At 44.6% G+C, this 72089-nt stretch overlaps 3 protein-coding genes across 3 annotated transcripts in view; 1 reads left to right on the top strand and 2 right to left on the bottom strand.

The window, feature by feature from the left end:
- Positions 1-1039, bottom strand: part of LOC308284228 (NADH dehydrogenase [ubiquinone] 1 beta subcomplex subunit 10-like) — a 4922-nt gene extending 3883 nt beyond the window's left edge. The window contains exon 1 of the mRNA XM_080724783.1: positions 793-1039. Within this exon, the coding sequence (XP_080580909.1) occupies positions 793-940 (148 nt within the window). The 5' untranslated portion in view covers positions 941-1039. The remainder of the gene's footprint in view (positions 1-792) is intronic.
- Positions 1040-7568: 6529 nt separating this feature from the next.
- On the top strand, positions 7569-29523 carry LOC308282597 (large ribosomal subunit protein uL3-like; the record flags this gene model as incomplete). Its single annotated transcript, XM_080722984.1, has 11 exons — positions 7569-7613; positions 8963-9155; positions 10393-10561; positions 11125-11260; positions 19504-19581; positions 23219-23327; positions 24222-24382; positions 25567-25668; positions 27149-27244; positions 28364-28483; positions 29464-29523. The coding sequence occupies 11 exons, from the start codon at positions 7569-7571 to the stop codon at positions 29521-29523; spliced, it is 1269 nt and encodes a 422-aa protein (XP_080579110.1).
- Positions 29524-33560: 4037 nt separating this feature from the next.
- On the bottom strand, positions 33561-62865 carry LOC308282596 (testis-expressed protein 2-like; the record flags this gene model as incomplete). The annotated part of the gene is made up of 17 exons (XM_080722983.1): positions 33561-33716; positions 34914-35034; positions 37217-37426; positions 38036-38176; positions 39613-39745; positions 40071-40170; positions 44217-44420; positions 44961-45035; positions 45447-45664; positions 46387-46516; positions 47692-47874; positions 52586-52816; positions 55954-56436; positions 57951-57993; positions 58213-58280; positions 61174-61741; positions 62768-62865. 17 exons carry the CDS (start codon positions 62863-62865, stop codon positions 33561-33563), a joined length of 3162 nt encoding a protein of 1053 aa, XP_080579109.1.
- Between the last annotated feature and the right edge of the window lie 9224 nt (positions 62866-72089).

Raw genomic sequence — 72089 nt, 5'->3', positions numbered from 1 at the left:
ACCCGACCCTTATGTGTCTGTATGTAATTCAGAGTGTGTACAAATGGAACCCTAACCAAATGGATTTGTTTCCATTTGTACACTCTCAGTTAAATTAACATTGGTTTTAACATATACACTGGGGTCCCATAGATAGAAAATAAATGCCATCAAATAGGGGTCCGTAGCCCAATGCATGTCAAACTGGAGGCCAAATAAAATGGTTGAGAATCATTGCTATATAGAGCAATAAACATTTTCTAATGGGGTGGTCCCTGGCATATCTTTTCAAATGTGTTTCAGCGCATATAAGGCATAAGTGTCAATTTGGGGGTCCTTGATTGACATGAAAAAGATTTAGACCAGGGGTCTTCAACAGGGGGTCCGGGACCCCTAGGGGGTCCTCAGAGTTACTACAGGGGTTCCTCCAAATCTTCCAATCCTTTTTATATTTAATAAAAACTTGAACCCTACTGTTTATATTCTGAGAACGAGAAAGAGCTTTGGAGGGGGGAAAGAGCAGACTAAGTACAGAGTTAAAGGTCAAGTTTATCAGGTAATGACAGCTCAAGTCGTTGAAAACACAAATTGACATGAATCCAAAATACACTGATGATTGTGCTGTCAAACAATGAAACTATGTGGAATCTATGAACAGGTTGTGGGGGTCCCTGCTTCATCTCTCTCTCAACTAAGGGGTCCTCCTTGGCCTGAAAACGTTGAAGACCCCTGAGATAGTATAAATTGTACTCTGAGGGTTTGAATTCACCTTGATTACAGTCATAAACGGTAGTGTTAATTATATATAATTACCTCTGAACGTGGTGACAGGCAGGTCCACAGAATAATAGAACAGTTTCTGTACAATCAGAGCTGGGTTTGGAAGCCCAGTCTGCTTCTCTGAGACCGGCGTCTGGCGAGGAGGCTCCGGGTAAGCCTCCTTGTCAAAGTCCGACGGCATTTTTAACCGTTTTTAGTGTTAAATTTGATTGTTTTAATGAAATAAATCACAAATCCTCCTCAAACGACCTCCGTCCGCTCTCCTTAAGGGCTTGGCGCATGCGCAGGAGGAGGAAGGGGATGGGATTTATGGTTCTTTGAAGTGAGCCGGATCTCTGCGATCCGTTCCTTTCAAAGAGCCGTTCATTAGTTACTTTGTAGATTTTGATTATTACAAATAACTTCAACCCTATATACATTTATTTCTGACATACATAGGTACATACCTGCCATTTGAAAATAGCCGAACTACAAGCTCACAATGCGCATTGTGAGCTTGTAGATCTGCTATTTTCAAATGATTTGTCTACATTTTATTCTTTGGAAAACCTGTGAAACAGGACATATTGCATAATGAATACTTTCTACTATTGGTACTTTGTAGGCTACTTTAATTACATTTTGCGTTTGTACTTTTACTCAAGTAGGCTATATTAATCTAATATTCCAAACGTGTGCGCCACTGTTTATTAGAAAGGAACGGCTCCCTACTGCATGCGAACCAGATCCAATCGTTCATTTCAAAGAGCCGTTCAAAAGACTCGATTTGTTCGCGAACGTCCCACCTCTAAGAAGGAGGAGACTAAACATGGCGGAGGAAGAAGGTCAAACGACACATTATTTTGTATTTATTATTTATTATTATGCGTTATCAAAACGAATAACGAGTTTACAATATGCAACTGTTTCACAACATTTTTTTACATTTTTTTTTATTTCATGTTTTATTTTTTTCCTCTGTCTTATTTTCTTTTACAGAGCTAGAGAGGTCAGAGGTAAAAGTTCAGCGCCGGGTATATTGTTGTAGTGCAGTGGACCACCAGGAGGTGTCGCTGTAGGAGTGTTCTGCAACGACAGGAACTCATCAGTGGATGAGTAGAGTGGAATATAAATATAAAGTATCAGTCTGATACTGTATATTTATCAGATATCTTAAAAGTAGCAATAACACATGTAGAAATATTCTGTTGCAAGTTAAAGTTCTGTATTCATAGTTTTACTTGAGCAAAAAAATGGTTGTGGCATAACAATGTGTTCATTACATTGTAATGCCCCAACTTTTGTACTTTTTGCTCAGGTAAGGTGGGGCTGATTTTAGTTACTTTATGTGCTGCATAAAACAGTTATGTTTTGTATTAAAATCTAAAATTAACCAATTAAAGCCAACATTCTAGCATCGTACAGGAGTAGAAGTATAAAGTATGAAAAAAGTAAAGAGAATATACTTTAAGAAATTGTAGGCCTACTTAAAGGGGAAGACCACCCATTTTCAATATTGAAATATGTCATTAATATACCTTAGAGGAGTTGTGTGGAAATTAAAAAAAAAGTTCCCCCTCTTCTGTGTTGCCTAGAACTGGAGGATTGATTTGGGGGTTTGTATTGCAAATCACAATATGATCACACCGTTGTACTACAATACAAACCCCAAAATCAATCCTCCAGTTCTAGGCAACACAGAAGAGGGGGAACTTTTTTTTTTAAATTTCCACACAACTCCTCTAAAGTATATTAATGACATAGTTCAATATTGAAAATGGGTGGTCTTCCCCTTTAAAGGGGAGAACCTATATAATATTAATGACATAGTTGGTTCAATGTTGAAAATTAGTGGCTAACTTTGAGTTGTCATGTGGAAATAAGAAAAAAGTCCCCAAAGCTTCTCCATAACAGTGAAATGATTGAAATGATACTAAACACATTCTATTGTTTTTTACGAGTGACTATTCTGATGTGTATCACCATAACAAATGCATTTCTCACTACAATATTGGCATTATATTTTTGGGTTGTGTGTCCGTATACGTCCGTACAGCCGTGCCTGTCCCAACATCGGGAATGTAAAATAACTCAGGAACACTTTGAGAGATTTACAAATGTCATTTGTCACAGATTTCCACTCGGACTCATATCAAGGATGAGCTGATTAGACCATTTACAACATTGGTTCTCAAAGTCGGGTCCAGGACTCCGGGGACCCCCAGGGGTCCTTGAGGGATTTCCAGAGGTCCCCAGCTAAATGATAGTTAGGCTTATAGGAACCAAATGGACCCTTAGAGGTAAGTAGTAAGTACAATGTTTAAATTAACATTGATTTTTAATTATTCTGAATCCATTGCAAGCATTTGTTTTGCATGAAAAACATTCCTTAGGCTAAAAACGGCCAACAAAACTATGGTTTAGTGATAAGTCATCACTTTTCACAGTCTTTTGGGGGTCCGTTTTTAGCCCAAGGAATGTTTTTCATGCAAAACAAATGCTTGCAATGGATTCAGAATAATTAAAAACCCCTAGTTTGACCCCTCACATCCCACTTAAAGCAGATTGTTTGGGAGTCATTTTTTCCTTTCTAGTATAGTGTAGCTGTCAAACATTTTGCCCGCATTTTTGCGAGGGACATGGGAGCTCAATGTGTTATTTAACCTTCATAGTTGACAAAACCACTGAGAAACGGACCTTTGCTCTCGTGGTCACGGAAGTATCGGATTCGCCCCAACTATCTAGGCTCATAGGTAAACCAAGAGCCAATCATCAGTCCAACAGTAGAATAACACACTATAGGATGCCAGGACAACAATGACCTGGTATCAGTCTACATAACATGCTATCTAATTATACATTTTAGCCTTTGCAAAAGCCTGCAAGGCCGTGGAAGCTAGGGGTCAAAGGTCAAGGTCACTCTGACCTCCCAATGTTCAGTCACTAGCCTACATAAACCAAACTTCATCCTTGCTGTCGGGTAGAAACCTTGTATCTGATTGTTTAAACTTTATTTAAAGGGGAAGACCACCCATTTTCAATATTAAAATATGTCATTAATATACCTTAGAGGAGTTGTGTGGAAATAGAAAAAAAAGTTCCCCCTCTTCTGTGTTGCCTAGAACTGGAGGATTGATTTTGGGGTTTGTATTGTAAAGTACAATGTGTGATGTCATCAAGTTGTAATTTACCATACAAACCCCAAAATCAATCCTCCAGTTCTAGGCAACACAGAAGGGGGGGAACTTTTTTCTATTTACACACAACTCCTCTAAGGTATATTAATGACATATTTCAATATTGAAAATGGGTGGTCTTCCCCTTTAAACTGTTTATTTCATAAATTAATGCCCTTAACTTCGTCATACTGCAGTGCCACACAAAAGCTGCTGCAAATATAACCGATCTACAAGCTCAAAACCCGTCACAGCGCGCGTGTTGAGCTTGGGCTTGAGTTTGTAGATCAGAGCGTGGAGAGACAGGAGAACAAGAAGGGAGACATGTGAGACATGACAGGTGTCGGTGTCGGATTCAAACTTGGGTAATATACCCTTTTGCAAATCCCGCCCCATTCTGCCCTGTTACTATGATGGGACATTAACCCTGGGCAGATTGTTTTTATAGTGGAAGTGGATGGGATTTTTTTTCCCCTTCATAGCCTCATTACAGCTATATAAAGTACCAAAGGAAAAACACCTAGGTGATATTAATAAAAAGGGAAGACAAAGGTACAGTAGTTACATTGCAAAACAGGGGGTTTACCCGAAAATATATGTTTTAATTTGTTTAATCCCAGTGGGACAGAATCCTCTTTGCAGATTATTTTATAGTGGTAGTGGATGGGATTTTTTTCCCCTTCATAGCCTCATTACAGCTATATAAAGTACCACAAAAAACACATCTACGTGATATTAATAAAAAGGGAAGAAAAAGGTACAGTAATTACATAGCAAAACAGTAGTTTTCCCCCGAAAAATAAATGTTTTAATTAGTTTAATCCTCTGGATCAGAGATAGAAAGAGAAGCGCATTGCATCTTGGGTACTAGGAAGAGGACAGAGAGAATGTTTCTCCTCACATAATAGGCTGGCTTTTCGTAATTCTGCCCATTTAAATTATATGTACCCAATCGTGACTCTTAGACCATTGATAAGGTACATGTGAACTAGTTTGTTGAAGCTTATTCGTTATGATGAGCGAGATCGCTTGACGCTTGCCGTCGCTATCACCGTACCGGCCGATCTCCGTGTCGCGCACTGCGGACAGTTGTTGAAAGCCACATTCAATATTCTCCACTGCACAAACTCCACCCCCGATAGCAAAAAGTGAATGTTTTTTTCTGGTTGGCCAGTCAGGGAGTCTCAGGGACCAATCAGAAGGCTGACAAACGGTCTATTGCAACCCACAAGGAGTCTATGCATTGACTCCCCACTGAGCAATAGTCTTCTATTAGACGTCTAGCTAAAATTGGTCTAATAGAGGACAGGTATAGATTTGAAAGTTTTTTAGACGTCTAATCTTAGACTAGATGTTGATTAGATGTTATTTCAAAGGCTATATATAGACATATAGTCTATATATATATACGTCTATTAGACGTCTAATCAACGTCTAGTCTTAGATTAGATGTTTAAAAAACTTTCAAATCTAGACGTATATTAGACGTATTTTAGACCTGCTTTAGACGTATATTAGACGTATAATAGACCGAAAAATGTTTAGGGGGTCAGTGGTTCTCCGACAACTTGGCTGCGAAAAGTTTGTGTCAGCGATTGTGTCAGCAATCCATTGTTATTTGCCCATCTGACAGCAGTAGAAATGTTGATCTAAATTGATAGTAATCATTTAATATGCACTACTGCGTCTCGTTGGCCTAGCTTCTAGCCAGGAGGGCGGCAGTGGATCAGGAGGCAGAGAGCGTCAACTTGGGAATCGGAAGGTTTCCGGTTTGGTTCCCTGCTCCCCCTGTGTTAGCGTCAAAGTGTCCTCGAGCAAGACGCTTAACCCCCAACTGCTCAGAATGTGAGCAGGTTGATGCCTTGCATGGTTTCTTCCACCGCCAGTCAATGTATCAGTCGGTGAATGTAATACCCATTTTAAGCGCTTTGGATAAAAATGCTATATATATAAATGCACCATTTACCAAATCAAACGGTCCCTCATTTCACTGGGGACCCCCTGGAACCCCTTCAAGGACCCATGGGGGGTCCCCTCATTTAAGAGAATCACTGCAGTAAACTGACTGAGCCACCAGGCACCCCTGATGTCTTATCTTTTTTCTCTCTCTAGTCTCAAGGAATCCCTCTCCCCCTCCCTCCTGAAGACGGTTCCTTTCCAGTGGGCCTGCCGGTCCCCAACCACCTGACGTCCCGGGACCTTATGGGGGCTGCCCCCCCCCACCCCCTGCCCCCCCTTTCTTGGCAGCAGTTGACCGAGTTTGAAAGTGAATATGTCTTCCTTAGCTCTCGGGCCACCCACCAAATTAGAGCCCAGCGAGAGAGAGAGTATCGTCTTAAGTATGACCCTGACATCAGCACTTGTTCCTCTCTCTTTTGGGTGCCTCGCCTTGACGAAGGCACACACACAGACATGGTCAGTGCTCTCTCTCTTATCTTTGACATTTGACTCGTTTTCCTAACCGGTGGACACCTCAGTGTCCGCCTCAGTCTAACTCTGTCTCTGTTTTTTGTGTTTGTGTCCGTGGCTTAGTTTAGTTTAGTTTGGTTTATTTGATCACTCACATTTTTACAAGTCATACATCCACTTAGTCATTGTTGCATGTGATCAACAGGAATAGGCTGAAGCTGAAAGCTTGTGGATGCCTATCCTACTTATCCATGGAGTAAAATACAGTGATTAGTTATAGGAATGTTTTAAAATTCAAGTGACAGCTTGTGCTTCTGCTGTCACCTGAATTTGTTTGGATTTTTTATGACTTTACGTTACATTTTAGCTCAGTGGGAAGTTCACAATTGGACCCCAAATGGGTCCCATTTGGTTCCATTTGTAGGCTAGACTGCCAGTGTTACACATTCTTTTATTTTATTATTTTGGCTCTTAGAGTTAAATTAAGACTCAGGATTTTTGTGCTGTTGGAAAGACTCTCTCGTCCTAATGGTCTATCTATACTCTATAAGTTGAGACCACATGGACTGTAGGTGAAAATGGCGACAGTTTTTTGCACGTGGTCCTGTAGATTTGCCATGTTGTTTGGACTGCACTGTGGAATCACCCAGCTGTAAAATAATTCAATAACAGATTCTTATTTTATTTATTTTTTTGAATTTACTGGCGTATACTTATTAATGGGACTGCATGCCCCTTGTTTGCATGATACAGTTTATGCTGTTCAAATGTTTATTTTATTTTATTTTTATTTTTTTATGTATTTTCAATATTTGTTTGTTATATCTTGTGGAATTACGTTTTAGTTTCGGCAGCAGTGCAGTAACACTAGTAACAACAATAAGTTATTAATAGTAGAGAAAAAAGTATTTTTTACTTTTCATAATTCCTTAAAGAACTTGACTATGTAAACTGCAAAATAAGTTTTAAATATGCAAACACAGAAGCAAGTTACTATGACTTGTCTCAAACATATTAGTTGGCAAAAAAGATTGACAGCAACACATGATATGTCATTCCTGAGTGTTTCTCAGATGATTGATAACGCAGAGTGTCGTTCCTTGACAAAAACCTGTTGCACGCGTGACGGACAGTGACCGCGTGCAGCCGTTAAGAGCATAGTGATGCCTATTCATTCTCAAAATACAAGCAGACGCAGATCTCTTCTTCCTGACATCTGTTTGTTGGGCTGGGCGTGAGCCCAGAATGGCATGTGCACACTGGAGCCTCACTCTCATGAATAGGGCTAGAGTAAATCGCAAAACATTTTTTTTGCCTTTTTCTTAAATCACTCCCTGTGGGAGTAATTACAGATTTTTATTATGTTAGTAGTATGCGTTGCTATAGTGTTTGTTCAGTAACATAAGCTCCTGTCTCTTTAGTACAGTGTTTCTCAACCACTGTGCCTGGGGACCTTTGGTGTGCCCCTGAGAAGGGTCAAGTGTGCCCCTTGAAACTGCTTGAAAGCCAGTATTGTATTTATCATTTTAAAAATGATTTAAACTAGTGAAAACAGCCGATCTACAAGCACACAACGCCTCGCGGTGCGAGACGTTGTGTGCTTGTAGATCTGCTGTTTTCACTACTGTTGTGCGACAGCCTTGTATGATGAAGCAGGGCTTTACTTTGCGAAGAAACGTACACATTTGAAACTTGGAGATACAAGGTTTCTTCCCGAAAGTGACAATATTTACACCCCTGTATTATGTTGGTGTCCCCATGGATTCTTGGGACATGAAAAGTGTGACCATGCAGAAAAAAGGTTGAGAAACACCGGTTTAGACCGTCATTAATTCGGCTGTTTGGTGCCATCGAGATTTTGTGACTCCCCGAACTAAACCGAAATAAAAGTGGAGTATGAATCGGCCATAAGAGTGGCAAGAGTAAGTTTCCTCTTTAATTGATTATTACATGTTGAATAGAACATGTTTCGGCTGTCCAGCCTTCGTCAGTGTGCAGAATTAGTGGCTTCCTTTTGTAGGAGGAAGTGACAACACACACTAACAACATACCTACAGATATTCCTCACACGGGTAAATTAAAATACAGGGTTCCGACGGTCATGAAATTCCTGGAAATATTTTGAAATTAGAAAAATATTTTTCCAGTACTGGAAAAGTTTTGGAATTGATCAAATATCCATGCATTGTCTTTGGTTATTGATTTTGTTAATACCTCTGAAATGACAAATTAAACATTGGCCAAATTGTCAAATATTAGAGGCAGAAATTGTGAAAATAGCAGATCTACATGCTCACAACGGTTGTGAGCATGTAGATCAGCTATTTTCACAATAGAACCGTGTTATACAAAATTCCTCAACTTAGTGCTCGTCAGGGTCCCCAGTTAAAATATGATTATTTCTGAGATCACGGCCTGAAAAGGTTGAGAACCACTGGCATACATTACCTGTCTTTAGGCATTGCGTATAGGAGTAAGCGACTTGTTATTGAGTGGAATTATTGTTATAATATAGTCTTGGAAATTGAGTTAAATATTCTGGAAAAGTTTTGGAAATTCATTGGTAAAAATGTGTGGGAACCCTGAAATGAAAATAAACCATATATATCTTAGTGTTGTGTTTGTTTCTCCCCTGCCAGTCTCACCGTAAGTTCGAGGCGCCTCGCCATGGGCACATGGGCTTCCTGCCCCGCAAGCGCAGCAAGAAGCACCGAGGGAAGCCGCGCTCCTGGCCCAAGGACGACCCCAGCAAGCCCGTCCACCTCACCGCCTTCATGGGATACAAGGCCGGCATGACCCACATCCTCCGGGAGGTGCACCGCGCCGGTTCCAGTATGTAAACATCACCCTGCAACCAACCCTCACACACTATGACAGGGCTTCTCAAAGTGGGTGCTGTGCCTGCTGCAGCCGGCACCTTAGGGCAGGGGTTTTCAAAGTGGGTGACGGGGCACCCTGGGGTGCTGTGACTGCAGTCCAGAGGTGCCGCGAGATAATTTGATAATATTTGGAATTTATTTGGACACTCGAAAACATATATAGTATCATTTTAAACTTGAAGTTCAAAGTTATTTTCAGTCTGTTCGAACCAAAATGGCTATTATCTCAACGTTTTCCTCGCAACATAATCACTAAAATATCGTCACTGTCGGGCAGAAAGCTTGTATCTCCAAGTTTCAAATGTGTCTTTTGGTAAAGCAAAGCCCTGCTTCATCATACAAGACTGACGCACAAAACAGCCGATCTACAAGCACACAACGCCTCGGGGTGCCTCGGATTAAAAAGAATATTTATGGGGTGCCCTGAGACAAAAAGGTTTGGGAATGGGAACCCCTGCCTATAGGGTGCCGTGGCCCTTGACGCAAGTCCAGGAGTGCCTTATACTTTGATAATATTTGGAATTTATCAGTTTAACCCTTAGGGCTGTATTTTGATTATGTACCAGCTCTTATGCCATAATTTAAAGGCCTGTCCATACAGTCTCCAACCTTCAAACTTTTCGTCAGAGTTCCGACTTCCCGACGTGTAGCTTTCCGAACTCTAATTCGGTATAATGCTTTTCAGAAGATGTGAGTGACATTTTGTAGCTGAACATTCCAATGAAAAGTTCGGTGGTCAGAGACAGTATGGACTTTAAAGGCCCAGTTCACCTCTGGGACAACCAGATCTTAGTTATTGTTTGTGTTCAATCTGTGTTTTGAGATATTTTAGTATTTCAGCATGAATGCATGATAATGCATTTGCATCATATGATGCAGCATGATGCTAGCATCATATGATGCTAAATGCATCATCATTCATTCATGCATAAGAGCTGATACGCTGTATTTGGTGCGTTCTTTTTCGATCTACCGCATACTACTAAAGTCTCTTCACAAAAATAGCAGATCTACAAGCCCACAACGCATGTAGATCTGCTATTTTCACAATAGATTCTTTTTTTTCAACTTCAACTTTCGACTTTCTCTGGTGGGAGTCAACTTGTGAAACTAAGTCGACTGAGTCGACTTGACTCACATGTCTTCTTCTTTTTCATCAATAACCTTCTGTGTTTGTCCCCGTCCTACAGAGTCCTACAAGCGAGAGGAGGTTGAGGCGGTGACGGTGATCGAGACCCCTCCCATCATGGTGGTGGGCCTGGTGGGCTACATCGACACCATCCGCGGCCTGCGCTCCTTCAAGACCATCTTCGCCGAGCACATCAGTGACGAGTGCAGGAGAAGATTCTACAAAAACTGGTACACATTACAAACATTGGCCTCTTTATCCAAGTCACAGTAAGCAAGGTAAACACATACTGTACAATACCAACATACATCAAATGCATAGCGACAGTGTAGTCGTAATCTAGGATCATAGGCAAAACAAATGCTTGCAATGGATTCAGCATCATGCCAAACCCCTAGTTAGACCCCTCACATCCTACTTAAATACCCAGAAAAAAAAAAGTTTTTCTGGGTATTTTCCTCCTGTATTGAAAGTCGTTGGGAGCCCAACTTGATTTGGCCGCTGTAGCGACCCCGAAGGTCACCGACTCGGGCGCCCTAGCTAAATCATTAGAGCATGCCCTGGGCTACATCTGTGCAAAATTTGGTGCTTTTAGACTAATATAGCGCAAAATGGCCATGTTATCTCCCTAACGCCCCCGACTACAGTACTATCAGAACATTTTGTTAGGGTTTGAATTAAATGAAATCACTTAGCTTCTTCTTTCGTGTATCATCGTCTTTGATGATTGGTTGACGACATTTCATTTCACAAGATTCCTTGTTACCCTTCCTTTAACACTGCTGCGTTCCAGGGCCAAGGGCAAGAAGAAGGCGTTCACCAAGTACTCCAAGAAGTGGCAGGACGAGGCCGGCAAGAAGCAGCTGGAGAAGGACTTCTCTTCCATGAAGAAGTACTGTTCAGCCGTCAGAGTCATAGTTCACACCCAGGTACGTCAGAGTCATAGTTCACACCCAGGTAATGCTGTTCAGTCATCAGAGTCAGAGTTTTCAGGCCAAGGACCCCTTAACTGAGAGAGAGATGAAGCAGGGACCCCCCACTACATATTGTATGAATGCCTTATGCAGATCTTCATCAACTTGTTTGACAGCACTGCCATCAGTCTATGTTGGATTTGCGTGTTCATTAACACGAGTCACTTTAATCGTCGATACTTAGTAAACTTGACCTTTCACTCTGGTCTGCTCTACATCAAACCTAAACCAAAATAGCAGCGAGGCGCTGAGAGCTTGCAGATTTGCTATTTTTGTCTAAAGTTCTTTTCACAATAGGGATGCTAGGGTTCAAGTTGTTCATTGAGTGAGCAAACTGACACTGTTGGAATTAGGGCATTAACGAAAAAGTCGACAAGTCGACTCAGTCGACTTCATTACACAAGTCGACTCCCACCAGAGAAAGTCGAAAGTCGAAGTAAAAAAGAAAAAAAAAAAAACGTTCTAATGTGAAAATAGCAGATCTGCATGCTCAGAACGCCTCACGTTGCGAGGCGTTGTGAGCATGTAGATCGGCTATTTTCACAATTACTGCCTCTAAATATTTGACAATTTGGACAATGTTTAATTTGTCATTTTAGAGGTATTAAAAAGTCCTTAAATTGGCACTTTGTGTGCAGATACCCTCTATACACTTAAACTTTATGTTGGTTTGTTTACAGTTGAGTGAGAAAACAATGTTTCACATTAAGTTAATCATCTGGGGACCCCCCCCAAAATAATTGGGGGGTCGTATGTGATGTGATGACGTCATCAAACCATAAAGTCGACTTAAACTCAACTTTTTACTGAGTCGAGTCGACTTGCAAAAATCACAAGTCGTTAAGGCCCTAGTTGGAACCAACCGGAGGCAGAGCTCGGATGGGGAAAGAGGCACGCCACCTACGTAAACACACTGGGCGAGAATCCAGATCACATATCAAGCGGCTGTGCCGTCTGTGGGAGTGGCAACACAGTGCCGTTCCTCTGAGGTTTAGGTCTGTCCTATGGGTCAGTGCCCATCACTGTTCCTCTGAGGTTTAGGTCTGTCCATGGGTTAGTGCCCATCACTGTTCCTCTGAGGTTTAGGTCTGTCCTATGGGTTAGTGCCCATCACTGTTCCTCTGAGGTTTAGGTCTGTCCTATGGGTTAGTGCCCATCACTGTTCCTCTGAGGTTTAGGTCTGTCCATGGGTTAGTGCCCATCACTGTTCCTCTGAGGTTGAGGTCTGTCCTATGGGTTAGTGCCCATCACTGTTCCTCTGAGGTTGAGGTCTGTCCCATGGGTCAGTGCCCATCACTGTTCCTCTGAGGTTGAGGTCTGTCCTATGGGTTAGTGCCCATCACTGTTCCTCTGAGGTTTAGGTCTGTCCCATGGGTCAGTGCCCATCACTGTTCCTCTGAGGTTGAGGTCTGTCCTATGGGTTAGTGCCCATCACTGTTCCTCTGAGGTTTAGGTCTGTCCCATGGGTTAGTGCCCATCACTGTTACTCTGAGGTTTAGGTCTGTATGGGTCAGTGCCCATCACTGTTCCTCTGAGGTTTAGGTCTGTATGGGTCAGTGCCCATCACTGTTCCTCTGAGGTTGAGGTCTGTCCTATGGGTTAGTGCCCATCACTGTTCCTCTGAGGTTGAGGTCTGTCCTATGGGTTAGTGCCCATCACTGTTCCTCTGAGGTTGAGGTCTGTCCTATGGGTTAGTGCCCATCACTGTTCCTCTGAGGTTTAGGTCTGTATGGGTCAGTGCCCATCACTGTTCCTCTGAGGTTGAGGTCTGTCCTATGGGTTAGTGCCCATCACTGTTACTCTGAGGTTTAGGTCTGTCCTATGGGTTAGTGCCCATCACTGTTCCTCTGAGGTTGAGGTCTGTCCTATGGGTTAGTGCCCATCACTGTTCCTCTGAGGTTGAGGTCTGTCCTATGGGTTAGTGCCCATCACTGTTCCTCTGAGGTTTAGGTCTGTCCTATGGGTTAGTGCCCATCACTGCCGGGTGACAGTTGAGCAGTGCTGAAGCCCATGCGTTTCTGCTACGTCTGTTTGAATATTATTGTAATATTTGTAATGTTTTGTATACTATTTATGTATATAATATGAGCTGTGCTCCATACCATGTGATCATGGTCGTGAGCTAAATAAATGATGATGATGAATACCAGCTTGGTGCACGCACATCGGCAGCGGCTCAGTGACGCTTCGGTCGTCTTCGAAACGCCACTTCCAGTTTGTTTCCCTTAAGATGGGAGTGGATTGGGCGCCTGGTGGCCTAGTGGACCAGGCGCATACCATATAGGCATTGCCATTTCGGCATCAATGCCTGTCGGCGTTGCCAGTTCGATTCCCGATCCGGCCGACCTTTGCCGCATGTCACTCCCTGTCTCTCCCCCATTTCCTGTCAGTCTACTGTCCTATCCAATAAAGGCAAAAGCCCCCCCCCAAAAAAAAAAAAAATCTTTAAACATGGGAGTGGATGGTGCTTGCCTCTGACGGTCTGCCTGTACCAACTGCGGTGTGACAGAGGTGTGTCAGCGGGGGGGGGGGGTTTTGCACGGGAGGAGTAGGACAGAGGCGCTACCGTATATATATACGACCTCTCGGTGGAGACTCCTTACTGGCAGATGAGCCATGCAGTATAGGGTGCAACAGCAACAGCAAATACATATTCATGTGGGGGTCCTTGACATGCCATGTTTGAGAACACTGCTGAGGCTTGCAAGTCAGCTCAACAAAAAGAGGAAAGGGCAAAGGACAGAGAACATGATATTCCCTGCCACGGAAAGAAAAGACGTTTCATCTCTCTAACCTCTTGACTTCACGGTTCTAAACAAACGCGTCTCCACTCTCTCTCTCTCCCCTCTGTGGGTCGAGGAGCGGCACTCAAGTGTGGAGTTTCAAATTGCATGTTTAAAAATAATCTGCTGGCTCTAAGGCTGCCTGGGGGAAACCGTTATGTGCGTAGTACACACTCACACTCAGACAGCCTTGTTGTTCTGTGTGCACTGAGATGAAGAGAGAGTGATATTGCTATTGATTTTACCCTGAGTAGCAAATCCTATAATAGTAAAAGTCACACTGGGGAAACACATCTTGTTCAGAGTCTGTTTTGAGACGGCGGTACGCACGACTCTAGGAAGTAGATATGGTAGCTGTCTGAAACATAACAATATAATCCGTTGAAATAACCTGTATTAGAGTTTCTTTTTAATGCTGCCATGAGCTAAATAAATGTGTTTTTTACTTTGAACTGAACGGAGCTGCCTTGGATTTTTTCTTAGTTCCCCACCTCATCATTGCACTGTTTTATTTTACAATGGAATGGAACTAGAATCGTTTTGTCTTAATATCTATATACCCTCTCCAAAGAGCACCTGTCTTCAGCCTATTGTTCTACTCACGGACCCACGCAGCGCTTCTTCTACTTTTATTCTAACCTGTATTAGAATTGATTAAAATGAGCTATTGTTTAGTCAGTGTTGCTTCCAGCTCAGTGGCCTCATGTTTACAATGTCTGCCACCTGCCACTTGGTCATACCAAAGACTAGAAATGGAACCCAATGCCTGCTTGGCACTCAGCATCAGGGGCTTGGATCGGGAGTTAAGTCCCTGCGTCATCATGTCAATGGGGTGGTCTCACACACACGGCGTGACCTATGGGCCACTTCGAGGTTCAAGGTGGTCTTTATTATTATGTTTGTACAAACTACATAATTACAATATATTTCTACAATTCTTTTTAAGCAGGACACAGTCTGGAAAGCGAGTAGCCTTCATATTAGCCTTCTAAATGTTTCTCAATGTAAAAAAAAAATCACACCCAATGTGAAGTGAGCGGTGGTCGTGCTTGCATAACGTCTTCAGACTAGGATTTGAGTCTAGGATGTACAGGCTATGCTACACACACACTTTTTGCTATGGCAGAACGCTGAGGAAAAAGGCTACAGACACACGCACAGCCACTCTATGGAGCGGTTTACCACCGCTCAAAAACCACACTCTATCAAATGCAATGCATTGCACATTGTCTCTGTTGGATGGAAACCTCATATGGCCAAAACATACTTTTCAGGATTCAAAATAAAACAAAATAGCAGATCTACAGAACTAGCTTTGATACTTTTGTGTGACACTGTACTGTAGAATGTAGGGCATTAATTGACAAACAACCAATATAGACAAGGCAGAATTTCTGAAAATGTGCTTGTATAAAGTCCCGAAGGCATTTTGCGAATATTTATTATATACAACTGTTCTAGGGGTATTAAGGGATGCTGAATCCAAATTTGCTGTATATAATGCTCAAAAATGTTCCTAAAAGGCTCAAAATTGAGAAATCCAACATGGCCGCCACTGCAAGGCTGAAATCTATTTAAGTGCAAATCTTTTTGACTAAACAAGGTAGAAACTTGAACTAAATGTGTTTTTCTAGGTTAGCCTACATGGGGAATTTGAAATTCTATCCTGATTTTAGATCAGACGTGAATAAATGGCTTGAAACTCATACATGTATAGCAGAAAAGGTTCGTTATTGATGCATAATTCGTCAAACAGAAACAAAAGCAGGATGAACCATGGTTTTATTCATCAAAACTCTTTTGATTTAGATTTTGCTATCATCCATCCATCCATCCATCCATCCATCCATCTTCAACCGCTTATCCGGAATCGGGTCGCGGGGGTAACAGTTCCAACTGAGACTTCCAGATTTCCTTATCCTGAGCAACTTCCTCCACTCCCTCTGGGAGTATACCGAGGCGTTACCAGGCCAGTTTGGAGATATACTTCCATCTGGGCGCTCGGGGGCATCTATCAACAATGCAAATTATATATAGTCATCAATATTTCGAGCAGATGTCATAGGTATCTTGCAGCTGCATGCATCCAATTCCACTTTTCCTGAATAGAATAGAATGGATTATAATATAATAGTATTTTACCATATCAATAAAAGTAAATGTACATGGGAATACTTCTTACTGTAATCCTTACTGTGGCAGCTTATTCACAGTCTTCCTCAGTGTTCCGGCAAGTGTTGAGTTTTTTGCAGTTGCATGCTTCCATACATGCCATATGACTCTTTCTGGATAGAAGAGAAGGGGATACAACGTTTATAGCCAGCACAAGTACATCAGGGTAGGGTTCATCAATCTGTCAAAATCTAAGAGTCTAGAGTATGCAGTCTAGTAGGCTGATATTCTCTAAAATTACCAAATCCCATTAGTACAATCTATTATACATACATACCTGCAGCTGCAGCGTTGGCTGAGGCACTCCTTTGTACACCCACATGAAGTGAACTGCAGGCTTTTGGTGACAGAGAGAGTAGCCGTGGCACTAACTGGCCTTCCTTGATTATCCATCCCATTTCCTCCACTGGAGGAAGATCGGGGTGTGGCAGGTTAGCTTGATTCCATATAGCTGCTTGATGGTGTGCACGCATGATATGGAACCTCACAGCATCTGTGGTTGGTGGCAGAGTCTCTTGGGGATGACCTTTGCAGAATAACTTCACTCGTGCTTTGTTGCATGAATCAACATCAGGCACACCATAGATCTTACAAATGAATGTTTCAGATGATGTCACGATATCTTCTGTGAAAGGGCCCTTCCCAAGGCCAGCAAGGTCTTCTTTCCGTGGCCGCTGAACTGAGACACACTGTCACATCCAGTAAGGGCATGGAAGGCAAGGAGTGTATCCAGTTCATCCTCAGACAGTATCCTGTGAATTTCATGCACTGGAAAAAACTTTGGGTCCTTTGATGTCCCAGCTTTCATGTAGACATAGGTACATCTGATTTTGTCAAAGTGAGCAAGCAGTAGTAGAAGCACGTCTGTGTCACATGCTGACACGACTACTATTTCCATCGGTGCATGGATACCGTGAAGGATCAGTCGTGTATCAGCTTGTATCAGTCGTGTATCAGTCGTGCATCAGCTTCCTTGTGGTCAGCACTCAGGGAGGAGACTTCAAGATCAGATCAGATGTACCTATGTCTACATGAAAGCTGGGATATCAAAGGACCCAAAGTTTTTCCCAGTGCATGAAATTCACAGGATACTGTCTGAGGATCAACTGGACACACTCCTTGCCTTCCATGCCCTTAATGGATGTGACAATGTGTCTCAGTTCAGCGGCCACGGAAAGAAGACACTGATCTTGCTGGCCTTGGGAAGGGCACTTTCACAGAAGATATTGTGACATCATCAGAAACATTCATTTGTAAGATCTATGGTGTGCCTGATGTTGATTCATTCAACAAAGCACAAGTAAAGTTATTCTGCAAAGGTCGTCCCCAAGAGACTCTGCCACCAACCACAGATGCTGTGAGGTTCCATATAATGCGTGCACACCATCAAGCAGCTATATGGAATCAAGCTCACCTGCCACACCCCAATCTTCCTCCAGTGGAGGAAATGGGATGGATGATCAAGGAAGGCCAGTTAGTGCCACGGCTACTCTCTCTGCCACCTATGCCCAAAGCCTGCAGGGAGTTCACTTCATGTGGGTGTACAAAGGAGTGCCTCAGCCAACACTACAGCTGCAGGTATGTATGTATAATAGATTGTACTAATGGGATTTGGTAATTTTAGAGAATACTAGCCTACTAGACTGCATACTCTAGACTCTTAGATTTTGACAGATTGATGAACCCTACCCTGATGTACTAGTGCTGGCTATAAACGTTGTATCCCCATCTCTTCTATTCTATCCAGAAAGAGTCATATGGCATGGAAGCATGCAACTGCAAAAAACTCAACACTTGCCGGAACACTGAGGAAGACTGAATAAGCTGCCACATTCCCATGTACATTTACTTTTATTGATATGGTAAAATACTATTATATTATATTATAATCCATTCTATTTCATTCAGGAAAAGTGGAATTGGATGCATGCAGCTGCAAGATAACTATGACATCTGCTCGAAATATTGATGACTGCAAATAGGCTAAATTAATTAATTTAGCCTATAGTCCTATTAAGGACTATACGTATATAATTTGCATATATGACTTGTTGATAGAAGAATCTAAATCAAAAGAGTTTTGATGAATAAAACCATGGTTCATCCAGCTTTTGTTTCTGTTTGACGAATTATGCATCAATAACGAACCTTTTCTGCTATACATGTATGAGTTTCAAGCCAATTATTCATATCTGAGCTAAAATCAGGATAGAATTTCAAATTCCCCATGTAGGCTAACCTAGAAAAACACATTTAGTTCAAGTTTCTACCTTGTTTAGTCAAAAAGATTTGCACTTAAATAGATTTCAGCCTTGCAGTGGCGGCCATGTTGGATTTCTCAATTTTGAGCCATTTAGGAACATATTTTAGCATTATATACAGCAAATTTGGATTCAGCATCCCTTAATACCCCTAGAACAGTTGTATATAATAAATATTCGCAAAATGCCTTCGGGGTTCTGATTTTCTGAAAATTGATCCTGTCTAATATGGAGATAGGAGGTTTCTGCCCGATAGCGACGAGATGACATCAAACTGTCCTTTATTTAGGCCTAGAATTATTGAATGCTTTAACCAGTGAAAAATAGCAGATATACAAGCTCACAGCGCGGCACCGAGTGCCACACTGCGAGCTTGTAGATCTGCTATTTTTTGAAAAAGTCGTGAAAATATGTGCAAATCTTTGAATATATGTATTTTCAAGATGAACGATTGTAACTCAAATTTTGCTTCTGGGTGGTCCCTGGAACTAAATATTTTGAGATGGGGGTCCGTGGCCAAATAAATATCATTTTGGGGGTCCTTCACATGAAAAGGTTTGAGAACCACTGACTGACATAGTAGTCTCTCAAGAACAGACTTAAGTGAAAAGGACCTTTTCTTTGACGATGGCTGGCCAGATTGCTGACATAGAAACATAGGTTTTTCAAAAAAATCTTAGAAGGATTCAAAAGACACTTATAGAATCAAGTCAAAATTCTAATTTTCACGATCTTTAAAAAATGGCAGATCTACAAGCTCGCCGCGCGGCACTCGGTGGATGCGAGCTTGTATATCTGCTATTTTTCAATAGTTAAAGCATAAAATAATGATACACAATAATGTGTACCCGTTCTGACTGTTACAAACAACAAATATGGAGGTTTCTGCCCGTTAGCGACCAGACAACATCAAATTGTCCTTTAAATGGTAAAATAAAAGGTTGAAAGAATCTCTGTTCCTTACCTCTCCGTCCTCCTCCAGATCCGTCTGCTGCCCATGAGACAGAAGAAGGCCCATGTCATGGAGATCCAGCTGAACGGTGGAACCATGGCAGACAAGGTAACACACAGCTGAACGGGGGAACCATGGCAGACAAGGTAACAAACAGCTGAACACTGGAACCATGGCAGACAAGGTAACACACAGCTGAACGGGGGAACCATGGCAGACAAGGTAACACACAGCTGAACGGTGGAACCATGGCAGACAAGGTAACACACAGCTGAACGGTGGAACCATGGCAGACAAGGTAACACACAGCTGAACACTGGAACCATGGCAGACAAGGTAACACACAGCTGAACGATGGAACCATGGCAGACAAGGTAACACACAGCTGAACGGTGGAACCATGGCAGACAAGGTAACACACAGCTGAACGGTGGAACCATGGCAGACAAGGTAACACACAGCTGAACACTGGAACCATGGCAGACAAGGTAACACACAGCTGAACACTGGAACCATGGCAGACAAGGTAACACACAGCTGAACGGTGGAACCATGACAGACAAGGTAACACACAGCTGAATGGGGGAACCATGGCAGACAAGGTAACACACAGCTGAACGGTGGAACCATGACAGACAAGGTAACACACAGGGGAACGGGGGGACCATGGCAGACAAGGTAACACACAGCTGAACCATGGAACCATGACAGACAAGGTAACACACAGCTGAACCATGGAACCATGACAGACAAGGTAACACACAGCTGAACCATGGAACCATGACAGACAAGGTAACACACAGGGGAACGGGGGGACCATGGCAGACAAGGTAACACACAGCTGAACCATGGAACCATGGCAGACAAGGTAACACACAGCTGAAGGAACCATGGCAGACAAGGTAACACACAGCTGAACAGGGGAACCATGGCAGACAAGGTAACACAGCAAGGCTGGCAGAACCTTCACTAAAGAAATAACAATAAGCAGAGGTCAGAATACATAAAGAAAAGTAAGGTAGTTTAAAGATGTATCTAGGTTCCTTTGCACCATGGACGTGACGTTCCGAGCCTCACGGCTCTTCATCAGAACCTTCACTAAAACATCCGAGGCCAAGCTCCACACGTCCCAGACTCTTCTCCCTTCCGCCTCCCAAACTGTGGAACGAACTCCCCGTTGCAATCAGAACCGCTAAAGACTCACTCAACCTTAGCCCGTAACACTTGCCCTGGCCTCGATGTCCTTGCAGGCTCACACAAAGGCTAAAATGTCATTTAGATAGCATTTTATGTAGACAGATGCCAGGTCATTGTTGACCTGGCATAGTAGTTTCAATGTACAGTTTCTGTACATTAGACTAAGTCTAGTCCCGCGTAGCCAGACAACTATTCCACAATCTCCAAATGCTATAGAGTCTGGAACTACAGCTCCCGAAAGCTGTGTATAACGGAAGTAGTCACTGCTGCACGGAACTGTAGTCCCATTGGATATTTTGGAAGTATTGATGACAACTCTGGATAAGGTTATCAGGAGGTATTTCTTAAACCTGTCAGTCACTGAATCTTTTAGTCCTTACTAATGACTTACTGAAAACAACCCATTTTCATATGTAAATTTCCATGTGAAGCGCAACCATGTTACTATTATACATACAGACTGCATTGGGAAAGGTGTTTACTTTTCGCTCCAAAGAATCAAAACAATCCTCATTTCAGAGTAAAATTCCTGATTAAGTTGGGATTTATCAACTATCCTGGAATAAGTTATCCAGCATCAGCCAGCAGAAGAACGCCGCTCTAGTCCTTGGTTCAGTGATTGGTTGCGATCAAGGAATCTACGATCAACCTCATAGGCTTTAAAAGGAATACGTGAATCCGCATTCCTTCCTTCCTCAACTGTAACTCTGGTTCCAACAAAACAAATTGTTTTAGATATTGCTGATGTGGATATGATGACAAACCCAGCTCATTGATTTACAATGATACATTTTGTTCCCATATTATGTCTGATCCAGTCAGCATGGGGGGGAATTGTCGCTGCACTAGTGAATCCTACTGGTTGGTTGAGGTGCCTGTTCAGCAGCCAGCAGGGAGTGTAACTGGGAGTGTGTTCCTCCACATGTGTTACCCCTCCCACTGTCATATTAAAAGTGGCTGAAGACTTGGATGTGTTTTGGGGGAGACGTGATTGTCTACTAGGGCTGGGCAATATATACCAATATTATGTTATATTTTTGTGATATGAGACTATGTCACCTGGGATTTTATGTATCGTCTTTTCCTGGTTGCAATCACTTAAAAGCGTTGTGTTTTATACTTAAAATTACATTTACAATGAATTAAGGATATGGTGATAACAGAAGCACACTAGCACAGACAGAGTCATTATAATGAACTGCAGTCCCATTGGAAACATAACAGAAGCAGCATACTAGCACAGACAGAGTCATTATAATGAACTGTAGTCCCATTGGAAACATAGCAGAAGCAGCATACTAGCACAGAGTCATTCTAATGAACTGTAGTCCCATTGGAAACATAACAGAAACACACTGGCACAGACAGAGTCATTCTAATGAACTGTAGTCCCATTGGAAACATAACAGAAACTCACTAGCACAGACAGAGTCATTCTAATGAACTGTAGTCCCATTGGAAACATAACAGAAACACACTAGCACAGACAGAGTCATTATAATGAACTGTAGTCCCATTGGAAACATAACAGAAACACACTAGCACAGACAGAGTCATTCTAATGAACTGTAGTCCCATTGGAAATATAACAGAAGCACACTAGCACAGACAGAGTCATTCTAATGAACTGTAGTCCCATTGGAAATATAACAGAAGCACACTAGCACAGACAGAGTCATTCTAATGGACTGTAGTCCCATTGGAAATATAACAGAAACACATTAGCACAGACAGAGTCATTATAATGAACTGCAGTCCCATTGGAAACATAGCAGAAACACACTAGCACAGACAGAGTCATTATAATGAACTGTAGTCCCATTGGAAACATAGCAGAAACACATTAGCACAGACAGAGTCATTATAATGAACTGCAGTCCCATTGGAAACATAGCAGAAACACACTAGCACAGACAGAGTCATTATAATGAACTGTAGTCCCATTGGAAACATAGCAGAAACACATTAGCACAGACAGAGTCATTATAATGAACTGTAGTCCCATTGGAAACATAGCAGAAACACACTAGCACAGACAGAGTCATTATAATGAACTGCAGTCCCATTGGAAACATAGCAGAAACACATTAGCACAGACAGAGTCATTATAATGAACTGCAGTCCCATTGGAAACATAGCAGAAACACACTAGCACAGAGTCATTCGAGCGGCATATTCTTGTGTGTGTTAGTTTAAGAAAACATTTGAAAACATCATGGAAGTAACACCAACGACACCAGAGAAAAACTAAATAACGCCCGCAAAAATATTGAGAGAATAGTTGTTACCGCTACTGCACCAACGGAGCGGGTGCGTCACATCCAGAACCTCCGTCTCCCAGACTGTATGACGGGAGCATTTGCAAATTGTGTGAGTCAACAGTCTGGCCACGCGACACTAGACTAAGTCTAACAGCTACTTATGCGTTATGATCCTAAATTACTATTGCTATGCGTTTCATGTACTGTATAACCTTGTGTTATCCTTGCGTACTGTAAATGGATCTGGATTAAGAGCGTCCGCTAACGCCTACATTGTACCTTGTAAGGTGGACTGGGCCAGGGAGCGCCTGGAGCAGGCCGTGCCCGTCTCCAACGTGTTCTCCCAGGACGAGATGATCGACGTGATCGGTGTCACCAAGGGCCACGGCTTCAAAGGTACTGTATCTATGGGTGGAAGAGCTGGTTATGGATGATGATGATCAGGGTTCCCACGGTCATGGAATTCATGGAAATAGTTAGTGTGGTTGCCCAATAGGGCAACACATTATAGTCGTAGGGAAACTTTATCTATTTCTAGGGTAACCTTTCCGCTGCAATTGGACAGACATGACAGACTTCTGTCCCGGATAGACTTTATTTATTACTAGGGTAACTTTTCCGCTGCCTTTGGAAATTGACAGACAGACAGACTTCTGTCCGGGATAGGGAATCAATAGGGAAAAACATGCATTGGGCTACAAACGGACCCACAAGACTATGGTTTAGTGATGAAATCACTGGGAATCATCACTTTTCACACTTTTGTGGGGGCTATTTTAGCCCAAGGAATGTTTTTCGTGCAAAACAAATGCTTGCAATGGATTCAGAATCATGAAAAAACCCTAGTTTGACCCCTCATATGCTACTTAAAGGGATATTTCACTTTCAAAAAAACCTTTGGTAATTTTATCATCTAATCAGGCTTTTATGAATACCCTGAACAGTTTTTAATTAGCTTGATTGAATATTTAGATATTTGATGTAAATGTTACCAGGCCCTCCAGGCCCAGGGCCTCTCCCCACACACACCCATTGTAACTTCAAACGTCATTTTAACCATGATAGATTCCTTAAATGCTTTTTGTCCCCTGTAATGTAAAGTTAACGGGACACCGACTCTAGCGGCTGATAACATCAATTAAGCTGGGTCTCAGAAAGGGTATCATTACCAAAATGTAAACTAGAGACATGTACAAAGTCACCTTGGGTGGTACCAAGTTGTGAAGATATCAGAATTGGCCCCTGGCCTAATACTCCCGTTGACCATGGCTGTGTCTGTGACCCTACCAGGTGTGACCAGCCGCTGGGGCGTCAAGAAGCTGCCCAGGAAAACACACAAGGGCCTGAGGAAGGTGGCGTGCATCGGAGCCTGGCATCCTGCTCGCGTCTCCTACACCATCGCCCGCGCCGGCCAGAAGGGCTACCACCACCGCACCGAGCTCAACAAGAAGGTTCATTACTTACTAGTCTTTAAATAGGGCCAGAAGGGCTACCACCACCGCACCGAGCTCAACAAGAAGGTTCATTACTTACTAGTCTTAAATAGGGCCAGAAGGGCTACCACCACCGCACCGAGCTCAACAAGAAGGTTCATTACTTACTAGTCTTTAAATAGGGCTGCAGCTTCCATCACTATTTCCATTAATCGAATGATCAAGAAGCAGGTTTTTTTTATGTTCTTGTATGGACAAATCAATTACCGGTAATTAGATTTTTTTAAATATTCAACCATAATGATATGCCCAAGATAAGGATTGTTTATTGATCGATTATTTTATTGAATTGTAAATATATATATAATTGATTTAATTGATTAGTTTGATTAATTGTTGCAACCAGGGGTGAGATACCATGGGCTCGGTTGGGCTCGGCGAGCCGAGACTTCTCAAGCTGCACCCACGCACGCCCCACATGCACGCACACACACACACGTCGTCAAGTTGTGTGACGCCGCGGTCAGCACGAACCATAACTCTATGGCACGAACACTTCAGTCCCCTACCTGGCTAGCTGCTTTGCAAAACAATACTCGGGTAGGCAGTTGTCACCTACGTCCTCATTTACACTTGGCCAACAGCACGTTTCACGACATTTAGCTCCTTTCGGAACCTCTCCCTGAAATGGGTCCTTTTGTCAGAGCTGCATGCATAGCGGAGGGAGAGTTCCGAAAGGAGTTAGCAGGCTTTACTGTGTGTGGGTGAGTCTATGATTGTAAAGTAAAATCTATGTATGTAAAGGTATTTTATATAAAACTTAAATAAGAAATATAATTAGGCTACATAAAAAAAAATTGTGATGTTGAATACAGTATTTCGACTAGCACCGCGTGGCAGGCATGCGTGCACACATGCGCGTGCATGTGACGTCATGAATTTAGAGGGGCACCACTTCTAAAATCCATATCACACCACTGGTTGCAACCCTAGTCTCAGTCCTAACAATACTCTTGAACTGTCGATGTCCTCGTACTGTGACGAGGAACACTTTCAAACTGGCCTTTCTTCAGGCATGTCATTATAATTTAGGAGAGACTTTGAACAAAAGAAATAGTATAAAGTCTAATGAAATAACATTCTATTGTGTTTATCCTGCGTCCCGTGGCAGTAATCCTCATGTAGGTCTGTTCTGTACCCAGGTGTACCGTATCAGTAAGGGGGTCCACGTGCAGGACGGCAAAGTGGTCCGCAACAACGCCTCCACGTTCTTTGATGTCACCCAGAAGACCATCACTCCCTTGGTACGGAGCCACACGACTGCATTATCTGCCCTTTTTCTGCCACCCTGGGCAGTGGGGTAAAGTAACATTGCAGGCATATATTTTTTTTGGGGGGGGGGGGGGGGGGGGGGGGGGGTGCTGCCCACACGTTTAGCTGTGCTACTCATACCATGTTGTAAAGGTGACTAATCAGTAATCACTGATAAAAAATGATATAAAACACAATACCAATTGGTAATGTTAAAGGGGAGGTATAATGGACCGAAGTTAAAGGGCCACTTCACCTCTGGGACAACCCTATCTTATTTTATTGTTGTTTGGGACACGATCAACTCAATCCTGAGTTATTTTTTGTGTTCAATCTGTTTTTTGAGATATTTACAAGATAACTCAGGATTGTGTTGATCGTGTCCCAAACAAGAATAAAATAAGATAGGGTTGTCCCAGAGGTGAAGTGGGCCTTTAAGTTTAGTTTAGAAGTTAAAGCCATACTGTGTAAGTTGCTCACCTAGTGGTCATTAGCCCTATAGCGAACCGCGGTCGCGTCCGCGTCTTTCGGCCGTTTTTCGTACCTTCAGACCCCCGCGTCTGCCTCCACCTCGCTGAGATCTATCTTTGGAGGGGTCCCTTGTTCCTGTGCGTTCAGTAATTCCAGAGATACACTCCTTCACCCTGCCTGGTAGGCGAAATTACCTAGAGACTGGATGGTACAAACCGGCGACAACAAAATGGCGACCCCACTTCAAGATGCGATGTGATTGGCCGGCAGTTGTATAACCCTCGCTGTGATTGGCCGGTAGTGTGATGACGCAATTTTCGCGCGAGAACCGGTCCCCGGCAAGGATCTCAGTTTACATATAGAGAAGGCTTTACAGGCTGAAATTCACGGCGCGGATCTTCTAAAACTTTTGTGTTTTAATAGTTAGGAGAATTTTAAGATTTGTTTTATAAAAAAAGTTACATAGTACAACTTTAAGTTCCTAACTATTTTTTGTCCCTAGTTGCGACAGTCAGGTTGCAGTTACTATCAAAACCTCGACCAGCTGTCTGTCAGTCTGTCTGTCTGTCACACGTCACACTTTTGCCCCCGCTCATATCTCTGCCACCGTTTTGGACACTGCTCCTACAAATTTTGACCTAAAATCACGCAAATCGGTACACAATTGGTCTACACTCATGTCTTCAACATGGATCTGTCCCATATAGTGCCACCATCAGGATGATTTTTTTCAAACACCTTTTTGGGCACTGCGCCTACAGTTTTTGCCCTAAAATCATGCAAATCGGTACACAATATGTCTACACTCATGTCATCAACATGGATCTCTCCCATATAGCGCCACCATCAGGACGTTTTTTTCAAACACTTTTTTGGACACTGCTCCTACACATTTTGCTCTCAACGCATTATGGCATGAATACCTTTGTAAAAAACCCATCCATCATCTCTCTTTCCCTGTGTCTTTTCTATGTCCTGTCTCCTATGTCCTACTTCTTGCAGGGAGGTTTCCCCCACTATGGTGAGGTAAACAACGACTACGTGATGCTGAAGGGCTGCGTCGTCGGCCCCAAGAAACGCTGCCTCACGCTCAGAAAGGTAGCCAGACAACTATTCCACAATCTCCGAATGCTATATAGAGTCTGGAACGGCAGCTCCCATCCCATTGGAAACATAACAGAAACACAATAGCTCAGACAAAGTCATTCGAGCAGCATAGTTTAAGAAAACGTTTGAAAGCATCATGGAGGTAACACCAATAACACTAGAGAAAGACGAAATACCGCCCCCAGAAATGTTGAAAGGAGACATAACGCTTCCAGTAGGACATGTTATTGCTACTGCACCAAGGGAGCGGTTGTGTCACATCCGCTTTATCTCGCACTCATCCTATCTATTTCCGTGCCCCAGACTGTATGCTGGGAGCATTTGCCCAAATCGAGGAGGCAACAGTCTGGCCTCGCGAGACTAATGTGGAAGTATATCACTCTCAGGGGCGCCACAGTTAATCAAACTAATCCATTCGCATCAATTATTTAAAATAAAGAAATGATAATTGATTTTGGGGTAAAAAAAAAAGCTATTACTTTTTTCTATTTCTTTAAGGCGATGCAACTTTTTGCTCAACACAGTTGTACAACAAAGTATAAAATGTGGTGGTTAAAGGGGAAGACCACCCATTTTCAATATTGAACTATGTAATTAATATACCTTAGAGGAGTTGTGTGGAAATAGAAAAAAAGTTCCCCCCCTTCTGTGTTGCCTAGAACTGGAGGATTGATTTTCGGGTTTGCATTGTAAAGTACAACGGTGTGATGTCATCAAGTTGTAGTACAAACCCCAAAATCAATCCTCCAGTTCTAGGCAACACAGAAGGGGGGGAACTTTTTTTCTATTTCCACACAACTCCTCTAAGGTATATTAATGACATAGTTCAATATTGAAAATGGGTGGTCTTCCCCTTTAATCAGACTTAATAATCTAGTTTTTTTTCTCGATATTATAATTTCGTTTCATTGATGTATAATAAATGTAAGAAAAGATTGCGTCACCCAAAGTAACTCAATGTGCTTCATATTGAGTTTAGGTTTGGTTTTCTGCATTTTATAATCAGTCAAATCGATACGTTTGATTAACTGTGAAACCTTGAACAGATTGAAGATGTTCTATCATCGGTGATCACATGACACAATGTGGTGTTTTTTTCTCCCCTCACAGTCGCTGCGTGTGCACACGTCACGCAAACACCTGGAGGCCATTGAGCTCAAGTTCATCGACACCACCTCCAAGTTTGGTCACGGGGCCTTCCAGACTCCACAGGAGAAGAGGGCTTTCATGGTGGGTGTAGTACTGTGCGTGTGCGTGTGCGTGTGCGTGTGTGTGTGTGTGTGTGTGTGTGTGTGTACATGCACCTGTTGCACACGCATGTTCAACACAGCCACATGTGCGCGCCTCATGTGCTCGTGTTGGAATTTCATTAGTGTGCTGAAAGTAGCTGCTTGTGTGTTTTGACTCATGACTCAATAAAAGATAGACAACTTAAGGGTTCATATTTTAGATTGTAATTAGAGAAAAGAAAAGATCTGTTACATCTTCATTTACTGCTTTCTATTGTTTTAGCGATTTTAATGACTTTGATTTCAGTGGTTGCAAGTGGCTAATATGTCTTTTTAGACACAATAAGCCCATTCCCAAGATGCACCACAATCCTTCATGGGAAGATGTGATTTACAGTATGGGGGCTACTGTAAATAGTAATAAATAAATTGCCGGCTTATTGTGTCTAAAAAGACACATTTAGCCACTTGCATGCATGCCCCCACCCACGCTAAAACTATAGAAAGAAGTAAATGAAGACATTTTAACACTCATCTTTTCTTTTCTCTAATTACAATCTAAAACATGTAAAAAAACAAAGTTGTCCTTTAAAGGAGTAGTTCACCCCTAAAATGACTTTTTTCTATTGATTAGTCATGCCATGGAGAGTAGAGTTCAATAATATCTTTTGGTTTTTGTCACATTCCTAAAACAAAAATTTGATTCGAGTAAATTTACCCCCATTGATTCCGGATGGGGACGGGACCCGTTTCGAAACGGGTCCCCATCCGGAACGAATGGGGGTAAATTTATTGTTATGACATTTTTGTCTTAGGAATGTGACAAAAACCAAAAAATATTATTGAACTCTACTCTCCATGGCATGACTAATCAATAGAAAAAAAGTCATTTTGGGGGTGAACTACTCCTTTAAGTCAGAAACGTGAGCACCACCACCACTAATCTATTGTAACCTTTTGACCTCTGGCTTGGTTCCACAGGGCCCGTTGAAGAAGGATGCTCTGAAGAACATCCCAGAACCAGTAGTACAGGAGGTCTAAGCTACGGGAGCGGGTCACCTGACCTGGCGGAGCGGATTACCAGAGGAGGACTAACCAACACCTCTGGTTCTCTGTTCTCCTCCATAGAGCAGTTTAAACAAAACATATATGAATTCACTGCACACAAGAAGGCTGAATTTGCTTCCTCTTTTTATTTCTTCAAATGCAAGTTTAAAGAACATTGCTGAAAACTTGAACATTTGCAATAAAATTGTCTTTCTAAGTTACTGAGTGGTCAGCGGTCTGGTGGTGTGAAGGAGTTGTGACTGTGTGAAGGTATTTATAGAGGAGAACATTTTTCGCAGTTGTCGCACTGAGTCTCTCTCTTGTGTCTCTCTCTTGTGTCTCTCTCTCTCTCTCTCTCTCTCTCTCTCTCTCTCTCTCTCTCTCTCTCTCTCTCTCTCTCTCTCTCTCTCTCTCTCTCTCTCTCTCTCTCTCTCTCTCTCTCTCTCCGGATTTCGGATTTCTAAAACGCAACGAAACACAGCAGTGCAATTTGCAACCAGCTTTACTGTATATATGAAATAAATCCCCAAAGACTAAAACTAAGACATTTTCTCTATGATTTTAGCTAGTTTTATAAACACTAGTTTTATTTCAGTAAACTATTAGGCCTACAGTATGTCTACATCTCATGATTTCATCAGTTGTCGTTGACTATAATAGCCTTGCGGTGCAACCGTTAGTCTTCACACATGCGGAAATGAATCCAAAGGCGTTGGACCATCATTTATTTTGTTTTCAAAGACAGATTCAATACAAGCATTTTTGCACGTCTGTCCCAAAAGTGACATGCACAACGAACGAGCAGGATGTAAGTCACACACAGAAAATAACAGCTTCAGCTTCCAGACAGATGAAGTCATCATTTCAACAAGTCACCAAACGCCACCCTGTCCTTGTATTGTGACTGCAACAGAGAGCCTGTTTACGTCATTAGAGTTGCAATTGTTCAATATTGGACCCCTTACTTCACGTCAAGGACCCTCAAATTAACATGTATTTGGCCGAGGACCCCCACAGGAACATATATGGCGCCCCCCCATACTATATAATAGTATTGTATTGAAATATATTCCACATTTTGCACATATCATTCAAGATTTCTTTTTTGAATAGCTGATAAAGTGGTTAAACAGATTTTTGATGGTACACAACATAAACTCATTTGTATGCAAGGGGACCCCTTGGAACCACTTTGAGGACCACCGCCTTATACAAAACCTGTTTTGGCATCGACACTGAAAAATACTCACCTCACACTCACAAATGCATAGTCAGTGTGCTTTCATCATACAAGTAAGACGGCCTAAGGTTGAGAAGCGACCGCAGCGCTACTGGCAGCGCACAGAGACAGACACACAGAGACGCAGACACCAGTGTTGCCAGATGGGAAATGTTGAATTATCGTACCGGAGGCTCAGAATTATCGTATTTGACATGAAACTATCGTACACAGCCAAAAAAGAGAAATCGCTTGCGTAAAAACGTAATTTCACCAAAAAATTGGTCTTTAGTGTAAGAAAAGACCTTGTTTGAGACTCCTGTGTGACAAAGACGCATCAGATATGCTGCGTGGAGGCAGGCAACTTCCTGGAGCTTACGCAAATAAAAGCCTTAAACTGGTCTGGAAATATGCAACCAGTGGTTTTAATGCCTCCAAGTACAGATCTAGGGTCAGACTGACTGATTTACTGGCTTATTTTGAGAAGCCAAACCAGATCCCAGATCAGCAGCCAGGGAAAATAGTGAATTCACACTCTTTTTGGTGATATGCCGAAATTATCGTACATTTGGGCATTTTTGGAATCGTACAGAGGGTCCCGGCAACACTGGCACACACAAACAGACGTAGCGTTTCATGTGAGAGCCAATCAGCGACGCGCCACTGTCTGAGCCATGTGAGTGAGTGTTGAACCAAATGTGTTCCTTACAACCTTTTTGTGACCTGCCTTCATGGATGGAATGGGAGGGAGGAACTGGTCGGTCGATTAGATAGGTAAGGAAATGTTGTGTCTTCAGTCAGTGTGCTTTCATTCATATCAGTGCACTGCTCTTTCTTGACAGCAGGAGGTGCTGGTGTGACACCGGTCTGTCTCTGCCACAGTCTCAGATCATAGTATAGCTCTGCCACTCTGTGGTGCCACCCATACTGTAGCCTGGCTGGGATCAGTGCCATTTTCGGATGTCTGATCTGGCAGAAACAGCCTACGTCATGTTGTAGTCCAAGTAGTCCAAGATCAAACCGGTAACAGTTTTAACCAAAAATAATTCCCCGCGCTCAAGGGCATCATTTTAGGGCCTGCCCAATAAAACGCTTTCTGCAGCGTAGTTCTGATCATTCTTTTTGAAAAATGTGTTGTTTTAGCCCATCTCGCAGCGACTGGCAAGACTACACTTCTCCAGCATTTAAAAAGGGATTGGGGAAACCAGGGTTCCCACACATCTTTACCAATTCATTTCCAAAACTTTTCCAAAACCTGAATATTTAATATTTAACCCGATTTCCAGGACTATAAAACAATAATTCAGCTCAATAACGCTTAGTATGCCAGTGGTTCTCAACCTTTTCAGGCCGTGACCCCCGAAATAATCATATTTGAACTGGGGACCCTGGCACCCTGACGAGCACTAAGAGTTGAGGAATTTTGGATAACACGGTTTTATTGTGAAAATAGCAGATCTACATGCTCACAACGCCTCGCAATGCGAGGCGTTGTGAGCATGTAGATCTGCTATTTTCACAATTTCTGCCTCTAATATTTGACAATTTCAGAGGTATTAACAAAATCAATAACCAAAGACAATGCAGAGCTATTTTTTCCAGGACCTTCCAGGACCCTTGATCAATTCCAACACTTTTCCAGTACTGGAAAAAATATTTTTCTAATTTAAAAATATTTCCAGGAATTTCATGACCGTGGGAACCCTGGGAAACAAACAGGGGGGACCAAAACAAAGGGATTGGGGGGACAAACAGGGGGGACCAAAACAAAGGGATTGGGGGGACAAACAGGGGGGACCAAAACAAAGGGATTGGGGGGACAAACAGGGGGGACCAAAACAAAGGGATTGGGGGGACAAACAGGGGGGACCAAAACAAAGGGATTGGGGGGACAAACAGGGGGGACCAAAACAAAGGGATTGGGGGGACAAACAGGGGGGACCAAAACAAAGGGATTGGGGGGACAAACAGGGGGGACCAAAACAAAGCGACGTTGCCGGTTTAGGCCACGTCTAGACCGGATCACACATCCTGTTTAGCCAGGCTTTCCTCTGAGGTGGAAAGTCTGGTGACGCGAGGCCAGGGACGTGCTGGGCCCCTGGTTCAGCCCGGGAAAAAGAGTTGTAGAGGCCCTCATTGCACGCTATAGAGAGAGATCTCTCTCTATAGCGCTGCTGCTACTCAAAGATTTGCCATTTCATGGACATGACAAGATCATGACAAGTGACAAGCCAGTGGGCCAATTACTGTACATGAGTTATATTTTTCGTCGTTGTCAGGTGTCCAAAACCGTTTGTTTTGTATTTATCATTTAAAAAAATGATTTAAACTAGTGAAAACAGCCGATCTACAAGCACACAACACCTCGCGGTGCGAGGCGTTGTGTGCTTGTAGATCTGCTGTTTTCACTACTTGTGTGTGACGGCCTTGTATGATGAAGCAGGGTGAAAAAAATTGACACATTTGAAACTTGGAGATACGAGGTTTCTGCCCGACAGTGACGATTTATTTTGTTGGCCGCCCAGCCCCCAAAATGGAACGGCCTGGACCGGCCGGGAATGAACTGGCCGTTCGGGAGTTGTCCCGCTTTTCCCAATGGCCAGCACGTCCCTGCGTTGTGCCATCTGCGGGTATCTCCCCACCTTCCCACAGGTCCTGGTTCCTCTGACCAGAACGCAGAGCGAGCAGATCAGAGGAGGAGGAGGCCGAGCCGGTACCAAAAGCTCCCCACAATCCATCATGGATTTGCTGTTGCCAGCCCAGTGGCCACACACCCAGGTATTTAGCTACACTGCAGCCTCCGGGGGGCGCTCTACTCCTCGGACAGGTACTCCTGGGACTCCACGGAGGACTGGCGGGAGGTGGACGGAGCGGGGGAGGGGCGGGGCGACGCAGGGGGGTCACCGTCCAGACCAGAGGTCATCAGGGGCAGGTAGAGGTCATCCATGTTGGGCATGACCAGCACTTTCTGAAAGCAGAGGGACGGACGGATGGATGGATGGATGGATGGATGGATGGATGGATGGAAGGATGGATGGAAGGATGGATGGATGGATGGATGGATGGATGGATGGATGGATGGATGGATGGATGGATGGATGGAAGGATGGAAGGATGGATGGATGGATGGATGGATGGAAGGATGGAAGGATGGATGGATGGATGGATGGATGGATGGAGGGACGGAGGGAGGGAGGGAGGGATGGGTGGATGGATGGATGGATGGATGGATGGATGGATGGATGGATGGATGGAGGGAGGGATGGACAGATGGATGGGTGGATGGATGGATGGATGGAGGGATGGAGGGATGGATGGAGGGAGGGAGGGGTGGGCGGATGGAAGAAAAACTGTTTTAATTCCAACCCTCATTTGATATATATATTTTTTGTTTTAGAGCAAGAAATAACAAGTAGGCTATTTTTTTGGGTTTCAGTTCCGAACCAACTTTTAGTGGAAACAAATATTCATATGCATTTGTTATATTGTTGTTGATGTTCTGACATGTTATCTTGTTTATTACAGTGATGTATTATCTGCTTATTGTAAGTCGCTTTGGATTAAAAGTGTCTGCTAAATGCCTAAACTGTAAACTGTAACAAACACTCCCAGTACAATCATTGCAGTAGCCTGGTTAATAAACCAGACCGCACAACACCACCCCCTGGCAGTAGTGGTGGTGTAGTGTGGTCTGGCCCCTCACGATTGAGATTCTATTTCCACCAGCCACCAGAAAGGGTTAGCCAATCAGGGCTGTAGGCTTGGGGCACGTGGTGGGTGGTGGCCTGGTTCAAAACCATTCAGCCAATCAGGTGAGTCTGTGTGTATACAAACACATCCCCCCTCCACTCTCATTACAGACATCAAACAGATCGTAGTATTTGATGCTTTCATTGACTAACGAGCTATTGACACTTGTATGGCTCAATCAATTACCGCAGTTCAAAACCCCTTTGAAGTTCAAAGGGAGCAATTAAGAGCTCTGGTTAGTGGTTAGGCTTTAGCCTGCCCCCCCAGAAATGGAATCTCACCCTGCAATCCCAGACTCTCTTCCCAAAACGAAGTGTGTGATAGAGGCTGGCAATCATTGCAGTGCTTCTGTGAGCCATGGGAAGCAGACAGACAGACAGACAGACAGACAGACAGACAGACAGGTTGGACCGACCTGGAACTCACACTGCAGCTTCCTCTCGATCCACTCGGTGACGTGGGTGAAGGTCACCTCTCTTTCCCCCAGCATGGGGCGCACGTGCAGGTCCAGCCTGGGGGGGACCCTGAAGCTGTACCTGATCAACACACAATGACACAATGTATGAACCTAACCCTGACCCTGAAGCTGTACCTGATCAACACACAATGACACCATGTATGAACCTAACCCTGACCCTGAAGCTGTACCTGATCAACACACAATGACACAATGTATGAACCTAACCCTAACCCGGAAGCTGTACCTGATCAACACACAATGACACAATGTATGAACCTAACCCTGACCCTGAAGCTGTACCTGATCAACACACAATGACACAATGTATGAACCTAACCCTAACCCGGAAGCTGTACCAAGGGTTCCCACACATCTTTACCAATTAATTTCCAAAACTTTTCCAGAATATTTAACCCGATTTCCAGGACTATATAACAATAATTCAGCTCAATAACGAGTCACTTAAGCCTCTAACAGAGTCCAGGGTGAAGAGCTATTCACTTCACCTCGTTGTAGTTTCCTAGCGATCACCTAGGCTATTTTTAGGTGATAGCTAGAAAACTACACCGCGGTGAAGTGAATAGCTCTTCACCCTGGACTCTGATAGAGGCTTTACTCCTATGCGCAATGTCCAAAGACAGGCAGTGTATGTATGCCAATGGTTCTCAACCTTTTCAGGCCGTGATCTCCGAAATAATCATATTTGAACTGGGGACCCTGGCACCCTGACGAGCACTAAGAGTTGAGGAATTTTGTATAACACGGTTTTATTGTGAAAATAGCAGATCTACATGCTCACAACGCCTCGCGTTTCTGCCTCTAATATTTGAAAATTTGGCCAATGTTTAATTTGTCATTTCAGAGGTTATTAACAAAATCAATAACCAAAGACAATGCATAGCTATTTTTTCCAGGACCTTCCAGGACCCTTGGTAAATTCAAAAACTTTTCCAGTAGTGGAAAAATATTTTTCTAATTGTGGGCTCGCCTATAGGCGAGCACACTTTAGTTCTTGTCATTATTTATCTATCATGCATACTGTAGACGGGAACTTCGGTTCCGTTCTACTCCTACATACTTAGTGAGAAAATGAAAATAAAAACATCAATGTGTTCAGTTTACAGTGGCGAAGTGTGCTATTATTTTCTATAGCAATCGGCCAAATGGTGGCGCTGTAGGAAGCCTTCGAAAGTGCGATCTTTGAACAGGTATAGCTCATGCTGTGTTATACATACAGCCATGAAACCTGTATACACTTATGCGTCTCCTCATGCCGAACAACTTTTACCCTCTAACTTTTGACCTCTGACCTTTAGGTCTCCCACAATTCGGAATTATATGAAAAACAGTAAAAATCTATCTCCTCCTGGGTTTTTTTCGTTACGCGCACGAAACTTTTTTTTACATGAACTTTGGACCAATACGGTCAGATTTATCTCGGCGGATTTCTTTTAAAGTGAAATATAATTTTTTAATAATTCAATGTATATTGCGGTTTTATGCAAATTATTCTTCTGCCTCTAAATCATACATGCAAAGTTACACGTTCATGGCATTTGGCAAAGATGTAGAGGGTTAGTCAAAGTATCACTGAAACCAATTTTATTCCAATCGGCCAAAGGGGGGCGCTATACGAAGCGTTTGAAATTTCAAACTTCAAACGGGCATAAGTCATGACTCGTTTCGTTTGAAGTCATGCAACTTGCTTACACGCGTGCTTTGACTCGAGCGGAAGACATCTGTGTCATTGTTAAGTAAGCGCCGCCCTTCGATTTTCCGCCATTTTGAGCAGTTTGTAAAACGCGTAAACCCGCTTTTATTCTGGAATTTTCGCTCCACGTGCACAAAACTTTTTTTACGTGAACTTTGGACCGATATCTAAAGATCTGTCAGATCGGATTTCTTTAAAATGTAAACATGCTTTTTTAATAATTCAATGAATATTGCAGTTTTATGCAAATTATTCTTCTGCCTCTAAATCATCTTGCAAGCACATTCCCAATAGGTCAAGGAACAGATACCACCCTTCTCACATTGGCCTGTTATAGCGCCACCAGCAGGTCAACTTTTGCACAACACATTTTTGGAACAAAATGGACCAATCTTTGACGTCAGTAACGTCAAAGAGAGCACTGCCTGCGATCTTGACATTGTGTACTTTTATAGCCATTGTTTTCTGGCTTGAAGCGAGCCCACAATTGTTTCGAAGGAACAATATTTTCTAGTTTCAAAATATTTCTGGGAACCCTGGTCAGTACCATATGCGGTCAGTAGGTGGCGGTGGTATGTTGACGGCCAGCGTTCCAGAGAGCTCCAGGACCTCCACGGCCAGCAGCAGAGGCATGTTGGACATCTCCGTGAACTTCTTCTTGATGTACTCGTTCTCCGTGGCCTTCTGGAAGTACTTGGACTTGGCGATCTTGTCCACGAACCTCAGGAACTTGCGACCCGTGCTGCCGCCGGTGTGTCTGGGATGATGAGAGTGACGCCATGACATTATAATTTACAACATATTATCGGCATTTAGTCTTAAAATTAAGTGCAAGATCGCAGTAAATGGAATTAAATCTACCGTAGTCAACAAACAACATGGTTAATGTAAACTCAATGTAAATCAATTCATCAATCAATTCATCAATCAATCAATTAATCAAAAACCTAAAACCTTATAGCTGTGATGACACGCAAAAAACAAGGTAAATCTGTTTGGCTAATATTGTTGATGAGCTGACGCAGTGAGAATGCGGATTGTTATAACAAAAATTCAAACTAGCAGTTGCAGCTGTAAAAATGTTAAAGATTCCACAACTTCGTGGCGTATTTACCGCAAAAAAATGTGCGGTGCGAGCCGTTGTGTGCTTGTAGATCGGCTGTTTTCACTAGTTTAAAACATTTTTTAAATGATAGGCCTATATGCAAAACGAACGGTTTTGGACATACAAGATTTTCACCCGACAATGACGATATCTGAACTGTCGCTGGAGTAGCGGGAACGCCACCGTCGCCCCCTGCAATGCTGTGGCCCTCGGCTTGGTACCCTAGACATGATTCTGCCCTTGGGGAAAACTTTTTTTTACCCATCAGCCACCGGTGGTGGAGAGGTTTTATCTCCCAGAGTTCCCTGGGGCTCAATGGGAGGGACGTCCTCTTCGTCAGAGGAGCAGGCGCTGGAGGACTCTTCATCACTGTCTGCTAGAACACCCTGCCTGGGTCTGGACCTGGAGCGCACGCACACACGAACACTGTTAGAACATACAGCTAGAACACACAGACACAAGACACACACACACACGCACGCACACACGCAAGCATGTATGCAGACTATGCACACATGCACGCACGCACAGCTCTTAATGTTGACAACATTTACAAGACACTTTCTTCTTCATTTCATGCACAGGGAACACACAAAATGGACCCTTCTTGGTCCATTTGGTTCCGTTGGTACACTCTCTGGGTTACTGTGTATGAATGGAATGAATGGAAAACTAAATCAGAATATGCCGTCAAAATGGGGCAACAGTGGCTCAGGAGGTAGAGCGGCCACTTGGGAACCGGCATGTTCGATCCCGGGCTCCCCCAGAGTTGGTGTCGAAGAGAGACTCTGAACCCCTAATTGCTCCCGGTGAGCAGGTTGGTGCCTTGCATGGTTTCCTCCACCAACGGTGTATGAATGTGTGTGTGAATGGGTGAATGTAATGCACATGCATTATTGTAAACGCCTTGGATAAAGGTGCTATATTAAAAAAAGGCAGGGGCTGACATTTCTAAAAGGGCTACATCGAAAATAGCCAACCTCCAAGCTCAACAGCATGGATTTCTACACAGAGAGGACAACTCTTTCAGCATAAGAAGCTGCATTCAAGTTCAGGAGAGTTTGGACAAGGCAAATCACTTGAAAGCTGCCTTCAGGTATGGCATGGAAAGAGGGCATTTGCTTTTCTATCACCACAGTAAAACCTGCATTCATGGTCTGGAGGAGAGGGCACTTTTTACAGACGGATAAAAGGGCAGGGGCTCAAGCCCCCTTTGATGCAGGGGCGTCAATTGGGTATGGCAGGGGTATGCAGCTGCCATACCCTGGGTCCAGGGGGGGAAATAACAGTTACTTTTAAATGTAAATCCATGAATGTCTCTTTATGTATCTGTGATGGTTATTATGTTGTTAAATTACAGTAAAATAACTACAAATGCAAAATGTTACAAAATGGTCACTTTAACAAGGTAAAATTATATTCTCCACACTTGTATTCTCCCCATCTTGACAAGATGGTAAATTCCCAGTTTCTGTAGGTCAGCTGCACAGGTGCAATTCATGTGGCACGTTTACTAACATGCTAAGTTCATCTGCACTTGAACAACAATTCCAGGCTGCCATATCCAGCCCAAGAAAACGTAGAGACCTGTGTAAAATACTGACAAAACCAGTTTTTTTTTCAGACATTGTGAAAATAGCCGATCTACATGCTCACAACGCCTGGCAGCGCGAGGCGTTGTGAGCATGTAGATCTGCTATTTTCACAATAGAACCGTGTTATACAAAATGTAATGCCTCTTTTCCATGAGGACTCCCATCTTTGCCATACCCTAGCTTTTGCTGAACTGACGCCACTGCTTTGATCTCTATGTGTGGTGTGCACATGCCTGCACTCACCCTATTGGACAGGCCTCAGGGACAGCGGGGTCTTCGGCCCCGCCCTCTTTGCCCAGCCTACAGAAGTTCATCTTGGTTTCCAGGGTCATCTGAATGCAGCCTGTGTAGACCACCTCCATCTGCAGCCACATGCCTGGAGCACGCACGCACACACACACACACGCACGCAAGCACGCACGCACGCACGCACGCGCGCACACACGCGCACACGCACGCACACACGCACACACGCACACACGCACATTTCACTCAGCATAATCTGTTCCAGATTATGTGGAGCATAAAAACTAAATGCTGCTTCCCCAGATTTATTTTTGGTTTTAGGCACAGAAAGCAGATTACAGTAAGGTATCTCTGTGGTAGCCTAGCACAGCTAAGCGATCCACCCATGTTAAAACAAGGTACAACACTACAGTTAGTTATCTGCATTAGTATATAGTCTGGCACCGCCAGGCTACCTCTGTGGTCCAGAGAGGGTCTAGACGTGCTGAGGACCAAGGGAAGACAGGTGCCCATGTCCAGGTCATTCAGGGTCAACTCATTCATGAAGTACGGCAACTGGAAGGAGAGAGAGAGAGAGAGAGAGAGGGAGGGAGAGGGAGAGAGAGAGAGAGAGAGAGGGAGGGAGAGGGAGAGGGAGAGAGAGAGAGAGAGAGAGAGAGAGAGAGAGAGAGAGACAGAGAGAGAGAGAGAGAGAGAGAGAGAGAGAGAGAGAGAGAGAGAGAGAGAGAGACAGAGAGAGAGAGGCAGGTGTTAGACAGAAGGAACAGAGGGAACAGCATATTATGGGATGTTGTTGTGCTCATCTGTTGTGCACTACTGGAAAATCAATGTCTATACATGAAGCTAGTTAGCATTTGTTTTTTAGGTTTTTTAGAAACCTTTTTTATTATTTTATTTTTCTTTACAGATTATACTGTTTTTCTAGATAGATATTCATTTGCATTTGTTATATTGCTGTTGATGTACTGACATTTGTTTATTATTGTGATATTTGATCTGCTTATTGTAAGTCGCTTTGGATTAAAAGCGTCTGCTAAATGCCTAAACTGTAAACTGTAAACTGTAAACTCATCTCCTCATCTCCTCAAATGTACATGTGCATAAACCATCATCGGGACAGAGATGTTTGTGTTTGGAGGCCGAGGGAGTCAGCTGGTCACCTACAACATCATCACAGTGTTTGACACAGAGACCAACCGCTGGCTGAGCACACCTTCTACACAGTCTCTCCCTGAACAATGTTGGGGTCATTCAGCTTTTCTTGGTGGCAAGAACATGTACTCATCATACTTCAATGATCTGTGGCTGGAAATTCAATCCAAAGACCTTCTCATGGAGGAAGGCAGCGTCGCCGCTACTATGACGCGCATGACGCAGTGAGCTTCAGGCATCACGTTGTCAAAAGGCACCAAAAAACGGGAGAGAAAAGAAAAAAAGAAGAGCCAAGCCGATCCATTTGATCGGGGGGCGGGGCCGCAGCGCAGTCCGCGACGCATGTCTTTTTAGACACAATAAGCCAGCAATTTCTTTATTGCCATTTACAGTAACACCTCTAGCCCCCATAAGTCACATCCAACCATGAAAGGTTGCATTGTATCTTGAAAAAAAAAAAAAAACGTCGGCCTTCGTTCCATTTTGGGGGCTGGGCGGCCAACAAAGTAAATCGTCACTGTCGGGCAGAAACCTCGTATTTCCAAGTTTCAAATTTGTAAATTTTTTCACAAAGCAAAGCCCTGCTTCATCATACAAGGTTGTCGCACAAAAGTAGTGAAAACAGCCAATCTACAAGCACACAACGCCTCGCGGTGCGAGGCGTTGTGTGCTTGTAGATCTGCTGTTTTCACTAGTGTAAATGATTTTTAAAATGGTTTTCGACATACAAGGTTTCCACCCGACAACGACGAAATATAACTCATGTAATTGGCCCACTGGCTTGTCACTTGTCATGATCTGAAATGGCAAATCTTTGAGTAGCAGCAGCGCTATAGAGAGAGATCTCTCTCTATAGCGCGCAATGAGGGCCTCTCCAACTCTTTTTCCCGGGCTGAATCAGGGGCCCAGCACGTCCCTGTCAGGAACCGTCAGCAACCACACTCGCAATTTCCAATTCCATCTTTCTGGTTGTACTCATTTATCCTCCAACTGGGCAGCTTTCCTCTCATACGGAGCCCTGTCCTCAGGAGTCAGCTCGTTCCACAGCTTCCCCAGCACCATGACCCCCTCCATGAAGCTGATGCCCGGGTTTGCCTCCTTGATCTTGTCGCGCTTATCGCCGACGAACGCGAGGAACGCTCCTCCTCTGGCCAGCAACTTCATCATCTTCTTGGAGCCTTTAGGAGGAACGCAGCTCTTCATCTCCCGCCGGTAGCGCGCCCTGTCGGTCCGGGCCATGTCCTCAAACTTCTTCTTGTCCTTGCGCTTGAGGTCCGTCCACCCCTGTGAGCATGTCTGTGAGAACACTGCGAAGCTGACCAACTGCCCGGGTTGCTTCTTCGCTAGTTCATCTCGGCTGAACCTGACATAATAAGCATAAGCGGACATCTTTCCTCGGGGCTTGTTCATGTGATTGAACATGTTTGCAGAATATCTCGATTGCTTGATCAACTGCCTGAGTAAGTGAATGATTGATTAATGCAGTACGTTCCCAGTCTCACAGCCTGTAAATACTGTAAGTAACTCAATGGCTGTCGTCTATGACGTAATCATGACGTATGACATGCCTGTATTTGGCCACGGTTTCAGTCTGATCCCTCCGTTGTTTATATCGATATTAAGCTTTATCTGTCTGTCTTCATCTTGAGCAATAATACGCAGCATGCTTGCTTTGCCACCCGTGGGGAATGATGCCCCTCCGGTTGTTAGGCAATACCCATCATACCCGTTGTTCGGTTATTGCCTAGCGGACAGCGCATACAGAGAATCCGAACCTTTCGCACCGGTTCAGGAAAATTGCGTCGAGGCCGGGCACTGCACTACCTGCTGCGGCAGGGAATGCGCATTCCGAATTTGAAGCCGGTGGGACGAACGGTTCTCGAGATACGCAGATTACATACATACACACACACACACACACACTCAGAGATTTTTTGTTGACTCATGTGGCGTACGTGCTGTCAGAGCCTTATCGTCAACCACGTATCGTGATGCGTATCGGTCTTCAAATGTATACGGCAGTTACACTCCTACCAGTGTTGATTTCGTCGACTAAAAGTATGACGATTATTTTTTGCAAACTGCATTTATTTCACTGACGAAAACTAAATAAAAACAAAATAAAAACTAAGCTGTGATGACTAAAACTAAGACTAAATATATTGACAACTTTGTTAACAAAATAAAAACTAGACTAAAACGTTAGGGAGGGACTAGTGGAGAAGAGAGTCATTTTATGTTTGGTTGCTCTCAAGTGTTTTGCGACGCGTTGTGAGCTTGTAGATCGGCTATTTTCAGCACACAACCAAGTGTAAAATAAGCCATTACGATGCCATCAAGGCCTGCCAAAATACATTTTAGTTGACTAAATCAACTGTAGATTTAGTCGCCCTAAGATCTCATGATATTTAGTCGACTAAAATTAGACATAAACTGAAACTTTTCAGGTGACTAAATTAAGACTAAAACTAAAAGACATTTTATTCAAAAGACTATGACAAACTAAATCAAAATCTGCTGTCAAAAACAACAGTGCTGTCTGCAGGGACGTCACACCAAATTCTGGGCCCTGGGTACAAGGATTCACTGCGGGCCCCCCATGAATGTTAACTATTGAAAAATAGCAGATATACGAGCTCACAGCGCGGCACCAAGTGCCGCGCTGCAAGCTTGTATATCTGCTATTTTTGAAAAATCGTGAAAATGTTTGCAAGAAACCTATGTCAAGGACCCCCAAGATGATATGTATTTGGCCACGGACCCCGATCTCAAAATATTTAGTTCCAGGGACCCCCAGAAGCAAAATTTGAGTTAGACATGTTCGCTTAAAAAAATACATAATATATTCAAAGATTTTCACACATTTTCACAACTTTTCAAAAATAGCAGATCTACAAGCTCGCTGCGCGGCACTCGGTGCCACGCTGTGAGCTTGTATATCTGCTATTTTCCAATAGATAAAGTTATTAGGGCCCCTCCACCTTGGGCCCCAGTAACTCAGTCCCACTTTCCTACCCCTTGTGACTAGGGATGGTCCGATCAGGTTTTTTGGAACCGATCACCGAGCACCGATCACAAAAGTCTGATCACCCGATGCTGATCAATCACCGATCCGATCAAGTTATTTATATTTTCTAATGTTAATGTTTTAACTTTAATTAATGAATTCACTCATGAATTCATTTATATATTTGCCTTATAGTTATTTACCAGCATTACTATGTTTTTATTATCATAGCAGTAACTAATTATTCCTTCAGCACTGTGGAAATCAATACCCCAAAATGGCCTCAAGTGGGCATACTGAACGGCTGGTTGATCGGATGCACCGATCGGATTATCGCTGATCACGCTTTGATCGGCCCGATCCGATCCATTGCTGATTGATCGGTAACATCTCTACTTGTGACGCCCCTGGCTGTCTGTCCGTCCGGGTCAGCAGGTCTCACCCTGATCTTGGAGAGCTTCTTCTGGACCTTGTGGGCCACCAGGTCTGACCAGTACCTCTCCCTCAGGAAGTCCCAGAAGATACGACCCACCAGGGAGTTGACCCAGGCGGGGCTGACCTCTGACCCTTCTCCTGACCCCCCGGGGTCATGGTGGGGAGGGTCTCCCCCAGACCTGCTGCTGGAGACGCTCTCATCACTGGGGATCTGAGAGAGAGAGAGAGAGAGAGAGGGAGAGAGAGGGAGAGGGAGAGAGGGGGAGAGAGAGAGAGGGGGAGAGAGAGAGAGGGAGAGGGAGAGAGGGGGAGAGAGAGAGAGGGGGAGAGAGAGAGAGAGGGAGAGAGGGAGAGAGGGGGAGAGAGAGAGAGGGGGAGAGAGAGAGAGGGAGAGGGGGGGAGAGAGAGAGAGGGGGAGAGAGAGAGAGAGAGAGAGGGAGAGGGAGGGAGAGAGAGAGAGGGGGAGAGAGAGAGAGAGAGAGAGGGAGAGGGAGGGAGGGAGAGAGAGAGAGAGAGAGAGAGAGAGAGAGAGAGAGAGAGAGAGAGAGAGAGAGAGAGAGAGGGAGAGGGAGGGAGAGAGAGAGAGAGAGAGAGAGAGAGAGAGGGAGAGGGGGGGAGAGAGAGAGAGGGGGAGAGAGAGAGAGAGAGGGAGAGGGAGGGAGAGAGAGAGAGAGAGAGAGAGAGAGGAGAGAGAGAGAGAGAGAGAGAGAGAGAGAGAGAGAGAGAGACACTCAGACTCAGTGAGCACCACCTGGCCATAGAAACAGGCAGACACAAACAGACCTGGCTGCCTAGAGAAGACGTGACCGCAGTTTTCCCGGTGAACCTGCGCGCAACGGTGGGGGCGCGGGAGTGTGGGGAACACACACCACTGACTATTGCCAGCGATGATTGAGAGTGAGAGGTTATATAGCTTCATGTATTGAGAGGCACTCTTGTTGATTTCGTAAGAGACTCGTCGCCAATTGCAAGATATTTATCTTTGTTTACATAATGTAAAAACATAATGGCTGATATCTCAGGTATGCCTGAACAGATTTCCAAGCTGATTTTTTTGTTTGAAAGCTGTGAACAGCGTGCACACACGTGGTGCATGATCTAGGCATGGGCGTGCATGATCCGTGCACTATGAATTACATGGAAGTCTATGGAGACTGAGGCATCCTGGTACTTGGCAGCCATTTTGAAAAAAGCAGCAAATTAGTTAATTTCTCGTCAAAGTTAGATATTATGTTACCTTCTTCCGCGCCGTGGGGCTTCCCTGGTCGCTGTGCGGCGAGAGCGGCCCCACCAACCAGGGGCTGGGGGTGGGGCTGCCGCTCCCTCCCGAGCCAATCAGATTAGACATGTAGGAGCCGTAGTCCAATAGGAGCCTCTCCTTCGCGGCTCCTCCGCCCGGCAACTCCCTCAGCTCCTCCGTGCTTCCTCTGACCGCCTCTCCACCACACAACACCTCTGAGGAGTGGAAGGAACAATTAACATGTAGGCATTTAGATCAGGGGTTTTCAACGTGGGTGACGGGGCACCCTGGGGTGCCGTGACGGCAGTCCATGGGTGACGGGGCACCCTGGGGTGCCGTGACGGCAGTCCATGGGTGACGGGGCACCCTGGGGTGCCGTGACGGCAGTCCAGGGGTGCCGCCGAGATCATTTGATAATATTTGGAATTTATCTGGACACTTGAAAAAATATATAGTATAATTTTAAACTTGAAGTACAAAGTTATTTTCAATCAGTTCTAACCAAAATGGCTATTATGTCAACGTTTTCCTCGCAACATAATCACTAAAATATCGTCACTGTCGGGCAGAAACCTCGTATCTCCAAGTTTCAAATGTGTACGTCTGTTGGTAAAGCAAAGCCCTGCTTCATCATACAAGACTGTCGCACAAAACGAGTGAAACCAGCCGATCTACAAGCACACAACGCCTCGCGATGGTTTAGTACATTTTTTAGATGATAAATACAAAACGAACGGTTTTGGACATACAAGGTTTCCACCCGACAACGACGATATGCTATAGGTTAGGAACCCCTGCTCTAGAAAATAAAGACATGGCACTTCATTTCAAAAAGGTTGCTAACCCCTGCTCTATAACTTGTAGAATAGTCGTCTGGCTACGTGACGTGACGTGACGTGACGTGACGTGACGTGACGTGACGTAACGTGAGACTAACCCGTCCTGGACTCCTCCCTGCTGGGACTGCTCTTATTGGCCCCGCCCACCCTGGAGGCAGACAGGAAGTGCTGGAACCACTCCTCCTTCTCTCTTCCTGTTCGGCCAAACAGGTAGAGAACCACGGGGCTCTGCTGGGGGTCCGGCAGAGGACTGCTGCAGGGGGTCTGCAACAAGGTTACAATAGATCAAACAGTCTGCAACAAGGTTACAATAGATCAAACAGTCTGCAACAAGGTTACAATAGATCAAACAGTCTGCAACAAGGTTACAATAGATCAAACAGTCTGCAACAAGGTTACAATAGATCAAACAGTCTGCAACAAGGTTACAATAGATCAAACAGGTAGAGAACCACGGGGCTCTGCTGGGGGTCTGGCAGAGGGCTGCTGGGGGTCTGCAACAAGGTTACAATAGTTTAGGAGTGTTCATTATAGTTTAGTTTCAGTTGGTAACGAGAAAAACTAAAACTAAGGGCATTTTGTCAATACTTCCAGTTAGTTTTAGTTCGTTTTGTAAACACACAACATCTTTTCAGTTAATTATCTTTTTTTTTTTTTTATATCATTTTTATCCCACGATTTTGCAACCCATTTTCACCCAGTGCCAATTGCCTATGTAATCCTGGGCTCTGCTCTCCCTCTGCCGCGCCTGGGGAGACAACGGACTGACCTCATGCTTCCTTCAATGCATGAGTAGTCCAAGTTGCTTCTTTTCACCTGACAGTGGAGATTTCCCTGGTTTGGACGTAGCGCGTGGAAGGAACACGTTATTCCAACCAGTTCCTTTCCCCTCCATCAGGCGCCCCGGCTGTCCAGGGGGAGGCATTATTGAGACCAGGATTACTGCATGTTTTGTGAGGGTATCAACCCTAGGAGACATGGGGAGAACATGCAAACTCCACACAGAAAGGCCCTATCACCAACCCCACCTAGGGTGTGGGCGCTGATGACACGGAGGGAGGAAAACGCCCCCAGTGCCCACAGCGTCCCCCGGCGGGAATCAAACCCAGGACCTTCTAGCTGTGAGGCGAAGCGCTAAACACTGCGCCACGGTGCCCCCGAGGATTTTTGTCTTTTTTTTAATTGCAACCGGTCCTGTCAGAAGCCCGTTTTGTGTAGGGCAAATAGCGATCCTAAATGGAATATATTGCTTCTTTTGAAGAAACAACTGCTGGACCATCATTTTGATGACCAAAAAAGATACCGTCAAAAAGGTAGGAAGGGCGTTTTTCCCCCGAAATTCTCCTTTAACGGAAATGTTTATTCAATTTTAGTTTTGGTCATTTTGGTTAGTTTTTGTTAACTCTAATAACCTTGGTGGTCTGACTCTCCATGGTCTTCTCCTCCTCCTCCTCTTTCTCCTCCTTCTCCTCCACCAGGAGCAGGCTCTCCTCCTCCCCCACCTCCCTTTCTGCCAGGGTGACGCAGATGGGATACTTCTTGTTCCACAGCCTCTTCCGGGCCAGGACAGGGGGCAACAGCGACACCTGAAGGAGAGAGAACACAATATAGGTTACAGGGCATGACATTAAAGGAGAGTTTCTGGGTAAAATCGACCCCCATACCTCTTTAAATGTCTTCTCCCAAGCTTGCAAGATGGTCCAGACACCCCGTAGTCCCAAAGAAGCATTATATTCCATTTTTGATTGCAGCTTCTACCCGACCATGGCTCCATAATGGACCGTGTTTATTCAATCTCTAATCCGGTTATTTTTCTTGCTTCAAAGTCCATTTTTTCCGTAATTCATCCTAGCATTAGCTTCTCCAGGGCGCAGCCATTTTTGTTGTCAAAAAGCTTCTCTTTTCGACTCTCGTTCAGCTTGAAATCCCGCCGTCTCTCGTGGGACAACAGGAGGCGCGTTCCCGTGCCCCTGCTTTCTACAGGTTACTGTTGTCCCACGAGACAACAGGAGGCGCGTTCCCGTGCCCCTGCTTTCTACAGGTTACTGTTGTCCCACGAGACAACAGGAGGCGCGTTCCCGTGCCCCTGCTTTCTACAGGTTACTGTTGTCCCGCGAGAGACGGCGGGATTTCAAGCTGAACGAGAGTCGAAAAGAGAAGCTTTTTCACAGTACGGGGAACCGATACGGAGCGGGAAAAAAATGGACTTTGAAGCGAGAAAAATAACCGGATTAGAGATTGAATGAACGCGGTCCATTATGGAGCCATGGTCGGGTAGAAGCTGCAATCAAAAATGGAATGGTCCAGACACCCAATAGTCCCAAAGAAGCATTATAGCTTCTTTGGGACTATGGGGTGTCTGGACCAACTTGGAAGCTTGTAAGAAGACATTTAAAGAGGTATGGGGGTCGATTCTACCCAGACACTCTCCTTTAAGGCTTGTCCTGTTGTCCTGGACAAATAACAAATCCTTCGGGACAAGTTCATTCAAAACGTACTTGTCTGTTGGACAAGTGGCTCTTGGTTTTCTTGGCCCCTACTATGAGTGGAGGGTGGTGGGAGCAAGGGTGGTCGTTTAGCCTCGTAAACCTCCTCCTCCTGGAGCTACATTCCATATTCCAGGACGAGGCTGGTTTACGAGGCTATAGGGGTTGCTAGCAATCCTTTTCTTATTCATTCTATTTCAATGTCTGACTCCTATACATGCATTTAAGAAAGAAATGTCTGTGAAATGTCTCATTTTTATCTGGACTGAAGTAGTCTCGCATCAATCTCTCGAGACAAGAGTCAATGATGGCTACAGAAAAGGGACAAGTGGGCGGTCCCTTTTCGTGACGATGGCTAGCCAGAATGGTCTCGCATAGCCAGACAACTATTCCACAATCTCCGAATGCTATATAGAGTCTGGAACGGCAGCTCCCGAACGGCGAGTATCAGAAGTAACCAGTGCTGCACTGAACTGTATTCCCACTGGAAACATAACAGAAACACACTAGCACAGACAGAGTCTGTCGAGCGGCAGATTCTTGTTATGGGTGTATAGTTTAAGAAAACATTTGAAAACATCATGGAAGTAACACCAACAACACCAGAGAAAGAAGAAATAACTCCCCAAAAATATTGAAAGGAGACATAACGCTTCCAGTAGGACATGTTATTGCTACTGCACCAAGGGAGCGGGTGCGTCACATCCGCTCTATCTCGCACTCATTGTTTCTATTTCCGTGCCCCAGACTGTATGCCGGGAGAATTTGCAAATCGTGGAGGCAACAGTCTTAGCCTGGGGCCAGCCTATATACTATTGCAGCTAACTAACTGCAGTATCTTCATTATCATTCCCTCCTTGTTTTAAAGGAGCTATAGTCAACTTTTTCTTGAAAAACGGATGCTAAAATAAAAATAATGTTTCGAAAATATTTTATAATAAAATAAGCTTCATATGTGTTTGTATTAAAAAATGACCACAAAAAGCGTAAAATAATGATACAATAATAATTTTGGCCATTGTCAGACCGACACTTTGTTTACATTCTAGTCTATAGACTAGGATGTAAACAAAGTGTCGGCCCTACAATGAAAAAGTTGACTATAGCTCCTTTAACATGGCTGGGATGTCTAGATGTCCACGCGAGACTAGTGACTTTTTTGCCCGGACGAGTGAATGGGAAATGCCCAAAGAACAAGTGCCTCAAAAAGTTAATGTCAAACCCTGGGTTAGGAAAGTTTTGGATCTAGCTTGCGGGCTTAGCTTTTTTTTTTATTGAAACTCCGGATGACTGGAAATGAAAAATTACATTTTGCTGGTAGAAAGAGAACCAAGCCGAGGGCCACAACATTGCAGGGGGCGACGGTGGCGTTCCCGCTACTCCAGCGACAGTTTTCGTCGTTGTCGGGTGAAAATCTTGTATGTCCAAAACCGTTCGTTTTGAATTTATCATTTTAAAAATTATTTAAACTAGTGAAAACAGCCGATCTACAAGTACACAACGCCTCACACCGCGAGGCGTTGTGTGCTTGTAGATCTGCTGTTTTCACTACTTTTGTGCGACGGCCTTGTATGATTTGCGAAAGAACATACAAATTTGGAGATACGAGATTTCCACCCGACAACGTCAATATACTAGTGTTGTTGCTGCTCTTATACCACCATTATTACTGGGGTTGGTGGGGGCCAGACAGTAGCCCCCCGCGGGCCGCAAATGGCCCGCGGGCCGCCTATTGGGGAACGCTGGTGTACAGTGTAGAGCAGGGGTGCCCAACCAGTCGATCGCGGTCGACCGGTAGATCGCGGGCTGGTTACCAGTGGACCGCGAGATGATTTCAAAGAAATAATTTATTAATTCGGGGGGGGAGGACATACATCGGGCGTTTCAGTGAAACGACTCCGAGCGAGTGGATGATGTTGACTGAACTCAACTCAACGTGTAGCAGAGCATGTGAGCGGAGTGGAGCGGCTCCGCGCTCCAGAGGGCTCTTGTCCCGCTCGCTCATCGCTCTGGTCGGCCACCGCACCGCTCCGCTCCCCGCCGCTCCGTCGCTCACGTTGATTTTCGCATTTCTCGCTCCGCGCTCGCTCCACGCTCCGCTCAGGGTCGTCAATCAGAGTCACCAGCCAAAATAAAAAAAGGATTTTGCTACCATATGCGAAACACTTTCTCCTTTGCTTTGCACAACAAGTGTTCCCAACACAAATGCCTGCGGTAACGTTACGTGAGCCTCGGCTTGATGGAGACCTGCGTTCACTGTTACAAAAGACGCCATCTAATCTAAGGCATTGTATTTTTTAATAAGACGGGCAATATTAAATCCAGCTGGTTATTGATTAATCACCACAACCGAGAGACGGAGGCGAGTCGTGGCGTGTGTTTTTCAATCAGTCTCACTTGAATTCGTATCCGTTGACTGGCTGGTGATATATAACTTAACTGACACAAGGTAGGCTATGTATTATAAACATAGCCTACGTGTGTGGATGAGTGAAATCGTGATAAAGGGAATTCTCTGTCTGTTCTCCTCTCCATCTCCGCGGTGCCAACAAGGCTTCACTGCACTAGTAGGCTACTGCGCACGGCTCTGTTTTGTTGGAAACATGCGGCGCGCGGCCCCAATAGGGTCGGCTTGGAGCGGAGCGGAGCGGAGGAATGGAGCGGAGGAAATTCCTCGCTCCAAAGCCGCTCAGACCCATTTGAATTTGGATCAACCTACCTGTGTGAGTCTGCTTTTTCTCACATGAAGTTCATCAAGTCAAAGTACAGAGCCACAATGACAGATGAGCACCTTGTGGCCTGCCTAAAACTTGCAACCAGCTCATACAACCCTGACTTTGACAAGCTAGCCTCCTCTTCCCAGTGCCAGGTTTCCCACTAAGGTAGAGAGACTGACATGGAATAAAGGACAAAAAAAAAAACTATAAAAAAACTATAAAAAAAACTATAAAAAAAGAAAAGAAAAAAAAAACTAAACTGTGTTGTCAGTGCATAATATGCAGAGTGTGCAATAAATGGTCATGCTGTCTGTATGCCCAATGTGAGAAGTTGCAATCGTTTCATTCAATTACAATTCCTACTATACAGTATGATTACAGTACAGTACAGTGAGTACAATGTTATAATATCTATTAATATTTTCTGTTTTTTACATGTATATTGAATGGGTGTTACGGTAGGACCTACATTTTGGGCTGGTAGCCCTCAGCTAGGTGGCACATTTTCAAAGTAGACCTTGGGTCAAAAAAGGTTGGGCACCCCTGGTGTAGAGTATGTGTGGGGCAGAGGCCAGGTGTCACTGTCACCTATCAGTGGTGACGCTACACATCCGTGTTGGGTGACAACGTGGGTGTCGACAGTGGGCAGGGGTGGAGAGTTCAGGTGAGAGGTCACCTTTCTCTGCATGGGTGTGTGTGTGCGTGCACGTGTGAGTGTGTGCGTTCATGTGCGAGCCAGTGGCATCAGTTCAGAAAAAGCTAAGCGTGCGTGCAAGACACCAGTCATGTTGCCATACCTTAAGAAGTACATTCTATTTCCCCCCGTTTCTATGGTTTTGGATATGGCAGCCTGGAACGGTTGTTCAAGTGCAGCTAAACTTGGCATGTTAGTAAACGTGCCACAATACCTTGTTAAAGTGACAATTGTGTTACATTTTGTAATTTAACAACATAATAACCAGCACAGACAAAGAGACATTCATGGATTTATATTTTAAAGTAACTTTTATTTTCCCCCCTGGACCCAGGGTACGGCTGTTGCATACCCCTGCCATACCCAGATGACGCCCCTGGTGCGAGCCATGCCCACTGACCTTGCAGTTGGCCAGCTGGTAGGTGCAGGAGCGCAGGAACACGGCCTCGTGGGGGGGCTCGCCGAAAGCCGCCCTGCGGGGGACGTTGGCGCGCGGGTAGGCCAGGCGCAGCCGGCTGCCCTCCAGGGTGGCGTACACGGAGTGGGTGAGGGAGGGGTGGTACGACTCCGGGTCGTAGCTGTGCATCTCGTTCATCCAGCCCTGGAGACACCAGAAAGTAACACAGAACGACTGAAGCCCGTATCAGAGTGTACGGTGGAGAGCTATCCACCGCAAATTTGAGGTGGAAAGCTTTCCACCTCAAGTCAGAAAATAAGTGCAGGCCATCATAGTCACGGCCCACGGTGAAGTCCTTTACCCCGTCCAGACCGGTTCAGGTCGACCAATCAGTGAACGGGGTGTAGAGCCTGTCTGTCTGATAGTAAAAACAGAGAGATGTGTTGGGACTCACGGTGGAAAGCTCTCCACCGTGAGGAATGATGTAACGTTGTAGTTTCATGACTCAAAAAGACTCAAAAAGACTCACCGCGGACCCGACTATGATACGGGCTTGACTGACTGACTGTAGTGGAAATGATAGGATCAAACACAAACATTATCTCCAGTGGCGTCAGTTCAGAAAAAGCTAAGGTATGGCAACATGACTGGTGTCTTCGCGCGTGTGCAAGACACCAGTCGTGTTGCCATACCTTAGCAACAGGCATGATACATTTATTTTAAGAAGTACATTACATTTTTCCCCCGTTTCGTTTTTGATAAATATAAAACAAACAATTTTGAACATACAAGCCCAAATTAATCATATTTGAACATGGGGGATCATGACAAGCACTTTAGAGTTGAGGCATGACTTTTAATTTGACTCGGTTTCACTGGTTAATATACTGTAAGATAGTCGAACTAGCCGATCCCCCAATACCATTATTTCGCGTATAGTCGTGTCGTCCCAACCCCTAAGCCAGGAGTTTTCAAACTTGTTTTGACTCAGGGCACCCCTGGAAATAACCTTTAAGCTTGTAGATCTGTTATTGTTGGTGAAGAGAATTGTCCGGAGATGGGAAAATAACTCATCAAGTACAGTGCAAATCAGGGCTGATTTACTAAGCATAGTGAAGTGATTATGATGAATTCCAAATGTTATCAAAGTATTCTGAGACACCCCTGGACTGGCATCACAGCACCCTAGGGTGCCACAGCACCCACTTTGGGAAACCCTGCCCTAAGCACAGCACCATCCAGGGATGTGCTGGCCATGGGGAAAAGCGGGACAACTCCCGAACGGCCGGTTCATTCCCGGCCGGTCCATTAGGAAAAAAAAAAAAAAAAAATGTCGGCCTTTGTTCTATTTTGGGGGCTGGGCGGCCAACAAAGTAAATCGTCACTGTCGGGCAGAAACCTCGTATCTCCAAGTTTCAAATGTGTACATTTGTTCGCAAAGCCAAGCCCTGCTTCATCATACAAGGCTGTCGCACAAAAGTAGTGAAAACAGCAGATCTACAAGCACACAACGCCTCGCGGTGCGAGGCGTTGTGTGCTTGTAGATCGGCTGTTTTCACGAGCTTAAATCATTTTAAAAATGGTTTTGGACATACAAGGTTTCCACCCAACAATGACGAAATATAACTCATGTAATTGGCCCACTGGCTTGTCACTTGTCATGATCTGAAATGGCACATCTTTGAGTAGCAGCAGCGCTATATAGAGAGATCTCTCTCTATAGCGCGCAATGAGGGCCTCTACAACTCTTTTTCCCTGGCTGAATCAGGGGCCCAGCACGTCCCTGGTTATCAAAGTATTCTGAGACACCCCTGGACTGGCATCACGGCACCCTAGGGTGCCACAGCACCCACTTTGGGAAACCCTGCCCTAAGCACAGCACCATCTGTTTATCACTGAACATTTGTCTTTGAAATGGATGCTGCTGTTTGTTCCTCTTGTCCCCCAACACTGAGCTCACCGCAACTGTCATCGAAATGTAATCCACCTTTGAGTTGCTTATGTCACAGGCTTTGCAAGAACACTATACAGGAAAACGCCTCAATGCAACCTAATTGTCATACTCATGATGTTCACTCAGATCAGCTGACACAGGGATGCTGACAGAACACTCACTAAAAACCCAGGACAAAAATACACTCGTCCTAGACTCTTCTCCCTCCTGGCCCCCAAACTGTGGAATAAACTCCCTGTCGCACTTAGAACAAGACTCCCTAGCTTCCATCGTCAGACATTGTCCTCTAGTTTCATATCCCTTTGCAAGTTCTGGCTGAAAACGTGTATTTAGTCAAATATCTCCACTTTTCCATAAGCTGAACACGGACGACTTTCAGACCGGGCGAGTGCAGGATCAAAACTTCCTTTGGAAAGCACTAACGTATGGGGCACATAATTGCCAGGTGCTTTTCGATTGGCATATTTAATCACACCACCTGCCAATTCTGTCCCCTGTGAAAATCACTGTTGGGTTTTATGCAACCATGTGTTTCACTTTAGCATCACTGCTGCCCTAGTCAGGACTTCTAGGACATCTGATAAAATATGCACACTGACACTGAACTTGGATCAAGTTTCTGCTGAATCAATATATCCGGAGTGTGCAGCAGAGAGAGATCTATCTCTATAGCGCTGCTGCTACTCAAAGATTTGCCATTTCAGATCATGACAAGTGACAAGCCAGTGGGCCAATTACTGTACATGAGTTATATTTCGTCGTTGTCGTGTGGAAACCTTGTATGTCCAAAACCGTTTGTTTTGTATTTATCATTTTAAAAATGATTTAAACTAGTGAAAACAGCCTTGTATGATGAAGCAGGGCTTTGCTTTGCGAAAAAATGTATACATTTGAAACTTGGTGATACGAGGTTTCTGCCCGACAGTGACGATTTACTTTGATGGCCGCCCAGCCCCCAAAATGGAACGAAGGCCGACATTTTAGTTTACATTTTTTCCTAATGGCTGGCCTGGACCGGCCGGGTATGAACCGGCCGTTCGGGAGTTGTCCCGCTTTTCCCAATGGCCAGCACGTCCCTGACCCAACATATTCTTTTGGAGCAACGTCATCATCGACATTGATGGACTGCCATAAGCAAGTAAGTATAAGTGTACGTGTGTGTGAGTGTAACGGAGGTGATCTGAACCTCCCCACCCGGCTTCAAACCCGGGTCTCCCGGATGAAAGTTCAATATCTTAACCATTACTCCAAAGGGATATCCCTCTGGGACAAGGGAGATACTAGACTTTTGAGGCTTCAGGCTGGGGCTGCGACTCTCTCCGCCACATGAGAGATGACACATTACTGAATTTCCCCCTTGGGATAATAAAGGTATCTATCTATCTATCTATCTATGAGTGTCGCTCACATAGCTTACCTCCAAGACGTGCGGTTCTTTGAGATCCTGGTCCGGCGGTGGCTCTGCTGCGTCCAGGCTGACCGCTTGGCGCGAACACTGAGCCCTTCTTCTCCTCCCGGCCCGGGCGGAGGAGGAGGTGGAGGTGGAGGTGGAGGAGCGTCGCGGGGCCAACATGAACACCACCACCAGGCCCAGCATGAAGCCCCCGGCCAGGCCCAGCGACAGCCCCGTCACATAGGAGGGCAGCGGCAGCACCATGAAGCCGTAGGCCAGCAGGCCCACGCAGAAGAGCCAGGCGTAGGGCAGGGACCCCCGGCGGCTCCCCCCCCGGGGAGGGGGAGGAGGACCAGGGACCCCCAGCAGGCTCCCAGGCCTCCTCTGCTGCGTCGTCCCCCCTCCTCCTCTCCTCTGGACCACCTGGATGAGGTCTCCGTAGGCACAGATCTCGTAGCGGCCGTCGTCGTCTCCTCCTACCTGGCTGTGGGCCTCGGGGGAGCAGGGCTGTGTCACAAACAGTTAAGTTAACAATTTAATTGTCATACACATAATGAACGGTTAGGCCTAGAATTATTATTGCGACCGTAGGTCGCATTTACTATCAAAAGCTCCAGGGGCTGTCTGTCAGTCCGTCAGTCAGTCAGTCACACTTTTGCCCTGCTCATATCTCCACAACCGTTGCCCCGATCCATGCCAAAATTTCCACACAAACTCCTTGCCTGCCAAACTACAACCTCCATGGACCCCCTGGGGGACCCCCAGATGTAAAAAATGACCAAATGTGCTCACACGTCACACGTCACACTTTTTCCCTGCTTATATCTCCGCACCCGTTGACCCGATCCATGCCAGATTTTACACACACACTCCTTGCCTGCCAAGTCCCTGGGGGACCCCCAGATGTAAAAAATGACCAAATGTGCAAAAATGACCAAATGACCACCCCAACGGGGCTGCTCACGGGGAATTCCCGGGGACCACCGACTCCTGCTGCTCCAGAACGGATGCAAAAGTGGTGGCACCCCCAGTGGAGGACCCCCTGCCACTGCAGCGCACATAAAATGCCGTAACTCGGGCTAGGAGCGTCCGGGAGAGCCGGGGCTGGTACCTATTCGTCCGCCAAGGCAACGCGGAGACCCCACCCCTCATTTCTCACATGGCCCTATTCTAGCGCCACCTTCAGGCCGATTTTTAAAACACATTTTTGGACACTGCTCCTACAGTTTTTGCCCTAAAATCACGAATATGACTACACAGCATGTCTACACTCATGTCATCAACATGGATCAGGAAGATTTGGGAAAAACACATTTTTGCCCTATTTGTGGAGATAAGCCACCTACGGTCGCTTATCTCCCGATTAGGGAGTCTTACTAGTAGAACCCCCGAGTATCACTATGCAATCACTCTAGTTTTAGTAGAAAACACGTTTTAATCAAGATCGCACGGAGAAGAACTGCATTTCCCATACTCCTAAACATGTACATCCGGTGAAATCGACCTCTGTGATTGGTCTAGCTTCTTCTTCTTTCATGTATCTTGCGGTTACCGCAGAAGTAGCTTACTGCCCCCTGTCTGCCCGGCAGATTATTGCACTTCAGCAGAAATCCGTGAGCGAGTGTCTTTCTTTTACAAATATGATGAACTATGTTAAAGATGACGATAAGAGCGTCCACAGAGATGAAAATCACTACATGTCAGGCCATATGCTGGCCTGGATAACTAAACTGAGCGTGATTTAAGGGATATGTGTCAATCGCAATGCATTCTGGGAGTGTAGTTTCTGCAATTTTTAAAATAATGATGTACACAGTCTTGTACCCTGCCCGTTTTTTCAGCTTTTCTTTTTGGGATGAGACAACATTGTGTGAAGCATGACCAAAAGCTTTAACGTTTTTTTTTTTTTTTTTTTTTACAAATGTTTACAAAAAAATAGATTTGGCAAAAATAAATCTCAAAAACCTCTCAGACCGACTGTAAGTATAATCAAGTAATATAATTGTGAAAGGCCTACTAACAGGTGAGTGGAAAGAGGACTTGGAGGCGCTCCTATGGGCTCTTCTGAGGGGCGTGTCGCACACGGTGGTGGGCCTGGGCTCGCCCTCGCCCCTCCGTCGGCACCGGAGCTGCTGTGTGCCGGGGGTCCCACCGCCGCCGGGGGTCCCACCACCGCCGGGGGTCCCAGAACAGGGGGCGTCCTCGCTGACGCCTTCCCCCCTCCCGAAGCTCCCCAGGGGGATGAGCTCCCCTCCTCCTCCTCCTCCTCCTCCCCTGGCCTGCTGCTGCTGCTGCTGCTGCTTGGGACTCTCATCGCCCATCATCTTGCTCAGCATGCTCATCCCTCGGTCCTGCATGTAGGGAGGGATGGGACCATAGGAAAATGTCACGTCACGATTATTGTGACCAAAGAAATCACAAGGATTTATGATATTATCGCGATAATCAAAATATCCTCATTATTAATAATGAGGATATTTTGATTAATGAGTCATTATCCTGGGGCGGAACATTTGCCAAAAAATATCAGACAAGCTTGTAGATCGGCAATTTTTTTGGGCAAAGACATTTGATAGAGTGTGAAAAAAGACTGTATAAAGTACGTGTATCATATGTACTTTTTTACCAATTATAGAGGTGTTTAAGTGGTACCAGATAAAATGCAGCTCGGCAAATAAAAGGTGAATTCATCCCAGTGCATGACAGAGGACAATTTCACGATCAATTAAATCTCCGCGATACGATTATCGACAGGGTTCCCACCAGTGCTTAATTTGTCAATGAAAAGGTGGGGGATCCTAGGTTTCGCATGCACACGCGCACATGCATGCACGTGCACACGCGCGCACACGCGTGCATGCACGCGCGCACGCACGCACACCCGGTGTACATTTTCATTAACACATTAACTATATATATATATATATACAGTATATATCACTGTCAACAATAAAGCATCACAGAAGCCAAAAAAGTCTCTATTTGGAAGGACGAATACATAGATGACCATATATAAACAGCACTACTGCACAGTGCAATAGAATAATTATCTTATCTGTTTCAACAGAGGTGTGGTGTATCAAAATAGTAAAGTGAAAATGTATTTGTAAGAACACTGCACACACAGCCAAAGTGCCAAACTCACTGTTGCTAACCAAAATATCAGTGTACAACAGTAATATCACTAATGTCCAGTCCAACAAAAGCAGATTCAGATTCAATCTGATTAATTGTCCTGTGTAACAAGGATGCATTTCCTTTTCTTGTTCATGTGTGTTTTGTCCATGACTAACTGAATCCTCTTTATATGCTTGCAAATTCAGACACATGACATCTTTTTCCAGAGATGTTGCAATCAGTTCTATGAGTTCTTCATCGTCACAAAGGTCTCCCCTCCTGTCTCACAGTACTCTCACTGGCTCTCCTGTCCTCCAGTCTTCATTTAATGTAGTTTCCCTTAAATGGAGGGGACATAGCCTATAATTAGGACTGGAAGTTTTATTTTAAAAAAGCAAGCCTAAACTGGGTGACACGTTCTCTCACGTTCTCTCACTTCGCGTGCGTGCGTGCGCGCACGCACGCACGCACGCACGCACGCACGCACGCACGCACGCACGCACGCACGCACGCACGCACGCACGCACGCACGCACGCACGCACGCACGCACGCACGCACGCACGCACGCACACACACACACACACACACACACACACACACACACACACACACACACACACACACACACACACACACACACACACACACACACACACACACACACACACACACACACACACACACACACACACACACACACACACACACACACACACACACACACACAAAACAGCGCTGTCCCTGAGCAACAGAGCAAGCAATGTCACGACTCACGCTAATCATACCCACGCAGCAATGGGACATTTTTACACTCATTCACAGCATTTACTCATGGCTCTAAATCAATAACACTGCACAAGATAAATGCAAGTTAACAACGTGTGCTTAAAAGCCTTTTATGGCATTGAACTGAGCCTCTGTCTAAATCCCCCCTGCAGTAAGGAGCCCCCTTTCACCTGTCGCTGCTGTCCTGTCCTCCTCACCACCTCCTTCGTCCTCACTCTCTGATTTATCCTCCTCATCCTCCTCCTCTCGTTCCCCGTGCTGGTCATCGGGTGTGTCATGCCAGTGGCTGCCCCCTCCTCCTCCTCATCTGTGCCGCTGTTTACAGCACAGAGCCCCGCTGCTGCTGTGCTGTCGGCCTGTCGCTATCTGCCGAAATAACTTTGGCCTGTTTGGGGTCTGGCTGACCGACTGGTTTGAAGAACGTTAAAGTTTAGTTTGTCGCTTTGACATTTTAGCAGCCGCTTGCTTGCGTATTGTTTTGTTGCCCGGTAAACTCCATGGTAAACTCCCTGTGCAGTGTGCAGTGCAGCGTGCGACCGAGGCCGAAACAAAACAACTAGTTGCGTGAACCTGTGTCATCACGTGATTGATGTCTGTCAAACCCCTCTTTTGTTTTTCAGATTAAAACGCATACAAATATTTAAAAAAAATATCAAACAAGGGTCACACCAGAACAACATAAAACAGAGAGAACATAGATTAAAAAAACTGTTTATTTATAGATTTTTATTGACAGGGAAGGTCCCGGATCCTTGATTCAAAATCAAATAGGTGGCGGATCCAATGAAATAGGTGCCAGTCAGAAAAAGTGAGGTACCGGAACAAGATCCGGCTTGATCCGGCACAAATTAAGCACTGGTTCCCACACATCTTTACCAATTCATTTCCAAAACTTTTCCAGAAAATTTAACCTGATTTCCAGGACTATATAACAATAATTCAGCTCAATAACGAGTCGCTTACTCCTATGCACAATGCCCAAAGACAGGCAGTGTATGCCAGTGGTTCTCAAACTTTTCAGGCCGTGACCCCTGAAATAATCATATTTGAACTGGGGACCCCGGCACCCTGACAAGCACTAAGAGTAGAGGGATTTTGTATAACACGATTTTATTGTGAAAATAGCAGATCTACATGACAATTTGGCCAATGTTTAATTTGTCATTTCAGAGGTATTAACCAAATCAATAACCAAAGACAATGCATAGCTATTTTTTCCAGGACCTTCCAGGACCCTTGATCAATTCCAAAACTTTTCCAGTACTGGAAGAATATTTTTCTAATTTCAAAATATTTCCAGGAATGTCATGACCGTGGGAACCCTGTATGGATTATTATACCTGCATGGCCTCGGAGAACTTCCTCCGCGTGTCCTCCAGCTCGGCGATCAGCGAGGACCCCCGGGACTCGCTGGGGGACAGGGGGGGGACGGGGGAGGAGGAGGTGGGGGGCGAGGAGGAGAACCAGGCGTCGCTCTTCTCGTCCGCTACTCCTCCGCTACTCCTCCCGTCCTGGAGATGCTTCCAGGGATGCATCAGGTGGAGCTTGGAGTCCGACTTGGAGAGGTTGGCCTCGGGTTGGCCTCCACCGCTGCCTCCTCCGCCGCCGCGGCGACACATCTCGATGGACGGGGACTTGACCAGGCCGTGGAGGAGGGGCTTGTTGGCCCTCAGGAAGCCGCTGCCGCAGGGGTCCAGCTCGGTGGAGGACGACTTGACCAGGCTGCCTCCTCCAGAGGAGGAGGGGAGGAGAGTGGCGGCCAGGTCGGCCAGGGAGCCGGGCGAGGACGGGGAGCGAGGGACGCGGAGGAAGGCCTGCGAGGAGGAGGAGGAGGAGGGCTGCCTCGGGCCTCGCAGGTCCAAGCCCAGGTCTCCTCCTCTCTCCTCCAGGCTCACGTCTGGTCTGCTCCTAGGGGTGGGTGATATGGGACAAATACAATATCACCATATTTTTCCAAGCGGTATAGTCTGGGATCACTTCACTTTTCGGGGTTGTAACTTGTAACTAGTCTGGAGCGGAAATCACAACGCGTCATGTTGTAGTACTGAAAGGACTACAATTTGCCGGAAAGTTCAAACCAGATTCAGTTTTAACCCAAAATATTCCCCTGCGCTCAAGGACATACTTTTAGGGCCTACCTAATAAACTCCTTGATGCGGAGTAGTTTTGCTTTTGAAAAATTTGTTTGGTAAATGCATCTTTTAGTTAACCTGACTTTCGCCAGATGGTGGCAGCATTGCTTATGAGAGCGTTATGCAGGCATACGCAATGCTGCAAACCATCTGGCGAAAGTCAGGTTATCTTTTAGTCCAACTGTTAGCGACTGGCAAGACTACACTAGGCTACTCCAGCATTTTAATAGGGATTGGGGAAACAAACGGAGGGAACCAAATCAAAGCGAGGCCGCTTCTTCTAGTGGTTTCCGCGCTTTAGGCGGAAACCAAACGACCTGGTGTGAACGAACACCAGGCTTTCCCCCAGAAAGCCTGGTAGGCGAGGTTAGGTTTTTTTATGGTTCATTAACCACCTACAACTTAAGGTAACAAAAACTAAAAGAAAAAGGAGTGACAGACCGTTTAGACCAGTGGTCCTCAAAGTGGGGTCCAGGGACTCTCTGGGTTCCTTTTGGGAGGTCTAAATTGACCCTTACAAGTATGTAACTTTGACAGTATACGGGTCCATTTGGTTTCATTTGTATACTGTCAGAGTTAAAGGGAGACCTTGCCATTGTAAAGTTTGAGAACAACTGAGTTCGACCAAAATGCAGGTTTAAATGAATTCAACAATGAATCTCTGTATTAACAATTCAACAGGATTTTTTTACAAGGCACCATTGTATCACGATATATACGATATCTCTGAAAAGGCGTATCGTGGAGACATTGTATCATCTTCTCAAAGATATGTATCACCATATGGCCCCCCGGCTCCTACCTGCTCTCCCCCCCGGCTCTGGCTGCGTCCTTGGAGAAGGCCACGATGGGGCCGTCGTCCAGGCCGTCCAGGTTGAAGATGAGCTTGCTGTCGTCCATGCTGTCGTCGGGTCCCCCGGACACTAGGGCATTAACGACTTGTGATTTTTGCAAGTCGACTCGACTCAGTAAAAAGTTGAGTTGAAGTCGACTTTATTGTTTGATGACGTCATCACATCACACAAATCCTCCAATTATTTTGGGGGGGTCCCCAGATGATTAACTTAATGTGAAACATTGTTTTCTCACTCAACTGTAAACAAACCAACATAAAGTTTAAGTGTATAGAGGGTATCTATCTTCATCTATCTAGCAGATCTACATGCTCACAGCGCCTCGCGTTTGCGAGGCGTTGTGAGCATTTAGATCTGCTATTTTCACAATAGAACCGTGTTATACCAAATGTAACGCCTCAATTCTTAGTGCTCGTCAGGGTGGGGGGTCCCCAATTAAAATATGATTATTCTGGGAGTTGGGCCTGAAAAGGTTGATAAACACTGTAATATTAAATAAAATACAAATGATTTTTTTTCTCCAACTTCGACTTTCTCTGGTGGGAGTCGACTTGTGTAATGGAGTCGACTGAATCAACTTGTTGACTTGTTGGTTAATGCCCTACCAGACAGGGCATCAGAAACGGGGGCAGTGGGACGGGCAGAGCATCAGAAACGGGGGCAGCGGGACGCGGCGCGCTGCCCAGGCTTGGAGGCGGTCAGCGCTGCTTCTGCACAGGGTTCAGGTTCAGGGAACATCCTTTACCAGTGTTTTCCATCCAAGCTGGACACTGATGAAAACCTTAGTGAGATGAAAAGAAATAGGAGAAAAAAAAATACATCGTTTTCATATGCCTGGCCTTCTATTAACATTAACCACAAGAATGAACCCTAGTGCGTGCCATCATGCTGGGCACGTCGTAATAGATGACCGTTAGGCAAAATAAATAGGTCTACAAGCTTGCGTTAAGGTGGTTGCACACTGCACTGCGTGTTTTCGTTGCATTTTGGAAATCCGAAAGCCGTAGGCCAGGGAGAGAGAGAGGAAAGAGAGAGAGAGAGCAAGGGACTCAGTGCGACAGCTGCGAAAATCGGAAAAAATCCACCCTGGTCCGAAAATAAATACGAAACGGGCGGCAGTGTGCAAACGTGATTGACATAACGTGAGGTTGATTTTTTTATTCACGCGCTCCGAAATTCACTCCGATATTCGGCCCGAAAAACGCAGCAGTGTGCAAAGACCTTTACATCTTGTCGTGTAAATTAGAGGCTTTCAATGTAAAAAAAGAGACCGTAAAAAAAGTGTTGTGAGCTTGTAGATTGGATATTTTGGTGTAGAGGGAAGAAAGGAGGATGCCAAGTATGGATTGCTGAATGGCTATGTAATCCATAAGACTATTACATTATCACTTCAGACTAGTAGGAGGATTGTCATTATAGCTCTGCATTTTACAGTTAGTCAAAAATAACCCTTATCTTACGTAACACAGTCTGCACTGAACACTATTTCACACCTCTCAGCCGGGTCTGTGATCACAGCACCATCTGTTGAGAGAACATTCTCAAAGGATTGTTGGTACAAAGAATACAGCAGCCTAACACAGCCTCCATGATCTGCAGCACAGCCACAATATCGTCGTTGTCGGGTGGACACCTTGTAAGTCCAAAACCGTTTGTTTAGCATTTATCATTTAAAAAAATGATTTAAACTAGTGAAAACAGCCGATCTACAAGCATGCTTGTAGATCTGCTGTTTTCACTACTTTTGTGCGACGGCCTTGTACGATGAAGCAGGGCTTTACTTTGCGAAAGAACGTACACATTTGAAACTTGGAGATACGAGGTTTCCACCCGACAACGACGACATGCATGTGTGAGGCAGGGGGAACACGATACGCAGCAGCACAGAACCTCCCTCTCATCCATCACTGGACATTAGTCTTTGAGATGGAATGCTGCTGCTGTTGGATTTGTTCATCTGTCCTCGTGAAGTTCACCTTGTTGTTTGAACACTGCGCTCATCACAGTTGTTATCGAAATGACCCACGTTCTTATCCCCTGCTCGGGTTCCCCCGCCGACGCCGAGAGGACGAGGGGGTTGGAGTCCGTGGCGGTGCCTCCGGCCCGGCTGAGCATCAATACCAGTAAGACTCCCTAATCGGGAGATAAGCAACCGGCAGGTCGCATACACAAACTTTAGAAAGCAATCATAGCCAATCAGGAGGGGAAATGGGAAATGGGACAGATCCAAGGTGACCACAAGTAAAGCTTTAACATTGGGAGCAAAAATCGGTGTGCAGACTTTTATTCTTCTACCTGTATGCACTTTTTTTAGTCTAGCACCCAGCCAACTGTGGCTTTAGATGTGCGTGCCTTTTGGCTGCTTTGCGGTCACCCTGCTTACAGATCCAGATTTTAGGCCAAAATCTGTAGAAGCACTGTCCAAAAATGTGTTTTGCAAAAATCCGCCTGATGGTGGCGCTAGAAGAGGGCCAAGTAAGAAATCAGGGGTTGTGATTCGCCATCCAAGGAGTGTGTGTGCAAAGTTTGGCATTGATAGGGCCAACGGTGGCAGAAAAAAAAAGAGTAGGAGCATAAGTGTGACGTGACGTGACGGACAGACATACAGACAGCCAGTGGAGCTTTTCATGGTAACTTGCGACCTGGCGGTCGCAACAAGCCCAACGTGTCTGTGGCCGTGGGAGGAGGAAGCTATAGAGGGGGAGGTGATATTTGTCACAGCACCAGCAACTCCTACAAGCTGGGACCAGATAAATAAGGAACTGGGTCTATGAAAACAAGGCCAAAAGAAGCAACTAGGCCACATGAGGCATTGGATATTTGAAAACAGCCGATCTGCAAGATCTGATTTTGAATATGTTTTGAAACATTTAATATTTAACATTAACGGGGGGTTAAAGGACAACTTTGTTTTTTTACAACAAGGGTTCATATTTTAGATCGTAATTATGGAAAAGAAAAGATGAGCATTAAAATGTTTTCATTTGTTTCGTTCTATTGTTTTATCGCGTTTATCGTGCTAAAATGTGGGGCATGCGTACACATGGGGGCATGCGTACAAGTGGCTAAATATGTCTTTTTAGACACAATAAACCATCAGTTTCTTTATTGCTATTTACAGTAACACTTCTAGCCCCCATAGGTCACATCCAACCATGAAAGGTTGCGTTGTATCTTGGGAATGGGCCTATTCTGTGTAAAATGACATATTTAGCCACTTGTACGCATGCCCCCAACCACTGAAATATGAATCTCTAAAACAATAGAAAGTAGTAAATTAAATCAATTTAACACTCATCTTGTAAAATCTTTAATTACAGACTAAAATATGAACCCTTGTTGTAAAAAAACAAAGTTGTCCTTTAAGAGAAAATGAAAATGGATGCTTATCCCACAATTTCAAGAAAAAAGACAGCTATATGAGAAATGCCTTAACACAACTTGATGGTAAATCATAATGTCATGACTATTCAATCCTTAACAGAGGAAATATCAGAGGTCCAGTCCAGGCCTCTAAACACTACCCTTCCATCTCCTCATTTCCATACAGTTAAATCAGTTACAAAGAGGAAAGAAAACATTGGAGCAGCTTTCCGGGTTTCTGTGCACTGAGGTGTTATACAACCATACAACCAAGCCTTGACACGCATGTGTTTCACTTTAGCAACGTGGACATCTAATAAAATATGCACACTGGACTTGGATCAAGTTTCTGATGAATCAATACTCTATGAGTGTTCAGCATTGAACTGGCCATAAAGAGTGAACATATCTCATGACACAAATGTTTTAAATTGATTCTTTAACCGCTCATTGGCGCATTTAAGTCGGGTGGTTGGTGAACACAAACTCCTCACCGATACTGATACAGAAGATGATAGGGTGATTGCAGATGGATTATGTGGCCCATTTGACCCTGACAACATGGAGAGGTTCCTGAGCATAAGCAGAAATATGCAGGACGCCTACTGTAAAAAAGATGTGACAGATGTCAACTAGGGATGCCCCAATCACGTTTTTTTGCTCCCGATCCCGATCTCCCGATCCTGATATGGGCATCCCTAATGTCAACGCAAACCAAATACCAAGGCTAGAGGAGACTGTGAAACGAGAACAAATGTACAAGATGTGTGACAAAATTATGTCCTTTTTTCTTTATTATAGTTTCTACTCATCGTCATTGACATCTACTGATCAGCCAGCAGTGACCTTTGGGGAGGCAAACAACTGAGGAATGCATCCCTGCACTGTGCTTGGCAGGGAGTCTGCTGAAGCTGCTCACATTATTCACCTAAACGTAAGTCTCTCAATGCAGTGGACATTATTCACCTAAACGTAAGTCTCTCAATGCAGTGGACATTATTCACCTAAACGTAAGTCTCTCAATGCAGTGGACATTATTCACCTAAACGTAAGTCTCTCAATACTGAAGCTGCTCACATTATTCACCTAAACGTAAGTCTCTCAATACTGAAGCTGCTCACATTATTCACCTAAACCTAAGTCTCTCAATACTGAAGCTGCTCACATTATTCACCTAAACGTAAGTCTCTCAATGCAGTGGACATTATTCACCTAAATGTAAGTCTCTCAATGCAGTGGACATTATTCACCTAAATGTAAGTCTCTCAATGCAGTGGACATTATTCACCTAAACGTAAGTCTCTCAATGCAGTGGACATTATTCACCTAAACGTAAGTCTCTCAATGCAGTGGACATTATTCACCTAAACGTAAGTCTCTCAATGCAGTGGACATTATTCACCTAAACGTAAGTCTCTCAATGCAGTGGACATTATTCACCTAAACGTAAGTCTCTCAATGCAGTGGACATTATTCACCTAAACGTAAGTCTCTCAATGCAGTCACATTATTCACCTAAACGTAAGTCTCTCAATGCAGTGGACATTATTCACCTAAATGTAAGTCTCTCAATGCAGTGGACATTATTCACCTAAACGTAAGTCTCTCAATGCAGTCACATTATTCACCTAAACGTAAGTCTCTCAATGCAGTCACATTATTCACCTAAACGTAAGTCTCTCAATGCAGTGGACATTATTCACCTAAACGTAAGTCTCTCAATGCAGTGGACATTATTCACCTAAACGTAAGTCTCTCAATGCAGTGGACATTATTCAGCTAAACGTAAGTCTCTCAATGCAGTGGACATTATTCACCTAAACGTAAGTCTCTCAATGCAGTGGACATTATTCACCTAAACGTAAGTCTCTCAATGCAGTGGACATTATTCACCTAAACGTAAGTCTCTCAATGCAGTCACATTATTCACCTAAACGTAAGTCTCTCAATGCAGTGGACATTATTCACCTAAACGTAAGTCTCTCAATGCAGTCACATTATTCACCTAAACGTAAGTCTCTCAATGCAGTGGACATTATTCACCTAAACGTAAGTCTCTCAATGCAGTGGACATTATTCACCTAAACGTAAGTCTCTCAATGCAGTGGACATTATTCACCTAAACGTAAGTCTCTCAATGCAGTGGACATTATTCAGCTAAACGTAAGTCTCTCAATGCAGTGGACATTATTCACCTAAACGTAAGTCTCTCAATGCAGTGGACATTATTCACCTAAACGTAAGTCTCTCAATGCAGTGGACATTATTCAGCTAAACGTAAGTCTCTCAATGCAGTGGACATTATTCACCTAAACGTAAGTCTCTCAATGCAGTGGACATTATTCACCTAAACGTAAGTCTCTCAATGCAGTGGACATTATTCACCTAAACGTAAGTCTCTCAATGCAGTGGACATTATTCACCTAAACGTAAGTCTCTCAATGCAGTGGACATTATTCACCTAAACGTAAGTCTCTCAATGCAGTGGACATTATTCACCTAAACGTAAGTCTCTCAATGCAGTGGACATTATTCACCTAAACGTAAGTCTCTCAATGCAGTGGACATTATTCACCTAAACGTAAGTCTCTCAATGCAGTGGACATTATTCACCTAAACGTAAGTCTCTCAATGCAGTGGACATTATTCACCTAAACGTAAGTCTCTCAATGCAGTGGACATTATTCACCTAAACGTAAGTCTCTCAATGCAGTGGACATTATTCACCTAAACGTAAGTCTCTCAATGCAGTGGACATTATTCACCTAAACGTAAGTCTCTCAATGCAGTGGACATTATTCACCTAAACGTAAGTCTCTCAATGCAGTGGACATTATTCACCTAAACGTAAGTCTCTCAATGCAGTGGACATTATTCACCTAAACGTAAGTCTCTCAATGCAGTGGACATTATTCACCTAAACGTAAGTCTCTCAATGCAGTGGACATTATTCACCTAAACGTAAGTCTCTCAATGCAGTGGACATTATTCACCTAAACGTAAGTCTCTCAATGCAGTGGACATTATTCACCTAAACGTAAGTCTCTCAATGCAGTGGACATTATTCACCTAAACGTAAGTCTCTCAATGCAGTGGACATTATTCACCTAAACGTAAGTCTCTCAATGCAGTGGACATTATTCACCTAAACGTAAGTCTCTCAATGCAGTGGACATTATTCACCTAAACGTAAGTCTCTCAATGCAGTGGACATTATTCACCTAAACGTAAGTCTCTCAATGCAGTGGACATTATTCACCTAAACGTAAGTCTCTCAATGCAGTGGACATTATTCACCTAAACGTAAGTCTCTCAATGCAGTGGACATTATTCACCTAAACGTAAGTCTCTCAATGCAGTGGACATTATTCACCTAAACGTAAGTCTCTCAATGCAGTGGACATTATTCACCTAAACGTAAGTCTCTCAATGCAGTGGCGACAGTTTTACCGCTCAGTCAAGGTCAGCCATGTCAGCATTCAGAAATTCTACCTCTTGCAACTCATTCAAGTCTGCTCGCCCTCCTCTCCTCTCCTCTCCTCTCCTCACTCTCCTCTCCTCACCCTCCTCTCCTCTCTGGCTTTGGGAGAACACTGTGTTGTGTGTGTGTGTGTGTGTGTGTGTGTGTGTGTGTGTGTGTGTGTGTGTGTGTGTGTGTGCGAGCACGCTGTGAGGTCACATGTCAATCTGGACGTAAATATAACCAGGGTGTGTGGGTGAGAGGGAATGGATGTAAATATAACCAGGGTGTGTGGGTGAGAGGGATGAATGGACGCTGAGAATTAGGACGGCACAGAGCAGAGCACGGCGGGTTTAATCCCGCAGACGAGGCCAGTCAGACCGCACGCTAATCCCAAATTAGCTGCTCAGAGATCCAGGCGAGATTACACAGCCTGGTTATAGGAGTCTGTAGGTTATAGGAGTCTGTAGATTACACAGCCTGGTTATAGGAGTCTGTAGGTTATAGGAGTCTGTAGGTTATAGGAGTCTGTAGGTTATAGGAGTCTGTAGGTTATAGGAGTCTGTAGGTTATAGGAGTCTGTAGGTTATAGGAGTCTGTAGATTACACAGCCTGGTTATAGGAGTCTGTAGGTTATAGGAGTCTGTAGGTTATAGGAGTCTGTAGGTTAGTCTGTAGGTTATAGGAGTCTGTAGGTTACACAGCCTGGTTATAGGAGTCTGTAGGTTATAGGAGTCTGTAGGTTATAGGAGTCTGTAGATTACACAGCCTGGTTATAGGAGTCTGTAGGTTATAGGAGTCTGTAGGTTACACAGCCTGGTTATAGGAGTCTGTAGGTTATAGGAGTCTGTAGGTTATAGGAGTCTGTAGGTTACACAGCCTGGTTATAGGAGTCTGTAGGTTATAGGAGTCTGTAGGTTACACAGCCTGGTTATAGGAGTCTGTAGGTTATAGGAGTCTGTAGGTTATAGGAGTCTGTAGGTTATAGGAGTCTGTAGGTTATAGGAGTCTGTAGGTTATAGGAGTCTGTAGGTTATAGGAGTCTGTAGGTTACACAGCCTGGTTATAGGAGTCTGTAGGCCAGTCTGTGGGCAGTGCTTTGGTAGGATGTGAGGGTACCAGGGGCGTCAATTGGGTATGGCAGGGGTGTGCAGCAGCCATACCCTGGGTCCAGGGGGAAAAATAAAAGTTACTTTTTAAATATAAATCCATGAATGTCTCTTTGTCTATCTGCGCTGGTTATTATGTTGTTAAATTACAGTAAAATAACTACAAATGCAACATTTAACAAAATGGTCACTTTAACAAGACATTATAATTATATTCTACACACTTTTATTCTCCCCAGCTTGACAAAACGGTATATTCCCAGGTTCCGCAGGTCAGCCTCACAGGTGCAATGCATTATTGTTAATTGTGGCACGTTTACTAACATGCTAAGTTTAGCTGCACTTGAAAAACCATTCCAGGCTGCCATATCCAGCCCAAGAAACCGTAGAAACCTGTGTAAAAAACTGACAAAAGTCTTCTTCTTTTTTTCCAGACATTGTGAAAATAGCCATGTTATCCAAAATGTAATGCCTCTTATCCATGAGGACTCCCATCTTTGCCATACCCTAGCTTTTGCTGAACTGACTGAGGGTACCCAGCAAGCACGGTCAGGACCTGGACCAATCAGTGACGTCTGGATTGGGGCCAGATCAAGTCAAACCATGACTAGTCAGATCTGGCCTAGAATATCACCTGATTTCAACCAACATAAATCCTGCCCACGAAAACGGACGTCCTGGATTAATCAGAGAGGGCCCGATCGAGGCCAGATAAATATCATAACTAGTCAGATATGGCCCAGAATATAACCTTACATGCCCATATTTCAACTAACATTACAAAAAATAACAATAATCCTATAGTCCATAATGACGTCCTGGTCCCCATATGGGCCATATGAGCCGAGTTCTGAACGTCACCGGAGTTACCGGAGGAAGTCATCATGACGTCATTCGGCTTGCAGGGTAGGAGTCAGTAAGCCAGTGGTTTGGTAGGATGTGTATGACTGCAGGCCAGGGGTCTTCAACAGGGGGTCCGGGACCGCTAGGGGGTCCTCAGAGATACTACAGGGGGGCCGTCAAATCTTTGTGTGATAGGATCATGCATTTTTGAGCGGTGGTAAACCGCTCCTAAGAGTGGCTGTGCGTGTGTCTGTAGCCTTTTTCCTCAGCGTTTTGCCATAGTAAAATGTGTGTACGTAGCATCATGTTTGTCTAGTGATGTCGTATGTCTGTAGCCATTTTCCTCAGTGTTTTGCCATAGCAAAACGTGTGTGTGTAGCATAGCCTGTACATCCTAGACTCAAATCCTAGTCTGAAGACGTTATGCAAGCACGACCACCGCTCACTTCACATTGGGTGTGATCTTTTTTTACATTAACCATTTTAACCCTTGCA

This window comes from Nannobrachium achirus (assembly GCF_963921795.1).
Source record: "Nannobrachium achirus genome assembly, chromosome: 4".
Classification (NCBI taxonomy): Eukaryota; Metazoa; Chordata; class Actinopteri; order Myctophiformes; family Myctophidae; genus Nannobrachium; species Nannobrachium achirus.
The sequence above is the reverse complement of the archived record's forward strand: the minus strand, read 5'-3'. Positions and strand labels throughout refer to the sequence as shown.